The 72,089-nt window shown below is 34.0% G+C and overlaps 4 protein-coding genes across 7 annotated transcripts; 2 read left to right on the forward strand and 2 right to left on the reverse strand.

The window, feature by feature from the left end:
• The first annotated feature begins 13,950 nt into the window (after positions 1 to 13,950).
• Positions 13,951 to 29,086, forward strand: LOC141724937 (glutamine--tRNA ligase-like). 4 transcript variants are annotated; one of them, XR_012576943.1, is made up of 26 exons: positions 13,952 to 14,189; positions 14,577 to 14,710; positions 14,889 to 14,939; positions 15,022 to 15,093; positions 15,273 to 15,372; positions 15,714 to 15,809; positions 16,113 to 16,174; positions 16,259 to 16,357; positions 16,458 to 16,553; positions 16,938 to 17,090; positions 17,205 to 17,260; positions 18,068 to 18,158; positions 18,238 to 18,324; positions 18,655 to 18,852; positions 18,935 to 19,033; positions 19,302 to 19,433; positions 19,524 to 19,660; positions 19,743 to 19,842; positions 19,922 to 20,017; positions 20,228 to 20,328; positions 20,406 to 20,511; positions 21,263 to 21,352; positions 21,432 to 21,561; positions 21,981 to 22,120; positions 26,764 to 26,859; positions 29,068 to 29,086. XR_012576943.1 is itself a non-coding variant. In XM_074527260.1 (25 exons), the coding sequence occupies exons 2-24, from the start codon at positions 14,588 to 14,590 to the stop codon at positions 22,073 to 22,075; spliced, it is 2,370 nt and encodes a 789-aa protein (XP_074383361.1). In that variant the 5' UTR covers positions 13,951 to 14,189; positions 14,577 to 14,587; the 3' UTR covers positions 22,076 to 22,120; positions 26,769 to 27,114. The 4 variants fall into 4 exon arrangements, 3 of the variants coding, with proteins under 3 accessions (XP_074383361.1, XP_074383360.1, XP_074383359.1); XM_074527260.1 differs by lacking the exon at positions 29,068 to 29,086 and having other exon boundaries at positions 13,951 to 14,189; positions 26,769 to 27,114; XM_074527259.1 differs by lacking the exon at positions 29,068 to 29,086 and having other exon boundaries at positions 26,764 to 27,114.
• LOC141724938 (uncharacterized) lies at positions 25,129 to 26,577 on the reverse strand. The gene is made up of 3 exons (XM_074527261.1): positions 26,217 to 26,577; positions 26,013 to 26,142; positions 25,129 to 25,888 (listed from the first exon to the last, which is right to left on the reverse strand). Exons 1-3 carry the CDS (start codon positions 26,359 to 26,361, stop codon positions 25,297 to 25,299), a joined length of 867 nt encoding a protein of 288 aa, XP_074383362.1. The 5' UTR covers positions 26,362 to 26,577; the 3' UTR covers positions 25,129 to 25,296.
• Positions 29,087 to 35,208: 6,122 nt separating the features above from the next.
• LOC141724939 (acyl-acyl carrier protein thioesterase TE3, chloroplastic-like) lies at positions 35,209 to 42,637 on the forward strand. The gene is made up of 5 exons (XM_074527262.1): positions 35,209 to 35,478; positions 36,354 to 36,454; positions 41,587 to 41,696; positions 41,944 to 42,039; positions 42,171 to 42,637. Exons 1-5 carry the CDS (start codon positions 35,291 to 35,293, stop codon positions 42,288 to 42,290), a joined length of 615 nt encoding a protein of 204 aa, XP_074383363.1. The 5' UTR covers positions 35,209 to 35,290; the 3' UTR covers positions 42,291 to 42,637.
• A 528-nt stretch (positions 42,638 to 43,165) lies between these two features.
• Positions 43,166 to 45,272, reverse strand: LOC141661642 (endonuclease 2). The gene is made up of 9 exons (XM_074468651.1): positions 45,118 to 45,272; positions 44,666 to 44,840; positions 44,461 to 44,565; positions 44,244 to 44,299; positions 44,059 to 44,142; positions 43,872 to 43,964; positions 43,705 to 43,772; positions 43,522 to 43,595; positions 43,166 to 43,441 (listed from the first exon to the last, which is right to left on the reverse strand). Exons 1-9 carry the CDS (start codon positions 45,229 to 45,231, stop codon positions 43,347 to 43,349), a joined length of 864 nt encoding a protein of 287 aa, XP_074324752.1. The 5' UTR covers positions 45,232 to 45,272; the 3' UTR covers positions 43,166 to 43,346.
• Between the last annotated feature and the right edge of the window lie 26,817 nt (positions 45,273 to 72,089).

A 72,089-nucleotide genomic window follows, 5' to 3' on the forward strand; every position in this document is an offset into this window, starting at 1 on the left:
TATGAAGCTGAGGAGGTTAACCTAAAGTTCGTGCTAGCTCTTCCTGACCATCTTGAACAGAAAATATCATCCATAAAAGAAGGAATAGATCTAAGCAGAATGACTTTGGAAGTTCTATATGGAATCTTGAAAACTTATGAACTTGAGATGCTATAGAGAAAGTCATTGAAGGCACACCATGGACATGTGATTGATGGTTCCAGTGCTTTGATTGTACATGACATAGAAGAAAGTGAAGATGAGCAAGATAATCAAGTTCTAATTATTCAAGCTGTGGAACAAAAGAACAAAGGACCTCAGAAGCAAGTTGTGTTGGAGCTGGAGAAAGATGAATACTACACCTTAAATGAGCTAGATGAAATGGACCAATCCATGGCTTACCTGGCTAGGAAATTCTCCAACATAAGAGTCAAGAAGCCAAGGTTTTTCAAAGGTAAGGGACAATCTTCCAACAGAAACAATTGAAAACCAAAAGCTCAGTATAATTCAGCTAGCAAAGGTGGCTACAAAACAGGATCCGTGGATAGATCAAAGATAAGGTGCTTCAACTGTGATGAGTTGGGTCACTTTGCTACTGAATGCAGAAAGCCCAAAAAGGTGAAAAAAGGATAAAGCTTACTTGGAACTGGAAGCAAAGTATGAAGATTTCTTGAAGAAACAGTCTGAAAAAGACTATATTGCAGAAAGGAAGAGTTGGGATGACACTGATAATGATGATGAGGATGAAGTGTTGTAAACTATGCACTAATGACTTTTGCGAATGGAGAAGCATCCACTTCAAAATCAAAGGTACCAACTCTAACCATTATTGATTTAAATGCTAGTCAATATAAGGAGACTGTGGAAAAGATGAGTGTAGAGATGTTTCATATACACACTAGCATGGTAGCAGCTACTGAGGAGGTCAGTAGGCTAACAAAAGCTAATGAGAAGCTTGAGAGTGAGAAGCAAAGAATTGATCTGCTGCTTGTGGAGCTTGACACAGTCAAGCAAGAAAATGAATATTTGAAAAACAAGCTAAAGTGTGATAATGAAATCGAAGCTGTGTTGAGGAAAAAGTTGAAAAAGAATGAAGTGAAACTGAAATCTTACATGAATGCATCTGAGTTGTTTGGTTTGTATCATGAGAAGAACAAGCCATGTGCTAACATAGCTATTGGTCTTGATTATGATGCTTTGAACATCAACAAGAAAGTGGTAGGTGATAAAGGAAAAACAACTTAAAGTGAAGATATCCCAGCTATACTGAGAAAGGTTGGTTCACCTATGTTCAAAGCATGTGAAGTAAATTTCAGTGAAGAAGAGTTGATCATAAAACAATAAATTGTTGATGAAGATAATGAAAAGAAAAATGAAGAAACAACTCCAACTTCCAAAACTGAAATTGAAAATAAGCCCATGATCAACCAGGATTCCTTGACAGGTCTGTCAAGGAAGTTGAAACTGAAGATGCAAGAAAGAAGAAGAATAGAAATGGGAAGATTGGGATAAACAAAAGCAACAACTTTGCATTTGTTACAGATGCTCCAAGAAAACAATGTCAAAAATGTGGCTCTCTGAATCATTTAACTCACTTTTGTGAAAAGGTTGTTAGCAAGCCAGTGGAAGGAGCATGCAAGTACAAAGAAGCAAATGATCCCTACTCATTCTATGACAAGTTTGACTGCATCTCTTGCAACTTGAAAGTGATGAAGAGTTGTCATAAGCTGAGGGTAGACCTCAAAAAAGTGAACATTGGGTTTGCATCAAGAAAGGAGAATGCACAACAGTCCATGAATACTATTCTTTCTGAATCAACTCATTCTAATTATGCACATTCTATAAATAAGAAGAAAGTACCCAATACTGCTTGGGTTGCTAAACACACTTAATCCTCATTGTGTGTAGGGAAAAAAAAGTCATATGGATCATAGACAGTATGCTCAAGACATATGACAGGTGATATGGCCCTGCTATCAAAATTTGAGGAGAAGGCTGGCCCATTAGTGACTTTGGAGACAACAACAAAGGTTTCACAATGGGATATGGCAAATTGATTTCTGGAAATGTTATCATTGAAGATGTAGCACTGATAGATGGTTTTGAAGTGAATCTTCTTAGTGTCAGTCAATTTACAGACAAAGGATTCAAGATTTTATTTAATTAGAAGAATGCACTTTTATCAGCAAAAAGACTGGTGAAGTTGCTCTAAAAGGAGCAAGGAACGGAAGCTTATTTGTTGCAGTCTTGAACTCAGCAAATGAGGATGGAATCTGTTACTTTTACACTAAGGCCTCTATAGAGCAAAGCAAGCTATGGCATAAGAAACTGTCTCACTTGAATTTTAAAGCAATAAACACTCTAGTCAAGAAGGAGTTAGTGAGAGATATGCCAAACCTGGAGTTTTCTCAAAATGAAGTCTGTGATTCTTGTCAAAATGGAAAAATGAAAAGATCAAGTCACAAGAGTAAAACTGTGAATTCCATAAGTGCACCTTTGCAACTTATTCACATGGATTTATTTGGACCAGTTAATAACCTGTCAATTTCAAGAAAGAGATATGCACTTGTGATGGTGGATGACTACTCAAGATATACATGGGTAGAATTTATGCACTCTAAAGATGAAACTCCACACATCATAATTGAACACATCAAGAAGATTGAGAAGCAGGCTGAAGATCATGAATGTGTGAAAAGACTGAGGAGTGATAATGGCACAGAGTTCAGGAATGCAATCTTAAATGAATTCTATAAAGACAAGGTCATTGTTCAGGAGTTCTCAGCTACAAGAACACCTCGGTAAAATGGGGTTGTTGAGAGAAAGAACAGAACACTAGTAGAGGCTGCTAGAATAATGCTTCAAGATGCCAATTTGCCAACTAGTTTTTGGGAAGAAGCTGTCAACACTGCATGCTACACTCAAAACAGGTATCTCATCAACAAGAATCTTGGTAAATCACCCTACTCAATCTTATCAAGAAAGAAGCCTACTGTAAAATATTTTCATGTGTTTGGAAGCAAGTGATATGTTCCTAAGGACAACTCTGAATATGTGGGAAAATTTGACTCTAAATTTTTCGAGATAATTTTTCTTGGATATTCATTGGGAAGAACTGCATACAAAGTATATGAGAATGATCAAAAAAAAATTATGGAAAGCATAGATATTACTTTTGATGATGACAAATGTCCAGGCTTGGAATGCCTTAGTGAGAATGAAGCTGAGACCCTATAATTTGAAAATATCAACATTGATAATGACTCTGAGGATAAAGCTGAAGTCAACATAAATCACAGAATGGATGAAGAGTCAAATGAACAAGTGAATCATGAGAATGGAAGCTCATATGATATACCTGAATTTGATAGCAGAAACTCAGGGGGAGAAAGAGAAGAAGGTTCTGCAAGTCATGCCAATGGTGAAGAAAATGTATAAAACTCAAGTCAATAAACTCACACCATAAAGTGGGATAGAAGTCACACTAGAGAAGAAGTTATTGGTGATCCAACTGTTGGAGTGAGGACTAGAAGTGCAACTGCAAATGAATGTCTACATGCATGTTTTCTTTCACAAGTTGAGTCAAAGAAAACTGAATAAGCTCTACTTGATCCTGATTGGATATCTGCTATGCAAGATGAGCTAAATCAGTTTGAAAGGAACAAAGTTTAGGAATTGGTTCCTGCACCAAGAACAAAAGTGTAATTGGAACAAAGTTGGTGTACAGGAACAAGATGGATGAAAATGGAATTGTCACTAGAAACAAAGCAAGGTTGGTTGCAAAAGGCTACTCACAGGAGGAAGGAATTGACTATGATTTGCTCCAGTTGCAAGACTTGAAGTAATAAGGATCTTTCTTGCATTTGCTGCACACTCAAATTTTAAGGTCTATCAAATGGATGTCAAGAGTGCTTTCCTTAATGATGAGTTGGAAGAAGAAATTTATGTGTAACAGCCACCTGGCTTTGAAGATCCAGAATTTCCAAATTTTGTATACAAGTTGCTCAAGGCTCTCTATGGACTAAAATAAGCGCCTAGAGCCTAGTATGACACACTGTCAGAATTTCTACTAAAACATGGTTCACTAGAGGAACAATAGATAAGACACTCTTCTACAAGCTACATGGTGGTGATATGATCCTGTTCAGATTTATGCGAATAATATCATATTTGGATCTACTAATAAAAAGCTTTGTCAAAGATTCTCTATGCTTATGCAGAGTGAATATGAAATGAGTATGATGGGGGAATTGAGTTACTTTCTTGGACTTCAAGTCAGTCAAATAAGTGATGGAATCTTCATCAGCCAAACTAAGTATGTCAATAATTTATTGAAAAAGTTTGGTATGGTTGATTGTTCACCTGCATCTACACCTATGTATACAGCTACAAAGTTGGATGAAGATAAAAAGGGCAAAAGTGTAGATATTTCAAGCTATAGAGGAATGATTGGATCTTTGATGTACTTAACTACAAGTAGACCAGACATCATGTTTGCAACATGTCTATGTGAAATATTTCAAGCCAATCCAAAAGAATCACATTTGATGGTTGTGAAGAGAATTTTCAGATATCTAAAGGGGACTCCAAACTTGGGATTATGGTATCCTAAGGGAACAAGTTTTGAAGTTGTTGGATACACATATGCAGATTTTGCTGGATGCAGGGTTGACAGAAAGAGTACAAGTGGAAGCTATCAATTTCTAGGAAAAAAACTTGTCTCCCGGTATAGCAAGAAGCAACAATATGTGTCAACTTTTACAGCAAGGGCTGAATACATAACTGCAGGAAGTTGTTGTGCTCAAGTGCTTTGGATTAAAAATCAGCTATTGAATTATGGCCTAGTGTTGAACAAAATTCTTATCATGTGTGATAACACTAGTGCTAAATCTATTGTGGCTAATCCAGTTAATCACTCTAGAACAAAGCACATTGATGTAAGGTACCATTTTATTAGAGAACATGCTGCAAATGGTAGCATTGAGCTAATTTTTGTTCCAACAGAAAAACAGTTAGCTAACATTTTTACTAAACCTTTGGATGAAACAACTTTCACCAGGCTTGTTGCTGAAATTGGAATGTTAAATTCTTCATCCTAAAGGAAATAACTCGGCTAAATGTTTTGCAGCAGATTAATTTCTAGTGAATCAAAATTAATTTGATTTAATTGGAAATTAAGTGGAATATTAGTTATAAATATTTTAGAAATCTATGTATATTTATTTTTCAAAATTCAAAAATGTAGCTTGGAATTTTTTAATTCTAAGAAAACTGTCTAAATATTGATTTGCATTTTTAATATGTAAAATTAGCACAAGGCAGAATCAAAAAGAACAAAAGTATTTAGAGAACTGAGTTCTCGATTAGTCTAATTGACTTCTGGACAAGCCATTTTAAGACTTCTCGAATGAGTTCTCGGTAAGTAATTTTTCCAGAATTTTCGAAGAACTTCTCGACAGGTTTTATTATGACTTATCGACAAGTCATTGTAGAGTTCTCTATAAATGTTAACTCACAAAGTTCTCTATAAGTACAACTTTAGATTTATCAATAAACTCATAACTGAGATAATTTAATTTAATAAATTATTTTGGTAAAATACTTTTGAAAAAAATATTTTGATTTTATTTTGATTTATTCAAATAAAAATTGGAAACAATTTAGTCCATGTAGGACAATTTGGGTATTTATTTGACATCACGATATGTCATTTTCTAGTTCTCGACAAGAGTCAGGAAAATGACATATCGATATGTATCTATTTTCTCATTATGACTTCTCGATAAGCATATTCCAAACATTTATTTTGAGTTCTCGATAAGTCATTTGCCTTTTACTATAAATACCCAGACATCTCGACTTACACCTCTTTACGCCTACGAGAACTCTAAGTGACCTAATCTTTCAAATCCAAACCGAATTCTCTCTCGTTTCAAGCTCTTTCTCTCAAATTTTTCTTACCAATTCACTCTTACTCAACTACAATGGCAATAAACAACATTAGAACTGAAATCCCCAAGAATGGCACTAACTACCTTGCCTTCACAGATGCTAACCAAGCTCCTAATATTTTCAAGGGGTTTGTTAAGTTTTTATCTGAGTCTTATCTTGAAGGAGCTTTAACTGCTAACCCAATCCTTTACTTGGATGTTCTGCATGAGTTCTGGACTACAGCTGAGGTGAGGATAATTATTCATGAAAATTCTACATCTATAGTGGTGAACTGCTCTATTGGAGGCCAACAGATCGAGTTCAAAGAGTAAGACATGAATACAGCTTTGGGAATTCCAACTAAGAACATGGTGGAGGTTCCTACTCAACAGGAACTGTATGAGTTCATGGATTTTGTCAATTACTATGAGAAGATTAATCTAGCCAGTCTCAACAAGAAATATCTAGGGAGAGAGTGGTCTTTCTTATTTGACTCAATCATAAGGGCCTTCACCTGCAGAAAGACAGGCTATGACAACATATCAAGTGTTGTTCAGAAGCTGGTGTACTCCATAGCCTACAACAGATATCTGAATGTGGGCTTGCTGATTATTGAAGAACTGAGCACCAGGCTCACAATGCCACTAGCTGCAAGAGGTAAGGAAATATTCTTTCCTTGGTTTATAATGTCCACTTTAAATCATAAGGTTAAGGACATTCATTTACTTAATGGTATTAATAGTTCATTAATAGGCAATTCTAAGCAAGTGTCCGAAATTCTATTTGGATCACTTACTACAAAAAACACGGTACATGTAGGTCTTAGAATCACTCCTTTTATGTTGGAGAGATTCAAGACCTACCCTTATCCAATACCTGATATGAGGTCTCAAATTACAGCAACATCTAGTGCAGCAATGGTCCCTGAACCTGTGGAAGAACAAACACAGGAACACCAACAGGGACCTTCCAATGTTGAGACCCTTTCTTCTGTACCATTAGAAGCTAGGAAACCAACCACTTCATCCTCTCAAAAGGGTGGAGTGAGTAAAAAGAAGAGAAAGCAGGCAACCCTGTCAATTATTAATGAGAGTGGTGAGGAACAAACATAAACTGAGTCACCATTAGTTAAAAAGACAAAGAAGGCTAAACAAACTGAGCTGACCACTTAAACCATCTCTGCATCCTCTCAAAAGGGTGTAGTTGAAAAAGAGGGACAAAAACAGACTCTAGATGCATTCTCTCAACAGGGTGTCTCTATTAAAAAGAGCACTCTCCCTAGTGCATCCTGTACAGACACTTGAATAAATTCAAGTGTATGAAAGGAGAAATAAGGATGGCACACACAAGGAGAGCACATCTCTTGAAGCTCCCTCACTCATTCAGAGGGAGCTGCCAAAACTCAATCCTGATATTCAAAATCTTATTTCTAAAATTTCTTCTTCCTACAATGAAACTCTTGAATCTGGTTCTCAAGAGTTTCCAATATCAAGTGACATGGTTCAAGAAACTGTGTCCACCACCCATGAACCACATTTAGTTGGTGAGAGGCTACATGCTGGGGTAGACCTTGATGACACCAACACAAACACATGAGTTTTATCAGTTTTCACTAAAGATCTTTGTGATAGATACAAATGCACCTTATGTGCAAATCAACCTTCACAGGTTGCTAGGTTTGAGGGTAGTACTCCTGAGGGAGAGCTATTTAAATCCTCTCCTAATTCAATTGGAGTTCCTCTTGTGGGAATAACTCCCCTCACAACCCTAGTTGAGATTGCTCTCACAGTTGAAGCTGGGAGTTCAATTGCCAATGATCCTGTTATTGGGGAGGCAAGTACAACACTTTCAAGTGACAGTGTTTTGAAAGAAACACAAGGGTTTGAGGCTAGAGTACATGACAGTAACCTAGCTTACTGCCCTCCAATTCAAATGGAGGTTCCCACCACAAGTGTGAAACAACAAATTGTCATAACCACAGCTCAGCCTGTGAGTCAAACTGTGATATCTGTCACATGTGGTTATTCTGACACAATTCCATCAACTTTCACTTCTTCACAACAAACATCTCACTCTATCCTAGGGGTGAGCAAAAATGAATCAAAACTAAAAAACCGAACCGAACTGTATAATTTCGGTTCGGCTTGATTTGAGTTTTTTTCAAAAATTTCGGTTAATTCAATTTTTCGATTTTAACCGAAATAATATTAGTTCGGTTCAATTAATCTAAAAATTAATTCGGTTTAACCGAATAACCAAAATTTATATATATATTTTTTTGAATTATATTATATATATTATTATATAGTAAATATAAACAAAAAAAAGACTATATGCATCTTTAATTGGTTAGAATGTATGTATATTCATTTTTTTACATATATAATATAATATGTATTCTTTTAACAATTCGAATTATTTTTTGTTTCCATTTTAAATTATTTCAACAAAAATATCGGTTTTCAAAAACCAAACTGAGTTAACCGAAATAATTCGGTTCGATTTTTGGTTCAGTTTGTGCATAAGTTTGGTTTGGTTCGGTTAGAAAAAAATTATCACTGTATTGGGAGTAATGCAAAGGTCCTGACTCCACAAGAGGTCTATGATGCAGTCAATGAAGTTTACAAGGCTCAACTCAAAGGTTTTCACTTATTTGATAAAGCTCTAGAATTAATATTGACTGGTCATCAAGACAAGATCAGAAAGCTGGTGAGAATGAAGATGGATGAGATTATTCCTTATCAAGTTAAGATCACTTCAAAAATCCAACATTTTGCTGACCAAATGGCAAGATTTGATCTGACTACTGTAGAAAAAATTGTCAAAAATCTCAGACAATCTTTCATAGCTTTGCATGAGGTGGTTCAACAACATATTGTAAGTTCCAATGATACAAAACTCAAGTTGAATCAGCTCCACCAAAGTAGATATGAGCCTTTAACACTTCTCGTGGAATGAATTAAGGAGGTTGTGCAGGCTACTTTTGGCACCTCAGTCTCCTCAAGCTCTCAACCACAATCTGCAACTTCATCAAATCTTAAACTACAATCTCTCCAACAACAAGTTTCAGCTTTGCGGTCTTCCGATAATTCACTCACAGCTCAGATGCAAGCTCTCACCTTCAGATGCAGAACTCAGTTAATTTGGGAGCTATCATGGGTGCTCTGAATGTTCCTCTACCTGCACTTCCTGAGGCAGTGAGGCCAGAAATACCAACTACCCTACTGATGCCTGTCAACAAGACTAAGGGGGAGATAAAAGCTAGGATTCAACAATTCAAAGATGATGGTAAATCAAAGGAGCCTGGAAAATTGACATCAACTCACACTGGTCAAAGCTCTTCAAAAGCTCAATTATCTAAAGATGTTGGGAAAGACAGACTTCTAAAAGTTGCAGAAGGACCTTGGCAAGATGAAGAATTTAATGAACTTCTGTCAATCTTAAGAGTGTCTCTTCACAACAACTATGTAACCTATAAAAGAGCATTGGCCAACAACATCAACTTTATCAGAGTAGTGATTGTCAAAATTGATAATTTTCTGGAGAAAAGGATTGTTGCAAATGTGAATGACTGTGGCCTGGACAGATGTCTACATGTGTCTCTCTCCAATCTTCAGAAATTGAGAGCATCTGAGCTGGATGTAATGATTCATAAAGTACATACAGTAACTCCAGAGGACACCCAACTGCTAAAAAAACTAAAGAATGCTCAGATAGCTGCTTTTCCTTAAGCCTATCTTTTTCCAAACAAGGGGATTGATTGCCTACATCTGTTCACAATCCAGAAAATACAGATTCTTCACAGTTCCAAAGAATTGTGTAAGAAATAATGTGAGATTAATAATGACCATTGAATCTGATCTCAAGACCTAGATAAACAAGAAATCTGAAGATGAGGAAATGATCAGAATCTTGGGGAGATACCTTCAAAATGCAGAGACCATGTTGCCAACTTCACAATTCAACTTAAAGGATGACATGGATGATGATGAGTAGAAGCAAGATGATCAACCACCTTCTGGCTCAAATCCAAGTCAAACTTCTAGAGCAACTGGTAGCAAAGAGAAGAAAGAAGATGGGAAGAAGGGAGATGATAAGAAGAAGAGTGAAGAGAGAAAAGAAAAAGAAGAAGGAAGACAGTTCAGAACCACAAAAGAAAACCCTACAAATCCAAATTAATCAAGCTCAATCCTCTAAGACAAAAAACTCAAACACTATACCACCCCAAACCTCTAAGCCCAAATTTCTGTACAAACAAACTGCTAACACCTTACTGAAAATACCAATCACCTCAAGCCAAACCTCTCTTAAAAAAATCTCAAACCTACCTTCTTTTAAGCCACCAACCAAAACTCATTACAAATATGTTGGAAGAAAATCAAATAAACGCAGGTTACTGAGAGGGCCATCTGGAACTGCTTTAATCAAAAAGATTTTCTACCTCTGAACTGGTACATCACGGATTAAGCTTACTTTCAATAATTAGCTGAAGAAATGGTCAAAGTTTGGTTTGGATCTTTGAGAGAAGTAAGAATCTACTATTAAGATGGATCATACACCTTACTTGGCAGAAACTTAATGGATATATTTTCAACCACAGAGATAAAGAGGGTGATAAGCTTACTAAGGGATAAGGATACTGGTACCAAGAAAAGGAGGTCTGTATTGGATGTATGGTTGGTAGTAAGGGAATAAAGAAGAGCAAGAGAAAAGGTTGAAAGAGATGAGAGGAAAAGAAAGTATATTGAGGAGATAGAAATGTTTATACAAAGATCTGAAGAACTCAAGGCAAAGGGGATGAGCAAAATTACCAAGGATGGACAATTTCTAAACATCAAGGTTGTCAGATTCTCAAGATTTAGGGTTGGTTTATTGAATGGTTATCCATTAGATGATAAGCTCAAGCTTGTAGAAGCTCTAAGATGGACACCAATCATAGAGGAACTGGAAGTACTTGTAAAAATAAAGGACCTCAATAGAAAAGAAACAGGAGATGGAAAATTTGTCTGATGGATGTATCTTTCAAACTCAAGAATTCACTTCATGTATAAAAGTCGTATTTATGTCAATTCTTATGTAATATTCTATTATTCATTGTAACTTGGGGTTAGTCTTATTACCGGGAATGAATTTGTGATAAGCGATATTCTCACAAATTGGGGGAGATTGTTATGCAAGACATACTTGTACTATAAAAAGACTAAGTCAAATTTACAACCCTAAGAATTAGTTTTATGATAATCTTAATTTGTATTTTGTATAGTATTTCTTGAGTCTGTAAGAATGTCAAAGATTAGACTGGAGTATTTTTATGTAAACAGTCTCAAGCCTAAGAATAAACTCTAGAAGAAGATCAAGAAGATCATGCCTCAGAGAAATTGTGAAGAAACTTGGAGTTGAATAAATCTGTTTTGGGAAAAATATTCTAATTCAAGATATCTACAAGTCACAGATCAAGTCATATAGAGAAGTCATTCGAGAACTCCAGAATGACTTATCGAGAAGTCCAAAATAGTTTATAGAGAAGTCTAAGAGATATCGACAAGCCAAATGAAGACATGAACATTGGAGATATCGACAAGTCATTTCAGCATTAGAGAACTCAGAGATATCGACAAGCCAAATGAAGACATAAAAATTGAAGATATCGACAAGTCAAATTCTCATTAGAGATTTCAGAGATATCGACAAGTCAAAATGTTTATAGAGATCTCAGAGATATCGACAAGTCATTTTCACATGCAGAAATTTGGAGACCTCGACAAGCCAAGTCCACTTAAAGAGAACTCAGAGATCTTGACAAGTCAAAACACTTATAGAGAACTAAGAGAACTCTATAAGCCATTATACTTATCGAGATATCAGTTCTCTATAGTTCAAACTGAAGATCTCGATATAAACCTCAAGTACAGAATGCAGACTAGTTAAAGATCCAAGATTGTCAATCAACAAACAAATCAATCACTGATTTGAAAAGTCTACAAAAGTACCTTGAATAGTACAAGATCAAAGGCCAAGATTAACTGACAAAGGAAAGTCACAGACATGCACGATTTGCAAAGATACACTAAGCCAGAAATGGAAAGTTTTAGATAACTTAAAGTAGGGTTTAGTGCATGTTATTGTATGCTGTGTAAAACCTGTGTTTACTGATCTATAAAGTGAACACAGGTCCTTTGTTTTTAAAAGTAATAAACAGATCTAGAATTTCTTGTAACTCTCTCAAGAAAAAAGCTGAGTTCTTTATCAACAAAGAACCCAGAAATTTGTAGTAAGACATACTTGATTTTAATATAAAATTAAGTGAGTTTTAAAGATACTGGGTTTATGTGCATGTTTATTAATTTTGTTTAAACACTATATCTCTACAAGTAAAACTACTTTGTACATCATATCCAAAATAGTTTTAAAAAGCTTAAAAATATCTAAAACACATTCACCCCATGTGCTGTATTCATTACCTAACATATTCCATCATTAACAATTGTATTTGAAAAACATGTGAAACTATTCCATTAAATATATGACGATCATCCCATGAAAATGTTTTATAATATATTAGTTTGACGTAACAATATAATTATTTGTTGCAGCCAATTAGAGTTGGCAATTCGTTCATTTCGTGTACTTTTATGTCGTGTACTTTTGTATTTTGTGTCATTAATGTCTAATTCAAACCTGAACCGTTAAGGATTCGCTTCGTTTCGTATTCGTGTACCTTCATCTCGTCCACGTCTATGTTTCGTATCGTATTTCGTGTAATTTAAAATTAATAATAAAAATAAAGATAAATAAAATATATATTTAAATATTAAATTTTTACTAATCGATTGTTATGTCAATAAGTCATAAAGACTCAAGTGCAGTAAAGTTTTATATAATTTAAATTTGAATCTATTTTGTATATATTTTCTGTAAATATTATATGTAAAATATTTTTGTAATATATATATATATATATATTCATATAATTTTGATAATTTTTTATATATTTATTTATTTCGTATATTTTCGTTTCGTGTCGTGTACCAAGTGTAAAACCAAAACTGACACTATGTACATTCGTGTTCGTGTACCAAAAATTTCAAACCAAACCCGTTATTTTCGTCTCGTGTGTGAAATTGCCGGCTCTACGGTCAATATTAAACAAAATAAATTGAAATAATTAAATAGGACTCCAATATATAAAAATTATATAATATAAGGCATATAAGAATTAAAAAAACAGGAAAAATAATATATAAAAAATTATAAGTCATATAGAAATAAAACAAATAAAAATAATATGTTTAGATTTAGAACATGATTGATACAATTAAGATAGAATTCCAATCTATAAAAATATATAAATATTTGTTATAATAATATTACAACAAACTATCAAATATAAAAATAATATTGCCGCAACATCATAAATAACGATATATATTAAAAAAAAATAAAAATAAATTTTGAAAAATTTAAAAAATAAAAGGGTAAATTTTAAAAAATTGTGCATCGAGGGGTTGTAAGCTAATATTTTAAATTAAATGAAACTAATAATTATTTGAAACAATGCCCAAAATACATTATTTTTGGACTTCAACCTCCCAGAATACCAAAATGCGCGCGGACCGCCCAAAATACTCACGAAATACGCATTTTGGGACTGCGTATATAACCTTTCAAAATAAAAAATATGCATGTTATACATGCATATTCACTTTAGATTTTAAAAAGAATGCGCATGTTCAACAAAATGTGAATACTCATGTTCAATATGTATATCATTTGTTAATTTTTAAAAAAACTGAATACGCATCCCTCATATACGTGTTTTCTAGATATTTTAGGCGCACAAGTGGTATTTTGGACATTTTTCCAAATGGGTCTATTTTGGTTTTTTTCCTGAATATTTCAGCTGTAAAAGACAAAGTAAATAACATATTTAAATCGGAGATTGCGTGGACATCACATTAATACGTATTTTTTGTCTTCAAAAACATTATTAAAATTGTGCCACGTAATTAATAAAACTGATTCAACATAAAAGTCTTGCTATGCAAGGGAAGAAGAAAAAATTATAAACATGTTCAAATTCTTGACCCACTTTATTCAAATTCTTTATTACCACTGATCCTCCTCCTACGACTGATACTCTCTCTCTCTCTCTCTCTGCAGTTCCAACGTTCCTCCCACAATCTGTACATACATACGTACACACATAATAGAATTTACATATTTACACTTTATCAGAACACATTGAATCACGATTCGGTTCCAGCGATCCTCACGATTCGGTTCTCCTCTCTCTCTCTCTCTCCCTCATATTTGATGAATTGTATAATTTGTTTGATGCCTTTACTGTAGTGAATTAGTGACACTAAACTACTATTTGTCTGATTCAGTTACAGTTATCGAATAGTTTAGAATTTTGTATATGTAGCTTATGATTTGTATGTCGTCCTGCAAGTGAAACTTTATGTCGAATTATAATTATACAAATAGTTCTGCATGACACAGTGTCCAAGTAATTGACCTTGAAACCTTGAAAGCGCAGCTTAATAATTTTTGTAATGAATTGTAATAATTTACGAACCTTTTTTTTTTTGGTTATGCTACTGAATAATTCTGTCTTATGGAAAGCTTATTAGTTCAGATACTCTCTCTCTCTCTCTCTCTCTCAGGGTTTTGAAAGATGGTGTTAAAAGATGATAAAGCTGTAGAGTTGTTTATAAAAATTGGATTAGATGAACGTACAGCCGCCAACACTCTTGCTAATCGAAAGCTTACTTCTACTCTCATATCCCTTATTCACCAGGTACCTCTCTTTGTTTAGGTTCGTTAAGATACAAACTAATTTCTCCTACTTATTTGTATTAGCCAGACCGGTGATTTATACTATTTGGTACAGTTTGTAAATTACTCCGGTTTGTAGTTAAACATTATCATTTATGCGTGATGTTATATGAATTTGTTTGATTGTGATTTATTGTCAGGCTGGTGTAGCCAACGGATGTGAAAGAGGTGTCGGGAATCTTATTTACACAGTATGTTACAAGTGTATTTAACTGAAATTATTCGGACTGATTTTATAAGTTGTAGTTCTTGTAACTTATTTCCTGATTCCAGGTTGCTACCAAGTTCCCTGCCAATGCTCTTGTGCACAGAGTAACACTGCTAAGATATATCGTTACGTTGAAGGTTTGAATTTTTTTTCCAGATTTTGTTGCATGTTCGTGTGACATTGTTTTTAGTTTTCATAGCATTCTAGTCTTCTTTTGATTACTATGAGAACAAAATGTTGCCAAATCCTAGTTAGTAATTAGTTATGCAAAGGATGTGTTTGTCTTAGAATTCAATTTAAAATCAAATCCTTGCAGATTAAAACTCTAGCTCAGTTAGAAGCTGCTTTTGCATTCCTTACGGCTACTGCTTCGGAGGATCTGAATGTTATTAAATTCGAGGAAGCTTGTGGAATTGGTATGTCATTATATTAACATATTAATTTCATGTGATTGTGCAATTGGTTGGTTAATTACTGCCAAGCTTCTATAGTCTGTCTAATGTCATTGCTACGTATGATACCTCATTGGCCGTAAAAAATTCCTCAAACTCTAGCAATTAGGTCTCTTTTATCTAATGTTGTTACGCCATATGTTGCTAAAAAGGATCCACGCTTAATTGTTCAATGTTTAAAGAGTCCACTCTTACAAAAAATCAGGATTTAGCTTTCTCACTCTAATTCTATATTCTAATATCCTATTAATCCTTTCATGCTGCTGTTGTATAATTTGATATACAAAACCTTTGCCATGTGACAGGAGTCGAGGTAACTTTAGTAGATACAGAGGAGACTGTAGATGAAGTATTCGAAGACAACAAGAATTCTATAATAGAGAAACGATATCGAACAAGTGGTAGGCGATTCTTGTCTGTAATGTGATGAAATTAGTTTCTGATTTTTTTTGCTACATAATCGTCAGAAAAATAGTAGAACTGTCACATAACTGTACTTGCATTTCTTATCTTCGATGGGGAGATTTAAATTAGCACTACAGAATACATTCAATTGGATGACATTCATCTGCCATGCATTGTTAGAAGCCTGCTAGTTGCATTGACTATGTTGTTTTGCTTTACTCATGTATATATATGTTTAGTCTATTCCCTAAATGCTGAGATGTTTTACATTGAATCAATAATTTGCTCTATTTTTCTAGTTGGTGAACGTTTTGCTCATGTCCGGAGGAGGCAGCCATGGGCGGATCCAAAAACTGTTAAGGTTCTAATATTATTATTTATTTTTGCTGAACAAAGCAACACATAAAGCATGATACTCATCCAAACGCTTTGATGCTTCTTCCAGAAACTCATAGATGCAAAATTAAATGCACTACTTGGTGAAAGGACTGCTGCAGATTGTGAGACCTTTAAAAAGAAGAAAGAAAAGCCGTCGAAAGTGGAGGTGAACATAGTTGCATAATCACATCTATTATTTTTTTCATTTGAAGTGTTATAAAATATCTGCAAGTGTCTCTTACTTTCATTTTATTCATTTTATTCAGGAGAAAAATTATGTTGAGCCTGCTCCCCTGCCAAAACGAACGGAAGAAGAACTCAATCCATTCTTAATTTTTCCTTCGCCAGAAGAAAATTACAAGGTACTCAAATGCTTTATCACATCCTGAACTTCAGTTGGTCATATGCTCTATTGTTCTATTTAAATAATTTAAGCTTAAGATAATGAAAAGTAATATTTCACAAGACAATACTTTGACTAGTCGAGCTGCACTTGTGCAGTCTGCTGCAAATATATTAATCTAATATGGGCTGGTTATTTGTCTTTTGCATTTAAAATGTTGTGTTTAGAATTACTCTTTGCGAGATGTCATTCCATATAGTCTGATCTTACAAACAATATTTTTAGATTTGCAATCGTATATTTGGATATGTGAATATCTCTGTATTACAAAACAACTATATATATTGATCGACTACGTAGACTATGATGTTGGAAATGTTACTATTTCTCCTTTTATTGTTAGGTGCATACTGAAGTTTTTTTCAGTGATGAGACTGTGCTCAGAGCTTGTAATTCAAAGGAAGTACTCAATAAGCATTTAGAAGCAACGGAAAGAAAAGTCTTAACCCGCTTTCCACCCGAACCAAATGGTTATCTGCATATCGGTCATGCCAAGGCAAGCTTAACTTATAGCTGTTCTTCTTAACATCTGTTTTCTTCGGATATATAGCTACTTTGGCTATAGCCTGCAAGATGCATGATCATTAAAGTTTGATGAACTACTTTGCAGGCTTTGTTTATTGACTTTGGTTTGGCAAAAGAAAGAGAAGGGGGCTGCTACTTGAGGTGAAATTTATATTTATTGACCAAGTATATGATGCTTCTCTTAAATTTTATGTATCTGCTCTGGTTGTTTATTCAATGTTCTCCTATTAATCTACATTCTTTTAGTCTTGACAACAATAAAGTTTTTCCAGTTTATGTTATAATCTACATATATGTGACTCATACATGTTTTGTATGTGATTGTGAATATATTTGAAACTGTCGTGACTGTATTAAAAGAATCCGTTAAGAATAATGTTCCGGTAAAAGATGCGTAAAATGCATGATCAATTCCTCTTTTGTAATCTTAAAAAAGCTGTTGAAAATTTTAGGAGATATTTTATGTCCTTGGGTGAATGACACTGTGTCCAACTAGCCAAATTGATTAGAACAATTTATTGTTCGTGACTTTTGCACTAACAGAAACATCCACATCGGTCAGGTAGTAGGTCTGAATGCCTTAATGAGTCTAAGTTTAGAACTAATGTGTACCAAAGTAGTTAGCTCTTTTGACCTGTCTGTGTGGCTCTTTAACTAGTTTTGTATGCCTAGGCTTGTGGCTTTGGGCTTGGGGTATTTCAATTTATTTCTGTCAGACTTTGATCAGTAATGTTAAACTGGTACTGATTTGTGATTAGAAAGTGGTGACTGGTGAGCGCAAAGATATTGAAATTTTAAGATCTTAAGAGTCTCTATGTAAGAAAATGTTAAGGAAGAGTTGGGTTCCCAATATTGACTATTTAGAAGTTTGCGTATATGTGGAGTAAGGACTGATGTGAAGTAGTATATTGCTTCTAATGAACATAATTGTGAAAACGGTATTGGCAGGTACGATGATACTAATCCTGAAGCTGAAAGAAAGGAATATATCGATCATATTGAAGAAATAGTTAAATGGATGGGTTGGGAGCCATTTAAGGTACTAAACTTTTTTAGTAATAAAATTAAATATGTCATCTTATAGTTAGTAGCATCTAATAAATTTTTGCATTTTGCAGATCACATACACCAGTGATTACTTTCAGAAGCTATATGACTTAGCTGTAGAGCTTATACGAAAGGGTCATGCTTATGTTGATGAGCAGGTAGCTCTTTGTTGCCATATAGGTCCATTGACTGAAAATCTTATTCCAAAAATAAAACAAGCCATTTCATATACAGCATCTCTGATATTTTTTCTAGATGCTGTATTTTAAAAGTACAGATTCTAAAATTAATTTTGATTATATCAATCTTTCCTTCTCCAAGGATTCCCTTGCTTCATTTGATTGAACACTCAGTTGTTGAGGGGATGATTTTTTCATATAAATTGCATTTTGTTGTACGCCACTTAAAATGTTTTACAATATTAGGCTCTTTGTTTCAGTTCATTTAATATTGTTTGGTACTAACATTCAATTTCCCACTTGATTCAGAAACCTGAAGATATAAAAAAGTACAGGGAAAAAAAGTTGAACAGTCCCTTTAGAGATAGAGAAGTTGCCGAATCGTTGAAACTGTTTGATGAAATGAAACAAGGTCTGATTGCAGAAGGCAAAGCAACTCTAAGACTGAAACAGGACATGGAGTGTGACAACTTCAATATGCACGACCTTATTGCATATCGCATTAAGGCAAGTGGTGACCGGTTTCACATTTTATATTGTTGATAAATGAAGGATTTGCTCATGACTTACTGGTTCTTGTGTTATTCAGTTTACTCCTCATCCGCGCACAGGAGATAAGTGGTGTATCTACCCAACTTATGACTATGCTCACTGCATTGTTGATTCTCTCGAAAATATTACACATTCGGTATTTTTATGTTCTCTGGGTATCTGTTATCATATTCTGGCATCATTTTATGAATGAATTATTATGCTGCCTTTTGTTTTAAATATTTTATCTCATTTTCTGATTCATCTTTACGTTAATGAGATTGCTACTAGAAAGTTGAAACATAGATTAAGCCATTTCTCTCTTGATATATTTCTCTGAAGTAAGGGACTGATTTTATTTTTTGACTTGTAATTCTGCTTGTTTTGCTTGACAAGTGACACTTAAAGCTAGATGTTTAATGCAGCTCTGTTCACTTGAGTTTGAGACACGCCGTGCTTCTTATTATTGGTTGTTAGATGCTCTTGGCCTTTACCAGCCATTTGTATGGGAGTACTCTCGCTTAAATGTCACAAATACAGTAATGTCTAAGCGCAAGGTAAGCTTATATATGTTTAGTATTTACATAGTTGCTGTTATAAAAAATTTCTTCTCATGCATTAACTCAAGCATACCTCGTCTGTTGCAGTTAAAATGCCTTGTGACAGAAAATTGGGTTGATGGTTGGGATGATCCTCGTTTAATGACATTAGCTGGATTGCGTCGTCGAGGGGTCACCTCAACTTCAATCAATGCGTTTGTTCGAGGGACTGGAATTACTCGAAGGTTATGCACCTCACGTAATTATCCATACATAACAATTATGATCACTCTTGTTAACTATGGTTGTGCTCTCACCATGCTGCAGTGATTGTACTATGATTCGCTTGGAACGCCTTGAGTACCACATACGGGAAGAACTGAATAAAACATCCCCTCGTACAATGGTTGTGATTCATCCTCTCAAGGTCATAAGTTTGTCTGTATTCATTTTCCTTTTTTTTGTTCTGTAAGTGGAACAGTCCTTATTCTTTTTCTTTCATTCAGGTCGTTATTACCAACATGGAAGCAGGTTTAGTGATGAATCTTGATGCGAAGAAATGGCCTGATGCTCAAACAGATGATGCATCTTCCTTTTACAAGGTTAGCAATCCATATTTTGATTATATACTTTAATGCATAACAACGAGCAACATGAGCACAGGCATGAGTGAAAGTTTGTTCTCTTTTGAACACGTTAAATTTAGTGGATATCGTTATTCAAAAACATGAAACTGTCTGGTTGAATAATCCTATTGCAGTAAGCTGAAATGTTTGATTTTGTGTAGCTCACCTTTATAATGCTTATTCCAGGTTCCTTTTTCCAGTACTGTGTACATCGAGCATACTGATTTCCGAATTAAAGATTCCAAGGATTACTACGGTCTAGCTCCCGGAAAAACTGTCCTCCTCAGGTTCACTTGATATTTTTTGTATAGGCTATACTCTTCAAATATGAATTCAATATTATAATTTTTTTTCCTGCATCCAGGTATGCCTATCCTATAAAATGCACTGATGTAGTACTTGCTGATGATAAAGAGACTGTTCTTGAGATTCGTGCGGAGTACGATCCTTTGAAGATGACTAAGCCTAAGGTCACAATGCTTTACACAGAATATTTCCTTTTAATTAGTTTTGAGTTAATTGCAGTTTGCAACCCCTACCTTTCATTAAATAACAAAACTATATACTTACTTTCAAAAATACAGTTTGCAACCCCTAACTTTAGATATCAAATACAATATGCATCTCTTTAACCATTTTTTCAAAAATATTTATATTGTGAAGGGTAAAATTGAAATTCAGCAAAATATTTAAATAATAATTTTATTTTTTTTAAATTAAACTAAAATTTAGAATTTCAAATTATAAAAATAATATTAATGTCAATTATTTTATTACTCGGTATAATTTTTAAAATTTTAAAATATAGATATATTTATAAACTTTATGATTATACATATAAATATATATTTTGCTTAATAAATATATTTTATGTATTTAGCATTATGATTAATTTAGAGTATTACTAATAGAAATTAGCTATAAATTTTTTCATGTAAAAAGTGCATTAAAATAAATAATTTAATTAATTTGAAATTTTAGTTATTAATATTAACATCTTAATTTCAATTTTATAACCGCAAGGGATGCATGTTGTAGTTGATATTGAAAGTTAAGGGTTGCAAACTGTATTTTACGAAGTATATATACTGTTTTGATTTTAAATGAAAGGTGGGGGTTGCAAAGTGCAATTAACTCTATATTTACTGATTTGTTTCATTCATAGTGTAAAATCCATATTCCTTAAAATTGATTTTCTGAATTTTTTACCCAATTATGCAGGGGGTTATTCACTGGGTTGCAGAACCCGAACCTGGAGTTGATCCACTTAAGGTGGAAGTCAGATTGTTTGATAGGTTGTTTCACTCCGAGGTTGGTGATTTCTTTTCTAAAGGCGACAACGTTTGGATGCCAAAATTTTTCTAATGAACTTTATATGATTTGCCTCCAGAATCCTTCAGAACTTGATGACTGGCTTGGGGACTTGAACCCACTGTCCAAAGTAGTTATTCCTCGTGCATATGCTGCACCAACACTTCATACTGCTGAGGTTGGAGACAACTTTCAGTTTGAAAGGCTAGGTAAATTAAGAATGCTTAACTTGACATGTTTGAAGCCGAGACAAACTGTGATATGTGGATAAGATAAAAGCTAGATTAGCTTGATATATATACACCAAATTAATACAAATATTTAAACTTTTGGCTGACTCCAGTATTTTCTCAATATATTATTGCTGATATTAAACTTGGGTTGTATCAGTCATAACTGATACTTGAAATAACCAAAATTATTCAGGATCAGGGTAAGCAAAATAAGGTTTAGAATCTAATCAAAATCTCGATAAATTGATAACATAGTAGGGGTGTTGGATTTAAAATTTGGTAAATGCATGGTGTTATTACTCCATATTATAAATGTAGAACTCAATCTTGTGAAGTTTAATTAACAAGTAATTAAAGTCATTTGTTAATTTTCTGTGTGTGATATGTGATTGCAGGTTATTTTGTAGTTGATAAGGACTCAACGCCTGATAAGCTCGTCTTCAACCGAACTGTCACGTTGAGAGACAGTTATGGCAAGGGAGGGAAGTGACTGTCTTGCAGAGTAAAAGTGCGGGCATCAGCTGGTCCTTTTGAGGTCACTCTTCAGTTCTTGTACATAATACATGTTCACTAGTCAAATTTACCATTTTCTTTTGCGTTTTTTCTAGTCTTTATATAAAAAAAATAGTAGTCATTTGTGGAGCCTTAATAAGCCATTCTATGAAACTCGAATAGTTTTTCATTCATGACACTGATTTTTAGTCTCAGTGCTTTTTAATTATCACTAGTTTCAGAAATGTGCAAGACCTTTTCTGTAGGTGAAAGTTTTTCTTATATGAAATGTGTATATTGGCCACTGATACTTGCATAGATAAAATATTGAAAATAGTTGACAATAGAACTGTTATTACACTAACTTTGATTTAAGGAACATGCCAACTGTTTCGTAATTTAAACTAGTCATCTGTAGCCAGAGACTACCAGTCTACCGGTTACTTTGTATATTTGTCCACACAAACTTATCAAAATATTAACAAAAAATCCTACAAGTACGTCAGGAAGCATTATCAGTAGACTAGCAAGGAGGTTGGAGGTAGAGTGGCAGGCTATATGTATTTTAGGAAAGGCGGGTGTATAAAGTTTTTAACTTGAAATATGGAGATGTATTTGATGGCATGTTTAAAGCTTATATTGATTCCTGGAACTACTTAACTCTAAATATTATATATATGAAAAGCGGTTTAACTAGGCAACCGGAGTGTTACTTTCTGTAGCAATTCTTTGAAGGGTGATTAAGTGGACTTTTGAGGACTGATCATTATGAATAAATTAACAGTTTAATCGATTATTCTATTAAGAACCTGTTAATTTGTGGTTGAAAGGATCAATGATAATAAATGAGGGATAATAAGGAGCCTCATGTCAGGCACCTGTTTTATAGGAGTCCAGCTTCTGCGCGTTATTGGTGATAGATTATGAAAAGGATAGACAGTACAGAAATTAGGAAAGGGGAGAAGTATTTAACCTCTGTAATACTATATTCGTATAATAGTCTAATTTCACAAGTTTAAATTGGCTTGCTCAGATACTTTCCAGGCATAAACTTCCCAAGGTTGACTGATAAAAGGGATGGCTATACAGCATTCGTTAGTATCTGTTTTTATTTTGATAGGTAGAAGACCACAGTAGAACTTTTTTCCTTTACCTGTAAGTTCGTCGATAGCTACAACCTACAACACATAAATTTCTTCCAAGAGCTCAGTTCCAAACACTAGCAGCTTCTACGCGAAGAAAATATGATTATCGGTATGAAGTGCAATCATAAGATTGGATTGATGCATCAGTCACGGATACTATTACCCATTTCAATAGTGTGCCCAACAAAGTCTTTGCTGGCAAATTGGCAATTGAATAAGTCAAAAAACGTCCAACTTTGAATCATAAGAGCCTTCCATTTGGTCACTATCTCACCCATGTCTATCTTTCCGATTAGTGTGACTAGAAGGTTATGACTTTTTCTTCAATTCATGTACCAGTCTTTTACATTTCTTCAACCATGACCAAGTCTTGAGGTTTCTGTAAGTGTTACATTGATCAGCCTGAAATCTTAGATATACTTGTTATGAGTTTGTAGATTGACTTCAACAAGTCCAAGTAGTATACTTGAGAAATTGAGGGGTTTGGGTGGGGTTATGGAAATTCACACATGATCAGTCTTAAAAATTGAAGTGATGACACAGATGACATCCTTTACAAGCTACTAAAGAGGTCTTTTAGCCAATTAGCATTATTCCCGGTTTAATATTCCATAGACACATTATTAATGGCTTATTGTGCTAAGAGGTCTGTTCCAAGTATAATGTACAATAATATCTCCAACTCACTGCTTCCGAGCAGTGAAATCACTGTAGAACACTGATTAAACACTGCACTAATATTCATCAACTTCTCTTTGCAGACTACTCCTTGAAAAATGTCACCTAATTGTATAAAATTAACAGTACAATTTTTGACCCTAAGTTTAGACTGATTAGACAACATATTTTTAATTCCATCACCTCCACTTTTCAGTTCTTGAAGTGACCCTTTGATCATTTAGTTAGCACTGTATACATGTAGAGTAGGTCAATGAGCTTATCATTGCATTCTGTAGATAGTGCTCAGAAACAAAAGGTACTTGACAAAGTTACCTCCAATTTATCTCTAAAAAACTAAGTCCAGTTCTTCACCAATCAAAAACTTGTGCTACTGTTGATCCCTTTTCATTCAATCATACATGGGCTGAGTATTTTATTTTAGTGTCATGTCCGCAAAATAGGTTCACAATAAGAATTCAATGCTGCATTTGGTTTTAAAAACCTATATTTGATGGGATTGGAGTAGAAAACTGTGGGCAAAATCAAAGGTAGGAGAAAATGATGTGAGTTGGAAGAGCGAAAAGTTGGTGTGCAACTTTAGATGTTGAGACTTATGAATGACAAGAGTAGGAAGTAAGAATGAGAAATCGATATATTGGCTGATATGAGCTCTAATTAAGGCTTTATAAATTTAATGGAGAAATAAAGAAATTTGTGAATATTTATTTATTCATAAAATTGTACAAATTAATTCCATTCTCACCCAAATTCAGTAATTCTGACAAAACAGAGCACAAAAGAGGGGAAACTGAATGCAATATATATATTGCTGCGTTAGTTAATTTTTCATTTTCGTTTTAGGAGTGTATTAACCATGTAATCTGTGGATGATGCTTCTCTGTGTAATGTGTGAGTGCTGAAGGCTGTGGATGAAGGATGAGTGTCGGTGCAGAATATGATTATTGATGCAATGGACGGGGGATGAATGGTTAAACATAACTAAGTCAGTGAAGAATATGAGTATTGATGCAATGGACGAGGGGATGAATGGTAATCCAACTCAAATCATAATGGGGATGAATGGTAATCCAAATCACATCATAATCCGAATAATAAACGAGTATTACACTTCAATCTTAATTCAAATAACATCATATGTTATTTTTTTTCTTAAAAAATATGGCACAAGCACAACATTCTTATGCTTAAAAGAATAGAAGGTTAAATACAGAGAAAATCCACAATGTTGAGCCCAAAATCTTTGGTATTTAATCCCTTACAAACCTCTGTACAATCACTACATTGATGCTTCATTTCACTTTAGTCTAAACAGGCTAATCATAAAATAACTTTGCATTATATATCATAGTGCTTCTATTAGTAGCAGGGCCACTTTTCATTGATGTACATATATCTACTCCAGAAACTCCCATGATTCATCTATGTCCCAAAAAGCACCTGCAATGTCATTAGTCCAGTCAATATCCGCCATCTGGCAGTCGGAAATTGAGATTTCATCAGACCCCAAATCAGATATGTCTAGCTGTTTGAAACTCTGTTTAGCAAAGCCAGTACTATCCACATGGTAGCAGTTATTTACCAATTGATTTTCATAGACTGAACTTTTAGTCTGCTCCAATATTGTCATAGAGTTTGTTGAGCTAATGCTGTAACTTGACTTGTCACCGAGTTGATATAAACCTCCGACTTCTTTTATCGGGTCTGGAGAAGATATTTCTACCGGGATTGAATTAGTTATCTTATAAGGGCTTTCAGAGTTTTGAGTTTCTTTGGTTGAACCAGAAGATAATGATGATGGCTGTGATAAATTTTGCTCCATTTTCTCGAGCAAACGTGGCATCCAGTAATGCTGAAGCGCTTCAAGGAACTTCTTGCTATTGGAGTTGATCTTAAGTTGACGAGCCTGTTTTTGTACTCTTGTCCTCCAATAGTTCTTGATTTCATTATCTGTTCTACCTGGTAGATGTGCAGCTATTTTGGACCATCTGATATAACCATAATAAACATGTTCATGTCCAAATTCATTATTTAATGACACTGGAGGTTTTTTTTTTTTTTTTAAATATGAATGCCCAAATAAAGCTCTATAATGAATGATCAAATACATACCTATTGCCCCATTTAGAGTGTAATTCTAGGATTAAAAGTTGTTCTTGTAGGGTAAGATTTCCGCGCTTAATGTCTGGTTTCAAGTAGTTCAGCCATCTTAATCTACAACTTTTACCTGTTCTCCTTAATCCTGCCAAAATCAGAAATTTAGCCATGTATGAAATCGTCGATATTACAATATTAATAAACGGTCCATGAATTCACCTGAACAATTGGCTAGCAGATTCCATCGGCCTTCACCGTTGCAGGTGATGTAATGAATAAGCTTAGAGTCTTCTTCGAAAGTCCATGGCCCTCTTCTAAGCTCGGAACCTTCTTCACCGCAACTTGACAACTCATTAGTAGGCATAGCTTGAAGTTTATAGTGCAAGAAATACAGAGGAGTTCAAACTTTAAGGTAGATGATTTGCATGTCAGAGTTTAAAGCCAGGTATAGATTTATAGGACTATGAAAAGGCACTTTAATATATGTCATTCCAAGAAAATAAAAATAGTGGACCCCAGTAATAGTTTTTCAACATTATTTTAGCCTGATAGTTTAACAGAACTACTATTCTCTTCAGATGGGGCTAGTTACTTTCTGATGTGAAATAAACTGTTGAGTAGAGTGTTATTCTTCTTGTGTGACCATCTATCTATTCAAGCCTGCATATGCATAATTAATGGATTATATATAAAGTTCATAAAGTGATCATGATGGTGCTTAATTAATTTTATTTATTGTTGGTTATTTTTCTTTTCTTGCTGCTAGGATAGTGGAAGGAAAGAATCAACACACTTGCAAACAAATTGGAAGGAAAGAGAAGCAAGGAATTGAAAATGAAAGCACCTAGTTACTTCATGAAAAGTAAGTCTTTTCATGAACATGGGCTTGTAGATTCTCTCCTGTGAGATTTTCTCTTCTTCTCGGTACATGTATAGTTTGTATTGCTTGCTCCGTTAATACGGCGGCTAGCAAATCAACATTGTTAGTACTACTTGCTAGTTAGAATGTGGTTCAGACAAAAAGGTTGTCTCTTAACACAAACTTTTGTATTCATTAAATTGCTTCTTGTTTTCCATCTATTCTTTGAAACAAGAAGTGGATGAACACGTGTAACAACTCAATATGGTTCATGTCTCGGTAGAAACATGTGTGCGTTTATGAAATTACATCATTCCCGGAAAAGAAAAAACACTAAAATTGAAAAAATTGTTATGATTAAGGTCTAAGGATCCGTGTCTAACAAAATAATGAGAGGGCATGTACACTATATGAAGACGTGGGAATATGAGGGAAGTATGGTAGGGGTCCAAGATAGAGAAAGCTGAGGTAAAGGAAGATGAGAATAGTATCAATAATTGAAGGGAAAAAAGAATAGAAAATGGAGAAGTTTCTATTAAGAGTTAATATGTATTTGTAAAAGATGTTTTGTCCTCTTATCTATTCATAGAAATACTGAAATGTTTGAGATTGGTCCAGGGTGAGCTTGCTAGTTGAGTAGAGCTTGTAACAAGATTGGAGATAGTGATAACAATCAATCATTATGGGACAATGGGACTAAGATTATAAAATGACATGACTACATTCACATTACCAAATTATGAAGATATATATATATATATATATATATATATGTGTATGTATATTCATTGTGTTAACTATTCATTGCTTGAGGTGGGAGGTGGGGGGTGGGGGCTAAAATTGAGATCTTGCTGCTGGATATGGATTCAACTTGGCAAGTTTGCAGCTGGGAGATTAGATAGAGATAGTGTTAATAATTATAGGTGGAGAATGAACATGTTTAATTTTTTGCTGATGATAATTCATTGATTATTTGATGATTAGCCACTTGTACTGATTGTGATAACTTATTAAATTAGAATGACGAATCCAAATAATAAGATTGTTATCATGTCAAGTGTTTCGTATGTTAATTTGGACTTTGGACTCAAAGTTCCTTCTAAACTACTAGGGATTTGCAAAATTTTATTTTAGTACTCACGCCGAAATTATAGTGAAAGTTATCTTGGATTAAAATATCTTTGACCTACAACAAATAAATTGACCATTTTTATTTAGGGAATAAAATTTACAATGCAGTCGTTTCACGGCATATATTCATACTATGTATATTTGATTGAAAATGTAAGTATTTAGGAGAAGTATCTAAATACGTAATATATTTTGTTTTAGTTAAATATATGACTACATTTTATAAATAAAAAATGTCCGTTTTATATTTAAATTACTTTTTTTACCTAATTTAGGTTAGTACAAATTTAATAGCGATGAAATAATTCGAGTGCTTCCAAATCTATTCCGCTACTCATACTTCTTTTTAATGTCCGAAAAGTACTTCCAAAACTTGTTCAAATGTCTAATGGTATTTATCATCTATTTATAATATAAATCTTGTTGTCTTACACATTTACACCCCCTACCCAAAAATTTCCTATTTAATTACATAAAATGACATTGAACAATAGTTAGAAATTGACAAATAATTCACATGACGCTGGTTACTGACATGTTAACGTCATTCACGTCCTTTTATAAAATATCAAACATAACTTTACATGCAAATCTCCGATGTAAATTCAAAATTTGAAAACTTTCTATCATCTCTTTTCTTTTGTCCTCTTCTCTCTCAAATAAATTTAAATCTTTCTCTTTTTTTTCCTGAAATAATTCAAATCATTCTCTCTCTCAAATTATTTCATTTCTCATCTGAATTCCATCACCGCGTATACTTACAATTTTTTGTTTGTTTTGCAGATATATTTTGCTGCATATAATCCGAGCATGTTGTAAAGATTAGTACATATATTTATACATGTTTGTATGTATATATAGATTTTATACAAGATAATAGTGTTAATAGAATTTTCTAAGTGATTGAAATACTATTTCGAGATTTATTTTGAATTGTATTATCAACAATATAATTAATCAATATCAGTTTTAGTATGATTTTTAATTTTTTTTTCTTTAAATTAGCATTTGCTTCATGTTTTTGAATTTTAGTAGTTTATGTTTCGTATTTTACTTATTGACTAAATTTTCATTTTGCAGATATATTACATGGTATGGAATATAGATTGGAGTAAAACAAGGTATGCACACAAGAAATAATGCTTTTTCAAATCTGTATTTTTCACCATGGTTTGTGGTATGTAGTGTTCCAAGTGTTTGTTAAAATATATGTTAGAGTTATGAGAAACATGATTGAAGGAGTTAAGAATTTGAGAGTACAAAGCATTCTTTATATACAACAATTTAAGGCTTGGTGTCAAGAATATATTTTCGGGTTTGTTGCGATTTCGAATAAGATGTCTATAGTCTTATAATCTTCAAGTAAATGTTGGAAAACTTCAGTAATATTAAGGTATTGGTAACAATTTGAGGCGGTGTCTTGGTTAACCATTCTTAGATGTTTAAGTTTGTAGTACTGTTGTAGTGAATATATATTTGTACTTAATAGCAGATGTGATATTTTTATACATAAAATTGATGTCTTATATTTTGAAGCTTTATTTTCCTACTTACAAACATTTGTCATTTAAATTTAAATCAAGAATGTCATAATATTTTTGAATTTATTGTGGGCCTAAATATAAAGTATGACTTGGCTGCAAAGAATGGATTCAAGAATACAACCAAGGTTACAAAAAGAGAATCTTTATTGTTTGTTATTTTTTTGAATGATTGTACTTAGTTGAGCTTATAGATGCTGACAATTAGATGCGCTTTCTTGAGTGGATTAGTTCCGGCCTATCACAACTTAAATTATACTTCTACAATCTTGATAATTTATGAGTTAGTTCGCGACAATGAAGAAGCATATTCAAATTTAAATTTATTGAGAAGTATCTATAAGAGTTAATTCAGTATTTTTGTTTATACTGGGTAGTATAATAGACTTTTAGTTTCTAGAATTGAAATTGCACTTCACTAAATGTAAATGATAGTTTGATTTTTCTTCTCATATGATATTCACTCTGGTATCATTTGCGAGCATATATCATAAATATAATATAAAAAAGTAATTTTTTGGATTACATGTTGTCGATTTTATTCATAGTAATCTTATGGTTCATGTTTGTTTTCACTATTAGTGAGACTTGCTATATTTTTGATAAGATGGTGCCATATTGTTCAGCATGTTATGACTGATTCTTAATGTTAGGATAATTTCTTTTCACCATTATAGGTGCAAAAAAATGTGCAAAGAAAAGCTGGATATGAACCTGTCGGTGTTATAACAGGCTCACATACATGAGTGCTTTTGTTTAGTATATACACCTGCTGAAATTAATTCATCGGTGTTTGAAGCTATATATATTTGTAGCATATTGCTTTTTTACTTGACTGTTTTCTAGGTTTATTCTAAAACACAATACTTCATGTGCACAATTGTAATAAGGCTAAGAATCATTCTCCTGTATTCAGTTTGTGTGCCTGAGTATTATTTTGCTTTTATGTTTAATAAATAATATTGTCTACTCTTCTAAAAAAATTACAGTATCAACCTTGATGGGTGTTTTTAAGGATATTGTGTTTAACATTTCCTTCATGTTGTATATATCTCAATCTGACGTAGGTTATAACTTATATGTCATTCAGATTCTTATAATATCTTGACTCGCTCAGACAAATGGTGAACCTGCAGATCATATATTAAAATATATTAATATCTCAAAAGTTTCTGACAAAGAAAAATATCCGAAATGTAATTTTTTATTTATTTTACTTATTACTATTTTTTGAAAAATTAGGTATTAAGTGTCATATTAAGCATATATACTTAGTTTTATCACGATTAAGTTAGCAATTTAGAGTTATAAGTAATGGAAAAACATAAAAATATAAATGATAAAGCGATTTTTCATAACACTTTTTTGTCTCATTTATTTTGTTGGTGAAGACACCTCAAATGATACGATGTCTTTCATATTTTTATAAAGTCGATAAAATAGATTATTTTAATAATTCAATCAAATTTGGTTTTCAAATTTTACTATGAATAATCTTTTAACCAAATAAAAAATAAGAAGTTTGTATTTAAAAAAAATAAAGAATATAAATATAATCTTAATATATAAACGCCAAGCGAAGCGGGCAAAAAATTCTAGTATAATTGAACCCATGACCTACTTATACCAAGCATATGACATCAACCAGTTGAGCTACAAACTCTTTTGTTTATATTTTGATAACAATAACTATTGAGTTAAGACTGAATAATTAGCTGATTACAATATAATAATTTTATATTCATGTTTAACATCACGATTATAATAATTATTTTTTAATTGGTACATTAAATAAATTATTTTTTTTAAATTGATACATTAAATAAATAACTTATTGCTTTCGTGGGGAAACATTTAATTTAAAATTATTATTTTGCTCTCGTATTTAAGACTGGATAATTAGCTGATTACAATATAATAATTTTATATTCATGTGTAACATCAGGATTATAATTATTTTTTTAATTGGTACATTAAATAAATTATTATTTTTTAATTGATACATTAAATAAATAACTTCTTACTTTCGTGGGGAAACATTTAATTCAAAATTATTATTTTGCTCTCGTATTTGAATGAATATTAAAAAAAAATTGTTGGTGTGGAGAATTAAACCCATGGCACACTTATAACAAACATATGATTTCAACCAACTAAGCTATAGGCTCATTTGATTATATTTTGATAACATCAACTATTGAGTTCCATACTTCTTTCTTTATTTTGGGTGACTTAACCTATATAATTCAATATTTATACGGGATAAAATTATTCTAAGACTTGGTTAATTAGCCGATTACAATATAATAACTTAATACTCATGTGCAACAATGAGATTATAATTATTTTTTTAATTTATAAATCAAATAAATAATTTCTTGTTGATAATATATTATCATATTAACTTGTTGATAATATCTTATCGTATAATAATAATTTATTAATTATCAAGACTCCGGTAATTAACTCGTTTCGAGATACTAACTTTATACTCGTGTAACAACTAAGAGTATAATCAATCTGAGTCGAGTCGAAAACTGTTAGGCTCGAACTAGATTAAAATTGTTCGGGTTCAAGCTCGAACTCAAGTTCAACCGAACCTTAAATTTCAAACTCGAATCTCGGGTCATAAAAAGTTCGATAGACTCAAATTTTATAGGAGAAACAAATAATTCGAAATTACTATTTTGTGCCCGTACTTGAATAAATATGAAAAAATATTGTTGGCTTGTAGAATTGAACACGTGACACATATGTCCAAACATGTGCCTTCAATCAATTGAGGTAGAGGCTAATATTGATATAAAATTAAATTATTTTAAGACTTGCGTAATTAGCTCACTACAATATACTAACTTTATACTCATGTGCAACAACGGGATTATAATTTTTTTTATAAAAAAATTACAACCATTAAATAAATAACTTGTTGATATTATGTTATCATATTAACCTGTTGATAATGTATTACCATATAATAATAATTTATTAATTATCGAGACTTGTGTAATTAACTCACTTCAAAATACTAATTTTATAGTTGTGTACAACAAAGGCTATATAATCAAGCCGAGCCGAGTCAAAAACTTTCAGGCTCGAACTCGATTAAAAATATTTGGGTTCGAGTACGAGCTCGGTTTCAACCGAATCTTAAATCAAGCTTGAAACTCGAGTCGTAAATAGTCCGGTCGCCTCAAGTTCGGCTTGAAATCTTGAATCAATTTCACCAAATATTGACAAAAACTCGAAATATGATAGGTTATGCTCGAAATCACTTCTATTAAATATATAAAATATAAATGAAATATTAAATATTTACATACAAATATATTTATATTAAAAAAAAGTATCGGCTCGATAAGACTCGTGAGACTTATGAGTCGAATAATTTGAAGTTCGAGCTCGACCGTGTAAAATTTATTACTATTTGCCCCCATATTTTGATAAATATTATACATAAACATTATAATATTTTTGGTATCTCCAATTGAAAAAATCATTTAAACTTGATAGAAAACCATTATTTTCAATGGTAAGAGTGCATTCTAAATTTTATATTCGTGGCATAATATAAATTTAAGGATATTCGTTATTATATTAGTCTTTGTAACATGAATCACGCAATATTATATGAAATAATACAAATATCGTAAAAGTACATTAAAAAATAACAATATTTTTTATAAATAAAACTACCCGTGCAAAACACGGGTAATAACACTAGTTATTATTTTAAAGACTAATCCATGAGATTGAGGTTCATTAATCATGAACCAAATGACACTTAATTCACCTAGACTTTACTTACTATTCAGCCCACAGATGTGAACGATCATAAGTTGCTAATTTCACTTTATGAAAGGCCACAGGGCGCAACACTTCTAGCCTTTCAGTCCGTGTTTTCTGGAGTCCAAAAAAGATGATAAGGAACAGGTAGAAATTAGTGAAGTATTGTCAATTTTCTTTTCTTTTGCTAAATATTGTCAAATAATTTTTCACTCTGTAGGTAAGTACATCTATATTATCTATCTATCTATATTATATTATAATAGACGAAATATTAAAAATTTGGTAGTCGATCTGTCGGTATTTGCTGAAATTACTTAATTACCCTTAATTATTATAATTCTAATTATTGGGTCGATCAAATTTAATTCTAATTGATATTGAAGTCAACTTCATCTATTGATTTACCAATTTCATTTCTATTTTATAATGAACTCAATATCATTATAATATATATTAAATTCAACTTCTTCTACCAATTTATATTTTAATTCATATCGAGTTCTATATTATTTTACTTTGGGCCAAATTAAATTTAAGTAAACTAAATATAATTATTAAAATTTAGTTAATATATCATATGATTCGGGTTAAGATAAAATAACAATACTATCGATTCTCCTAAAAAAATTATACTAATGAACTTGGATAAACAAAATAATATATGTTATTTATCCAGTATAAAAAAATACATTATACAATTGATTCAAACTAACATAAAACTAAAATGAAAATACAATTCGACTAACAAAAATAAAATAATATATACTAATTATTCGGTCTAAAACATAATTATCTTATTGATCCAGACTTTAAAAAAATTAAAATTAAACTAAAAATAATTAGTTTGATTTGATCGGTGTATTGGGCATCGAGCTAAAATAAAATAATGTAAGATCTAAGATAAATCAAAATTTTTAGACTAAGTAAAATTCGTATCCTATTGATATGAACTAAAAAATCAAATTTTAATTAAAACATAAATATTTTTTCTAAAAAATACAAATAAAATTATCAATAAAACTATATTGTTCAATCAGTAATATTTTTTTTCAAATATTTTTTTATATAGTTATATTTAATCGATTAAGTAATCATCATGCTAAAATAATATTTTTTAAGATCCCAACAAAATGGAAACATTATATTTTTATTCTCGATAAAATAATAAATTCGTTATAATAATATTCCCCCTACCAATGCTATCACTTTTAATAAGTTTAGATGTTCTAAAAAGTTTTGAACATATACGTCTACTAATATAATTATCATGAAGTCATATCAATTAAAGTTGTAAATGAACAAAATTAAAAATTGAATTCATTTTTTAAAAAAAAATATATAATATTAAAAAAAATCTATGCGATCCGCATCGCACGCACGGGTTTTAAGTTAGTTTTATTAAAGTAACAACATTTAAAATAAATTAACAAAAGAACTATTGTCAAATAATTTTTCAATATATAATTTTTTCAACTTTCGATTCAACCCATGATTTTTTTTCAGAGTTTCTCGCACTAATGAGACGTTATTTGGAATAAATGAGCCTGATTTATAGACAGCTAATAATAATTTTCACATATATAATCTGATATATATATAATATTTAATTTATAAAAAGTTAAAATAAATACCAATTTTATTTAAATATTACAAATTATTAACAACACAATAATTATTTATAATTAAAATGAGTTAAGTACCAAATTGACTACTATGCATATAAATATATCATATTTACCGATTAGCACCGATAATTTAGCATGTCAATTTGTTTTTAATAAAAATATAAAAGTTCAACTTTGATTGACAATTTTTTTACAAATAATTAACAAAAATATAAAATTAGGTGCAAAAGTGAGTATGAAAAGTAGGTTGGGACGTAGAGTCGGAGGCCATTGAAATGTCCGCAACTCCCACATGACTTAAAAGCTGACACAAATTCACTTAACAGCTCCTCCTCCTCCTCCTCAAAAATGTTGAAAATCCCTTCTTCACGCCCCTCACTCTCGTTCTCACGCCCCACCACTTTTTCACCTGCCCTTTACCGCTATTTTCACCCCCACACTCTCTTCCGACTGCCACGTCTCAGCTCACTCCCTGCTCCGCTCAGAAACAACAACCACTGTGTTGTTGCATCCTTTCATCTCAAAGCTGCCAAAGGGTACCCTTTTATTTCCCCTCCTTTTACTTTTTATTTACACCTTCTTTCTTTTAAATAAATTTCACTGGTTTAATACAGAGGAAATTTAGCTACTTTCTTGGTACTATTAGATGCTTAGTTCTTCCCCATTTTCGAACACCCTTTGATTGAATTGTTCTATGTTTATGGTTATATTGTGTTTTATCTGCTACATTGATGTACATTGATAGAGAATTTCCAAGTTATCGTAGTTAAAGGCTTTTCGACAAACCTCAATCCTGTTTATTAACTAGTGTTGTAGCCTAGCCTCGTGGATATTGGATACCTCACTCCTCTCAGTAGAAGGAGGCGAAGGTTCCACCCTTCCTGTGTGGAAGCATTTGTGTGAAATGAGGTCTCAGGCAGTCATCGCCCCTGGACAAATTAAGCGTATATTTGATAAAATAAATGAACCTCCTGTTTAAGGCTGCATGTTATATAATCATGTGAGATTTTTGTATTTTGTTGTTCTCTTGGAAGAGTTTGATGAGTATAGTTAGGTAAGATTACAGCAAAGACAACATAGTGGGAACCAAATGAAACCTATAATCTTAAAACTATTAAAGGAGGTTGTTTGCTCCGAGGTTAGCCTATAGACTGTAGAATCATTTCTGTGCAAGTGGATTTAGTACCCTGTTTTTTTTTGTTTTTTGATAATGATATATAGGTTGATAGTTAGGACCATAAAGGTTAGAAGGGTAACCTGTTGAATGGGTTTTATTCTATGGATACACCCCGTGCTATGATGAGGCCAATCTGTAGTTTATTCCAGTCCTCCTTGAGTGTGTCACTCACAAACTTTATTTGGGTCTTTTCGGCCGTTTTATGAATTATTGCTGTTGTTTATACCTTGGCAGAATGGGCGGATTTCATGAGATTGAACTTAAGGTCCGTGATTATGAACTCGATCAATATGGAGTTGTCAACAATGCTGTTTATGCAAGCTATTGCCAACACGGTGAGACAATTTTGACCTCAGTGACTAGATTATGCAATTGATCAGGGTTGTCTTTTGTTCTGATTAAACATTTTCATCATTGAACAGTCAATTAGTAGCTACAACCGTGTCTTGTTTATGATATAAGTGATTCCATCCTTTATCTTCAGACATTTAACAGTTTAAATCCATAAAAGATGTTTCTGGGGAAAAACAATGGAAGACAAAAGAGAAGCATAGTTTTTAATTAGCCTCTCTTTTTTCAGCTAATTTTCTTGTGGGTTAGAATTGCATATGATTATTGAATGATGTCCATACCTAGACCGTAGTATACCTTGTCTTAAAACCGTGTCCGTGTACAAACTATCTTTAACCTGCTGTTAAGGTTTGAATTAATAAAAAAGAAAGCTCCTTTAGCATCTCTAAAGCAACTAGTTTGGAAGAATTACTAAAATATAGCTGTTGATTGCCCACAAAGTCACAAGAAAACTTCTTAATTTATTTTTAAGGGTAATTAATTAAATTTTATGCAGAATAATTTTTAATGTTTTTTTTAAAGATTAATCACAGTGTTGCTGTTGGAAAATGTGGGTATTGAGCCCCACATTGTCAAGTCATTTTGAGCCGTTCTTGAGTGGGTGACGCTTGGAGTATGTTCTCCTCCATGAGAGCTTTCCGAGGCACTTTGAAACACTCAAAATGGTTAAGGGATGAATGAGATACGATCATTCAAAGTTGGTCTCTTGAAGGTGGAAATGTAGATGTGAAAACTTGTATCCCACATTGAAATGGAAAAGGGGTTTCCATTTCTTTATATAGCACAACACTTTAGTAGTGTTTTAAAAGTGTTAGTAAGGTGTTGCTCCATCTCCTACGCGCGCGCAGGGGGCGCAAATTGTGGGATTTCGAGGGGTAATCCGAGGCTTGCGAAGCCTTCGGGCTTGCCCGCGACGTGCGGACACGAATGTAGCAGAAAATGGGCCTGTATAATCACATACTAGTTTTGCTAATTTTATTTCCACGGGGCTTGGGCTCAAATAATTATTCCAGTTTTGATACGGATAATTAATATAATTTGATTTGACGAAATAATAAATTTGATTCAATTACAGATTTGATTTATTAATCGACAATTAATTAACGCGTTTAATTAATTGTAAAGAGTAGCGCACAAGTCATCCAGGTCTATATATAATATCGTTATAGGGATTAGGAAAAATCATCTTACACACAGCTTCTCTAAACACAAACCCTATCCTTCTCTCTCTCGTCGGTGATAGTTTCTTGCTCTGTTCTAGCTCGCCGGAGGTGCTGTTTGTACAACGACACCGTCTTCTCGTTTTATCCTGGGAGGCTGTCGGCTCGCACATACGGTGATAGGCGAAATAGCTTTAAGGAGACAGTTCCTTTCAACTAGACTCGAGAACTCTCTCATATCCTTATCTCTTTCGTTTATTTTCTGTTTTTCACGGTTATACTCGCACACTGTTATTCGAACACACTGTTTCAATTGTATGTATTAAACGCAGATTGTATTCACAATCTTAAAGCTATTTTTTTATACATCTATGACTGATACATCTGTATCTGCTTGTTTTGTTGAGTAACAGATCGATGGAGAACCAAACTGTGATTAACGCTGCAAACGTGACGGCTGATCCCAACGCACAGATTGAACGATCTGGTGGGGTTCACTAGCAGGCGATTAACCCTAACGCACAGATCGTAGGATCTGATGGGGGTCAAACACCTGTTGGACACGTGCCTTCGGGACATGTGCCTGTGGGACACATTGTTATTGGACAGTTTAGTGTTCCTCTTGGACATATATCGGCAGGATTCACTCCTTCGATCATACCTGCGGTGCCTACTGGTGTGCATACACCTGTAGTACAGACGCACGTACCATCTGTTCCACCTGTGGTGCCTGCTGCACCTGTAATGCTAACTGTGCCTGCTGCACATGCTGAAAAACCTGATAAGTTCAACAGAACGAACTTCAACGGAACGAACTTCAAACGTTGGCAACAAAGGATGCACTTTTATCTAACCACGTTGCATATGGATCGCTTCCTTAAGGAAGAACCACCGTTGCTCACTGCTGAGAGTAACATGTAGACTGTGTATGCTGTTGATGCTTGGAAGCACTTCGACTACATCTATCGGAACTATGTGCTAAATTGTTTGACTGACTCGTATAACGTATACAGCGCGAAGCCAACAGCTAAGGTCTTATGGGAGTCACTTGACCATAAGTATGAAACCAAGGACGCTGGGGCAAAGAAGTGGATTGTTGGCCGCTTTCTTGATTATAAGATGGCAGACTCTAAGACTGTGGTCAGTCAGGTGCAGGAACTGCAGGTGGTCATTCATGACATTCATGCTGAGGGAATGGTCATAAGTGAGTCTTTCCAAGTCGCTGCTGTTATTGAAAAGCTTCCACCTGGATGGAAAGATTTCAAGAACTTCCTTAAGCACAAGCGAAATGAGATGTCTATGGAGGATCTTATTGTTAGACTTCGTATTGAAGAAGACAACAGAGGGTCCGAGAAGAAAGTTAATGTTGCCACTGAGAAGGCAAAACATGTGGAGCATGCTCAAAGCTCCAAGCCCAAGAAGACTAATTCTGGTAAAGGGGCAAAGCTGGCACCCAAGGGAGGGATTTCGAAGTCGAAATTTCAAGGGAAGTGCTACAATTGTGATAAAGTTAGTCATAGGTCTTCTGACTGCAAGAAGCCCAAGAAGCCCAACAAGAAGAAAGAAGCAAACATGGTAGAGAATATCATTAAGGAGATGGGTGATATAGACCTCTGTGCTACGGTCTCTGAAGTGAACCTGGTCGGTTCTAATCCACGTGAATGGTGGATTGATACTGGTGCTACTAGGCATGTTTGCTCAGACAAGGCGATTTTCTCTAGCCTCAAAGCTTCCGATGCTGGTGAGAAGCTTTATATGGGGAATTCAGCAACTTCTACTATTGAGGGTGAAGGCACGGTGATCCTGAAGATGACCTCTGGGAAGAATCTGACTTTGAAGAATGTACTTTATGTGCCTGATATTCGCAAGAACATTGTGTCTGGTTCTCTGTTGAATAAGCATGGCTTTCGCATTGTAATTGAGTCAGATAAAGTTATTTTGTCTAAGAGTGGTATGTTTGTAGGCAAGGGTTATTTAACTGATGGGCTTTTTAAGCTCAATGTAATGTCCGTTAAGGACGATAATGAAATGAAGAATTCTTCTGCTTACTTGCTTGAGTCTTCTAATTTATGTCATGCTAGATTAGGACATGTAAATTATGAAACTTTACGACGTTTAAGTGCAAAAGAATACATACCAAAACTTACTATTGATTCAAAACATAAGTGCGAGACTTGTGTTGAGGCAAAATTAACGAGATCATCATTTAAACGTGTGGAAAAGAACACCAAAGTGCTAGACCTAATACATAGCGACATATGTGATTTAAAATTCGCTCCAACAAGAGGAGGAAACAAGTATTTTATTACATTCATTGATGATTGTACAAGATACTGCTATATATATTTGTTGAAAAGCAAAGACGAAGCTATAGATAAATTTAAAATCTATAAAGAAGAAGTTGAGACACAACAAACTGAGAAAATCAAAACGATACGAAGTGATCGTGGAGGTGAATATGTTGAACCATTTGGGGAATTCTGTTCACAACATGGTATAATCCATGAAGTCACTGCACCATACTCCCCTCAGTCAAATGGTGTGGCTGAAAGGAAGAATTGCACTCTGAAAGAGATGATGAATGCGATGTTGTTAAGCTCTGGGCTTCCACATGTGGGGAGAAGCCATCTTAAGCGCAAATAATATTTTAAATATTACGATGCGCAAGAATAAGGATGTAAGTCCTTATGAAATGTGGAAGAAAAAGAAACCAAGTTACCAACACCTGAAAGTGTGGGGGTGCCGTACTGATCCCTACACCGAAGAAGGTGAAGATAGGTCCTAAGACTGTGGATTGTATCTTCATCGAATATCCTCCACACAGTACTGCATATCGGTTTCTTGTTCATGAATCCAAGATTCCTGATATTCAAAAGAATACCATTATGAAATCAAGGAATGCCTCATTCTTTGAGACGATGTTTCCCTGTAATCCAGGAAACCAACAACCTACGACGTCTAAACGATCTCATGAGTCTGTAGATGACGATAATGAGAGTGACGAAAGTGAAGACGAAAATGTGGGGTAGTGAGAAGGAGCAAAAGACAACGAACGGAGAAATCCTATGGGTCTGATTTTATGACCTATTTGCTCGAAGAAGGTGACCCAAAAACCTATAAGGAGGCGGTTACCTCACCTGATGGGCCTATGTGGAAAGAGGCCATCAAGAATGAAGTTGATTCAATTATGCAGGAAAAGGGGTTTCCATTGTTTTATATGGCACAACACTTTAGTAGTGTTTTAAAAGTGTTAGTAAGGTGTTGCTCCATCTCCTACGTGCGCGCGCAGGGGGTGCAAATTGTGGGATTTCGAGGGGTAATCCGAGGCTTGCGAAGCCTTCGGGTTTGCCCGCGCGTGCGACGTGCGGACACGAATGTAGCAGAAAATGGGCCCGTATAATCACAGACTAGTTTTGCTAATTTTATTTCCACTTGGCTTGGGCTCAAATAATTATTCCAGTTTTGATACGGATAATTAATATAATTTGATTTGACGAAATAATAAATTTGATTCAATTACGGATTTGATTTATTAATCGACAATTAATTAACGCGTTTAATTAATTGTAAAGAGTAGCGCACAAGTCATCCAGAGTCTATATATAATATCATTATAGGGATTAGGAAAAATCATCTTACACACGGCCGTCTCTAAACACAAACTAAGCTAATAAACATTCTTTTGTCGCCTATCATATAACAGTGAAATGGACAGAAAAATATGAAAGGTCTGGTTAAAAAATAAGTGGGTTGACTAAACTGTAAAAGACAGGTCTGCACTGAGAGTACATGATTTGTTTAGTCATGTTAATTAGGAATTAAACAATTAAGAATGCATGACATGTTTAGTCATGAAGTGATCGTAAAGAGTTTGTTGAAAATATATTTTTAAGAGAAAATCCTTTTCGCAAGTGCCGAATTTTCCTAAACTATATTCTGTTGATTAAATTGTGTAGGTCGGCATGAACTTTTGGAGAGTATTGGTGTTATTGCTGATGAAGTTGCTCGAAAGGGTGATGCTTTAGCTCTGTCTGAGCTCTCGCTCAAATTCCTTGCACCTTTGAGAGTAAGGATTTTCTCTGTTTCTTCTTTTTCTATTTTTAATTGGTGGTAAGCTTTGAAATTTCAAACTCTTGGAAACAGATACCAATATACTTAACCTGTAACTACCTGTGTTGACCACCACATGTACTTCCAGATTTATATGCGGCCATCACTTGGTATTAAGCATTACTTTAAATCCCTTTTCTGGAAACATGTATGCATGTTATGCTAAACTATGTATTTTTTCGTGTTATTTTCTCCGCAAATAGAGTGGAGATAGATTTGTTGTGAAGGTGAGGGTATCTGACTCTTCTGCTGCTCGACTGTACTTTGAACATTTTATCTTCAAGTTACCAGATCAAGAGGTTTGTTACTTCGTTTTCTGTTCTCTTCTTATGTGTAGACACAGATAAAGAATATATAAAGAATGTATTGTACATTGATGGATATGTACAAGGCCATATTTGATTAAAATTCTCTGTATATGTATGTCCAGCCAGTTCTGGAAGCGAGGGCTACAGCAGTTTGGCTTGACAAAAATTATCGACCCGTACGTATACCCCTGGAGGTTAAGTCGAAGATTGTCCAATTTATCCGTCACGAGGAGTCCAACTGATCATACATTTATACTTGATATCCAACAAACAAACTGTATCACCTTCCGTTAAACATGATGTAGCTTTTGTGTTTCTAAACCCATAAAAGGAACCCAAGAAGAATAGAGGAGAGCAATTTGTATCTCAAACTTACCATATAGTATGTGAGACAGGGATAAGTCTGAATACAGAGGTTATTACTTTCAATGAATTGAAGAGATAACTTTGATTATAATTGGTACAAGTATTACTTGTTAACAAGTGAATAATGTACCATGTCTTGGTTAATTACATAAGCAATCTACTGTGAAATACTTGTACATACGAATCATTTAAATATCTGTATATTGGCCATTTTTGTTTTTTTTATGTGGACTATTGTAGTTGATATTATGAGTTTAAGTTTTGGTTAATTTCATTTTTAAATTCGTCAGGAACTTTAAAGCTTCACAGTGAGCTAATCGTCGATTGACAATTGGTAAACGTGAAAGGAAGTTGTCTTCTGCACACAAAGTGTTGTTTTTATAAACTTCCGGGCCTCAAGTAGTAATTACATGGTAAATATTGGAAAATTTTTTACTCACCTTCTAGTACTGACACCTTTGTATGCCTCGCATGTCTGTAGCAAGTACAGAATGTTTAAATTCCTTCTGTCTTTCTATGTAAACACAATTGCCATCATAAAATTAATTATCATTTGTCCATCATGGATGTGTTACTGTTGATTGGTTTCGGTGGTATCCTACTCCATATATGTATTTTGGGTATTTTTGTTGATATTGTGGGTAAGTTTTTGTTAATTTTATTATTTAAATTCTTCAACAACTTCACTGCTCCACTATAAAGGCCTTGTGCCACAACCACCGTATCCTGATCGACTAAGAAACACTTAACAGATCATAAATTATGTCTGGACATTAATTACTGAGGCTCGAGTTTGATCAACCGAGAATGTTATATATATGTAGTTCACTACAGTACAGACATGAAAAGAAAAGCAGATGCCACCAAGGTTGAACTTAAGGTCCATCGACTGAATTCTTTTTTAGCTGCTGCAGTGACTAATAAATTGTATTCTATCCAAAGATTCTGTTTAGTGTGGCTGCTAGTCGAACTCCGCCTTGAGCTAATCGTCGATTGACAATTGGTAAACGTGAAAGGAAGTAGTCATCTGCATACAAAGTGTTGTTTTTATCAACTTCCGGATCTCAAGTAGTAATTACATGGTAAATATTGGAAAAATTTACTCACCTTCTAGTACTGAACCTTCACTCACACCTTTGTATGCCCAGTCACAAGCTGCTCTTATACCTTCAGTCGCATATCTGCAGCAAGTATAGGATGTTTAAATTCCTTCTGTTTTTCTATGTTAATACAATTGCCTAACCTTTTCAGTTGCATAACTGAAGCACACTAATATAACATCTAACTTACATGTCTGGGCAAGTTGGCTTATTACCGCCACAATTCTCCCATGTTGGGACTTGGTCTTTCCATTCACCCTGATAGGTATAAAATGAGGCGCGATATAATAAGAATAAAAGTGAAACAGCAAAATATTTGAATTAGTCTGCAGGAGGAAACACTGCAGTTAAGTATACCGTAATATTCTTCTGAATTGCATCAATTAAACCCTCTACAGCAGAATTGTAGAACCTTTCTTCTGCTGTTTCAATTATACTGTCATCCCAAACCTGCTTGTTTAAACCATCAAATGATTAGAAAAGGTGATACATTGGGCGTCAATACTCACCATAGACATTTCATTAGCCTTTTGAGGATTCTTACATGATGGAGCACCCCTTTTCTTGTATACCAGTGAACATCAATTGTGTTTCCTCCTCTGTCCGAAGTAAATCCTACATGAAGTGGCTGCACATACATGTATCATTGTGTTATGATAGTCTTGTAACGTGCTCGTCAGGATGCAAGTTTAAAACAAAGAAAACATACTATCAGATTAAATTGCATACCTGATGAATATCTCCAATAAAATGAGAGAGAAAGAGAAGAGCTTCCGTTAGATTGTCTGTTGGCAAGGGAAAGATTGTCGGTCATGTTTTAGGATTAAGCATTTGTAAATCCTATAGTTGGCTATGTACTAAAAGTAATTATATTGTTATTATTATAGACTAAATTGCACGACATGTAACAGTGTTTAGGGGAGGCTTTCTGATGGTACTTTCTTACATTGAGAAGCAGCAGCATTTCCATAAGTTAGTAGCTGACTGGTATAATTATTGATTGCCCCTGCTACACACCTTCCACTCACGCCATCTTCATCTTTGCAGTCCCCTGGAAAGTATTACCGAGATCACAAAGTTATGTACTTAAACTTTGTGAACAGAAATCGTAACTGCAGAAAAAGAAGGGAAGGAAAGATATTGTCCTTAACTGGTGTATTGATAAGAGCAGAGATTGTCAGGCGTGTCGATATAATGCAAAGCAGATGACCAGTGATACCGGAATTTCACGTGGTCTGCCCATGAACATTCACTACCCAGATCGTTCTCAGCAGAAACTGGCAGTAATTTTTTGACAGCAGCAGCTGCAGTTTCACTCAAACGTGCCTGTTTCAACCACAAAAACTCTCTACTTTAAAAACAGATAGTACCAAAAGCAAAACAATTCTTAAAAAAAAAACCAAAAAAAATAATCATGAATTCGCCTAGATAATAAAAATACCAGATTTATGTCCAAATGAAGATGAATTTAATTCTAAAGATGCAGATTTGGTGTAAAATAAAATACCAATGATTTGAATTGCGATATTTTGAATCATTTTATCCGAAAATAACTCTAACAGGACCAACAAACACCATATAGAAGTAGTATTAGAAATGTAACCTGAGCAATCCTGCAAACTGTAAGATGCCCATCAACTCCCCAGCCATGAATCACAGGGAGAAAAAACAAGAATGAGAAGAGAGCTAAAACAGAAGCACCTCTGCAAAAGCCCATGCTGTTAGTTTGTTTGTTGCACACATTTTTGACCTTGAGAGGTACTCTTAGTATATGTGTACACGGTCCAAAAAGTTAAAGACCCTTAATTGTGTCCATTATGCAAGATTCGTGTGAACATAAAAAGGAATCAATTATAATCTCTTAATTAAATGCGGGCTACTAACTGAAAATCTACATCTTTTATTCTCCCAACCAAAAATTGTTATTGCTATGATTTTGTTTTTATTATCTGTCGCTTTTAAATCTTAACATTAACTTGTATTTTCTTCTACACACTTAAATTTTTCTTAAAGATCAATCCTCTGGCCCTACTGGATTCAAATTCGTGCTACCCTGATATATCGGAATTATCCTTTCTTCTGCTAAATAATTCCCTGCTTTTTTATAACCAGAGTAGCGTTTCCTTTGACTTGCGTACAGGTTTCGGAAAAAAAATTGTAAGCAAGTTCGAAGCGCTGCGTGATTACAGGGGAGATTATTTGAAAACAATCTTGTATTAACTAATGCTGCAATTTGAATTCGTATTTAGTCTTAAATAAATTTATTTTCTATTCCTCCGTTCTTAAATAGTCCATTAGTCCTTTTAAAATTTTTTTATTTATGCGAACTTAGCAAAAAAAATTATTTACTCCTACTATGTTAAAATTTCAAATTTTAAATAAATAATTTTATTTATGTGATTAGTCCCGTATTTTAGTGATTTTAAACAATAAAAAGAATTTAAAAAAGAATTTTTAAATTAAATTAATTACTATTGTTTCTATTTAATTTTAAACAATAGAAATAATTTTAAGCAAATGTTAAAATTTCAAAATTTAAATTATAAAATGGAAATAATCAAAAGGTATCACGGGAATTCAGAGTTCAGAATATAGATAATTTTAAGTCTCAAGTGTCGGGAGCATGCCACCTTAATTACAATACAAATATAATTGAATAATGTCAAATTTAACACCCAAAATGAATATAAATATTGATTGTCTACAAAGCTGAAATCATTTCAAATTGTCAATTTAACGTGTTACATTATTTGATACCAAATTTTGATATCCAATTTGGTAGTCGTAACATTTTTCTTTATAATTTACAATTTAACAAGACAAGATTATTCAAGGATTAAAGGAGATACACAGAAAAACATACTTCAATTTATAAAATATAAAAGGAAATGAGTTAACTGTTACGACTAGCTAAAAATTTTAAAAGGACGCCTCGACCAAGAAATCCGAAACAAAGTATGTAATTCAAGACAAGCTCCCCAAGAACATATGCACCCATGAAAAAAAATTGTTTATTTATGGGCTCTTTCTTTTTTTTTTTGATAAATTAGCAGGTACCTCTTGTTTCTTAAGGAAATAATCTCCAAAATACATCAGTTTTGAACTTCAACCTCCCAAAATACCCATATGCGCGAGTACCGTGCAAAGTACCCACACAATACGCATTTAAGGAATACGTATTCAAGGTTCCTAAATTTAATTAAGAATATACATGTTGAACATGCGTATTCAATTTTGTTTTTAAGAAGAATGCGCCTGTTCAACATGCGTATTCACAAAAAAACAAAATGTGAATACGCATGTTCAACATGCGTATTCTTTATTAATTTTTGAAAATTCAAATACGCATCCTTCACATGCGTGTTCAGTCGGTAATTTGGGCGGAACATCCCACCAACTGGTATTTCGGGCTTTTCTCCCCAAATGATGGATATTTTGGTTTTCACCCTTTTTTAACTCCATCAATTACTCCTCCTCCCACAATTCATCGATTAGTCCATGGATTTTTCATTTCAATGAAGTTGCTCATGCCTATCAATCAATGGACCCCACAAAAAGTAACCACTTTTCTTTACTTTGTTCTTTATTTTGTATCATGAATAACAAGTATATTTTTTCTCCAACAACTATAATTTTTAGGTAATAACGGTAATATTTTTTGACTTATAAAAACCAACCCTCAATTTTCATTTGTAACACAAATTTTTTCATACTCATATTTGCTTTCATATTTTTCGTATTTTTTTATCATATATATTTCAAGAAATGTGTACTAATTGGCTTCCATCCGAAGAGCTACAATTATGTGTTTCTTGGACTCGACAATCTATTGATCCAATTACGGGTCGATACTCAAACAAAAATAATTTGTGGGGGAGAATTCATGAAGATTATGCCCGAAATTGGCGGGGCACTCCTGAAAATTCTCATGCCGAACTTCGTTCCAAAGCTGCTCTCGACTCACATTGGACACCACTGAAAATATCGCTAAAGAAATGATATTGTGTAAAGAATCAAGCTAAAATGCATAGTGCAAGCGGTACCAATTTGATTTAATACCAAATTCACATATTTACAACGTTATTCTATTTTTGTGTTTATATATATATTTATTTCACAATTCTATTAGAGTGGATGGGTTTATAGTTTTGATTTTGGGTCGGTAAGAGTTGCATGAATGAGTTGTGATTAGTGATTTCATTTGATTTTTGAAAGTGTCGTTTGGTAAAATATTGATATGTAATTTTTTAATGTTTTTAGTACTTTATGATCAGTTTGCTAATAATATTATATTGATTTTTTTATTTTTTTATTTCCCAATAATTTTAGTACGGATTGGGATGCCCTTCCTAATAATTTTGATTTTGAGTTTAGTACTCTACCTAAAAAGTAACAGACGTATATGAACTGATATTATACATCTGTTTACAATGTATATACATCTGTTCTGATCAGATATTTAAAATAATATGCGTCATTCCTATAACATACATATATAATTGAGACATTATACAACTCTTCCATATGCATCCAGCAAACTCAAACACATATGACACTTTTTGTACTTGTTATCATTATATTTTAATAATGCTATACAAAATTGACAAAATACTAATAATCAAATCTGAAACTAACGTTAGTGACTAAAAAAAATCTGAACCTAACATTAGTGAGTAAAACAAAAAAAATTATAGTTGAGTGGTAAGTTTCTAATACACAATAAGTTGGGTGACGAAAAAATTCATTTTTTCTTAAATTAATATGCATAATTTGTAAAAAAAAATAGTTAAATCAAGCTCAAGAATTATATTTCAAGGACATGAATAAGACATTCTACAAATGGGAATGTTATGAAGCAGTTTCAACACATCCTCAATTTGTAAACGTTCCCACCACGTCTCCGCCGTTTCAACGAAATTTTCCAACACAAATGGAATCACCAGTTAATTTGAATAGTGATGATTTTCTTGATGAAGAAGGTTTCACGACTCCAGAGTCTAATCGAAAAACAGAAGGTCCTTCTAGTCCAATTAGACCCATGGGCGTGAAGGCATCAAAGCAAGCCAAAAAAAGGAAAATAAGGTATGACAAAAAAGATGAGATGTCTATAACTATTTTCAATAATATGCAATATAACCAAAAACAGCTTTTGGAGGCCAACATCAAAAGAGACGAGGAAACCCTTCAAATGTCGAGGGAACAAGTGAATGAGACTACCGGTGATGGTGCTTACATTCCTCGCTTTGATGATGATTATTATTATTAGATTTAGTTATGTTTATTGTTTTTTCATTCAACTATGTACTTTGTTTTTTCATCCTACTATGTAATATTTTTTTTAATTTAATTATGTTCAATGCTTTTAAATTCAATAAAAAAATTATGAGATTATTTATGAACAATTTTTCTATCTACAAATTTAGATCAAGATACGTGTCATTACGTGATTCAATGAAAATTTTATCAAAAATTTAAATTTATCCATAACCTTATCAAAAATCTAAAATTATATAGCAATCTATTATTGAATATTATTTCTGGGACCATTAAATAATGGAGATGAATTTAAATTTATGATGTAAAATGTAATTTTTTACTTGATGAATAATAACCGATGAATTGATGGAATTTTATGGGTGCATAAAAATCAACAAAAATAGTTGATTTATCGTGAATAGCAATCAACTCCATCAATTCAATCCATGAATTGATGAATCATTGGACTTTGTGGGTGTATATGCTCTAACACCATCGACTATGCTGGCCTAAAAGACATTCAACTAAAATACTTGATCTAAATAATTCATCAAATCAGGCTTTCACAAGCTACTGCAAACTCCTGTAAAATTTGTGTTCAACATCATAAAACCTGTACAAACATCAAATATTAGTTAATTTATAATTGTAATTTAAGATTAAACGCTGAGTGAAACACCCAGCTGAATCAGAAACCAGCTCACCAAGTGTCATTTATCACATACATCTTATTGGCATCAATCACATATTTTCCATATTGGAAATTATAATATAACAATTACAAATATAAATTTTCCTTATTGGCATAAAACACATATTTACATGCCTCGGTAAGAGGAGTTTGTTGAGGTATGATTCAAAATTATATTGCACGATATAGTTATGGCATTAGTTAATTAGAACATACAGACATACACAATTAAAATACACTATCTGATGACATTAGTTAATATAAGAAAAGGTAACATGGTGGATACTTAAACCACGTCACAAGTGATATTTCCACAATTTCAGTATATAAATATATTACAGATCTCTTAGAATTAAGAAGCATGGAACCACCAAGTATGAAGCGATTCCTATAACTAGTAACGCTCTGTAAAATAACTGACTATGATTCTCTCAAATATTGTTCCACTAATAATAAAACACAACCTCCTGATGCCAGACACCAATGAAACTATTAGGTCACACACACACTGTAGAGGGGGTGAATACAGTGTATAGTACACTCAAATCGAACTTTAAGATCTTAAGTAACAGAATACAAACTTTATTGAAAAAATAAACTCTGTTACAGTATGGAACTGTTACCTCTCAGTGATGAATAAATATCACGAGAGCTGCTAGGGTTATATAGAATAATAACTTCGATAATAATAACACTTATAGTGTAAACCCTATGCCTGTGTTTATATACTACACAGTTACAAGATAATCACTAATTGATATGGAATATAATTCTGCTTCCTAAAATATATCAATCAGATATCTTTTCTTCCAAGTATTCCATTCTTCACGAAATTCCTTCTTCATGCATATCTCTTCTTATGTTTATCTCGATCTTCTTTCCTTTAATCAGCTACTGTCCTTATCTGATTGTCCTTCAGCACTTAAGTTCTGATATCTATCTTCTGATGATTATCTCCTGAAAAAATAAATACTGATATCCTTAAGTCCTGACTTCCAGTATAAGTACTGATCAACAGTTAAGTACTGATTTATCCTGTTCACGTAAGATCTGAAAGCTAAACATAAAACATATTAGCCATGACATTATCAAATATATCTAACAATCTCCCCCAACTTGTAAATTAACAAAATATACAAGTTTAACAGATATTTGATGATGTCAAAAACATTAAGTACAAATGCATGAGAAATAGACTAGATAACTACAACTTACATTCCTTAAAGTTTTTACCAATTTTAACTTCAATCTGTATAAATATCATAATTTAAGCAGTTGTAGATCTTCGACTTGGCTTCTTCATTTTCTGATCTCTCTGATGTCAGGAGTTGTTCTGAGATAGTTCTTCAACAAACATTTCTCAGCATATCTTAGTTCATCAATCATTCTCCTTTTAACACCTTTAAGCTCTGCAGTATCTTCACCAGTTTGAAAGATTGCAGCTCTGAGATCATTAATCTTTGCATTTCTTAACTCCTGATCTAGTCTTATGACATGAGCTTTGTCAGATTCAATATTGAATTCAAGTCCCTTAATACCAAGATACGTTCTGATCTGTGCAGTATTAGGCTTCATATCAACAATATCACCATTATGATCTCTGTACTTTGGAACATATATGCTGTCAGACTTAACAAAATAAAGCCTTTTCTGTCTCTGAATCTGTTCTTTTAAGTAGTTTGCAGCAGTCTCTGTTATTCTGTCATCCACTTGAAGTAAGAAAAGTACATGCTTCAATTCTTCAAAATACTTCAAAGGAATGGCATTTTGTCTTATATGATAAACCCTACCATCTGTCATGAAATACAACATGATGTATTCTTTCAAGTAGGTATAGTAAACCATCTGTACAGATTCCAGTTGATTCAATCTCTCAGGAGTTGCTCCAATACCTGGTTCACTCAAGGAAGTTGGATCATTGGTAGTGTTGTGTACTCTTCTTTCATCAGCACTTCCCAATCCAGTTTTATCTCTAGCTTCATTTCCAGTAACTACTCTTGCTTCAAAACCACTTGCAGTAGTCTTCAAAGATTGAGTCTGTTTTGCCTTAGTGAATTCTGGTAGGAGTGTTTTAGATCTATTTTCTGATATCAAGTTAACTTGAGCACTGTCAGAGGTTACTTTCTTCTTCTGAATATCAGAACTTACAATTTCTTGACTCTGAACAACTTGAGCCATGTCAGAGGTTGTTTTAAGAACTTTTCTTGTAGTCAGAGCAAGATCATCTTTTCCATCAGTAATTTCTTCTTCCACAGGAGGTACATAAGGCTTGATAGGTTCACCAACCTTTTCTTTACCCTTGGATCTTGGATTTATCTGTGGTTGTGATCTAGCCAAAGTTGCTTCAGTATGTATCCTTTCTTTGATCACAATGCCTTTAGGTTTTGGAAGTAACTTTTTACCAGAAGCTTCAGATTTAGATGTGACTTTCTCTGATTTAAGTCTGGCTTCTTCTTCCTTTAAACTTTCCAAGTCCATCCCTGGATTTTCTTGAAGAAATAACTGTCTTGACATTTCCTCATCAAGATCTAGAAGTTCATCAGAACTTATCCTTTTACCAGCAGCAGAACTTATTCTTTTCCCAGTATCAGAACTTGTTCTGTGACTAGCTTGTCTTGATGTAAACCTTCTACCTTGACTATGACCACTACCCATTCCAGAGGTTCCTTGGTCATCTTTTCCATCATCCTTTCCTTGCAGTGTCTTGTTGGTTTTGCATTTGGACTTAATTACCTTCTCCCCCTTTTTGGCATCAGCAGGTAATAAAAGAGAGATAAGTAGTTCCACTGAGGTCTGGATTTCAGTAAGTTGCGATTGATGAGAAGCTTGACTTGTCAGAATTTGATCAATCTGAGCTTGTTGTTTCTCTTGAGTTTTCTCAATATAAGCAACCCTGTCAATGGTAGGTTGGAAGAACTTTTTCTTATCAATTTTCCAAACTTGTTCCTGTTTGATAAAGTTCTCCTGAATCTTGTGTAGCTCTGCATGAGTATTGGAATGAAGACCTTGTAGATGTTTAGTACTCAATGCAGTGACTCTAAGCTAGGTTTTAAAATCATCAGAATTTAACATTTCATCAGCTTTAGTCAAGTGCTCAGCAAGATGTAAAGCATTTGGAACACATGAAACTGAGTTCCATTCCTTAGTCCACTCCTGACCTGCAGGAGTTTCACTCCAAGGTACTGGTGCATCCCTGATAACAAACTCCTTTCCCAGTTCAGACTTAGGAAGAGTCGGTGGAGGAGTATGTCCTGAAGGACCTGCTTCATCAGCATCTACAGTTGTAGCAGCTTCACCAGTATCTCCAACATTTGTAGCATCAGAACTTAAAGAATCAGTATCGTCTGATAAGACAACAGTGTGAGTAGCAATGGAAGCTTCAACATCCTCTAATTGCTGATCTGATACTAAGTTCTGATCAACAGCCATATCCTGATGCTCACCTAAAATCTGATCATCAGCATCTTGATGCAGAGAAGGTGTTGTTGATAACTCTGGAGTTTGAACAGCATCAATAACAGGTGTTGTAGAAGTATTATTTGCTGTTGGAGCTTCTAAGAAAAGTATTTCAGGCACAACCAGGTTCTGAATATCAATTTCAGCACTTGTGCCTGGATCAACAAGAGACACAGATGGTGAGTTAGCCTTGTCAGATACAGCTTCCTGAGATGGAGTTGATGGAGAAGAAGTGACTGGAGCAAATTTCTTGTCTTGTGAGAACAGAGATTCCTGATCCCCTTCCTTAGCTGCTTCCTCTTCATCATCTAAAACTGGCCTTTGTGCCCTCTGTTTCTTGTACTTCCTTGTTGATTTGGATTCCTTGGGAGTTTCAGAAACTATCATGCGTCTAAGCCTCTTGAGAAGCCTAGAACCCCCAATTGCAGAATCCTTCTGAGAAGTTGCTTTCTCAGCTTCAATCACCACAGGTTCTGAAGAAGGAATCTGTTCCTCAGAATCTGATTTATCTCTCAAAGTAAATCTCCTCCTCTTTTGAGGTGTTTGAGAAACAGTCTTTGTTCTCTTTGGCTTAGAGGATGTAGGCTTCACAGTAGGTGCTGAAGAAGAAGGTTGAGCAGTCTGTGAAGTGGAGAGATAGGATTTGAGATAAGTTCTGAGGGTAGGTTGAGTAGAATGAGAGGTAGGTACTGAGGTTGATGGATTTTGGTTATGGTGAGTTGGTTGAACATTTGAGTAAACAGATTTGTAAGTAGCAGGATCAACATTTACCAGAATCTGTTTCACAGACTGAGGAATCTGTAATTGTGTCACCATTGATTTCTTTGTGTCAGCATTTATCAGGTCGTTAAAGTACCTTTTTGCAACCTTAAAAGGTGGGGTTTGAGTGCTGACTAACTGGGGTTCAGCAGTACAATACGTATAAATAAGTTGACAGAATCGAGCAAAATAAACAACATCTCAATCCTCTGTCATCCTATCCCCAATAAAACTAATTATTCCAGTTGCAAAGTCAAAATGAGTTTGATGGATAATAGCATACCCTATGTGCTGACTCAAAATTGGGATAACATCAAAATTTGAACATTTGTTCCCAAAAGCTTTGGTGATGCAATCAAAGAAGAAACTCCATTCTCTTCTGATATTAGCCCGTTTCAACTGTCCAAGTTTCGTCAGACTCTTTTCATATCCCAATTCAGCCATTAACTCCCGAAGGGCTGAGTCCTCTGGAACTGAGAAAGTACAATCCTCGGGAAGATGTAAAGCCCTGCGTACTGTACCAGGAGTGACTACAAAAGATGAATCACCCACTTGGAAGATAATACTGGGAGTTCCACGGTTACCACCATCATCAAAAATGCCAGTCCTCCAGAACCTCAGAACTTGTTGACTTGAAAATAATTCAGGCTGAGTTAAGGCGTACCCAACCTCACTATGTGCAAGAAGATCTTGCACAAAGTGCAATTCAGATGGAGCTTCAGCATGATCAAGAATTGCAGCATAGTTGTTTGGAACAAACTTTGCTCCATCAATGATTAAATCCTTTGGTGCCATGTGAAAAAAATTGAGAATTAAGTAGGCCTGATAGGTGTTTGATATAATATCTGTATGAAAACAACGGAAATAGTAAAGTGAAGGAGAGTAAAAGTAAGAAGAGAGATAAAAGATGAAGAAATTAAAAAGATTAAAGAAATCTTCTCTCTGCTGTACTTATACAAAAAATATTACCGTTGGACACCTGTCAGACATGCAGTAATAACGGATAGTTACTGGGCTCGAGAAAACAGTAATCATTACTTACCCATTTGCCGAGTTTCTACCTCGTCTCCCTAGACTTTGAAAAAGAATAACAGTCATTGGAAAGAGGAAGCATGGTCTAGACCGCACAAAACACAAGAAACAGTGGTCTGTTCAAGTACAAATACCATTAATCCTAATCACAGTGACTATTAATCTTCCACTTCAACATATTCGAGTACAAACTGAGACTGTTATCAAATTTTATTCAAAGATAAGCCAAGTAAAGGATTAGACTGAGAAATCAGAACTTAGACCTATACCAGAACTTAACAGTCATCTGAACATAATTTCTTAACTCGAAAAAGGAATGCCTATCTTAGTAAATACTCATACAAATTCTGAGTTATGGACGTCAGTACTTAATCATCAGAACGTGTAACTTAGAACTTGTCCTCAGAATTTGTGCAATAATGACACATTGACTGTTTTATCTAAAATAACATAGACCACCACAGAAATTTTCATCATTCAGATGGAGTGATTAGTGTGTGCATTAAGCTAAAAATAGACAAAGAGTAAAGTCTGATTCACTGCAGTACATCTTAGAAATAAGGCATAACTAAAATTTTGCTAAAGATCTGTCATTGTCCTGAAACCGACTGAAGAATGAGTTTATGCTTGAGTCCACCTCAACTGTTTTGTGCTAATTTTATGCATCTTTTGAAATTCTATTTTACGGTGGCTTCTCAGTGTAAGTGAGTCACGACTGTTTATCAGAATTTATGCTATTTTCAGAGTATTTCTCCAGTAATCATAGAGTGTGAAAAGTCACCAAGAAAATATTTTGCTTTTCTGATGCATATTTACTTAATACCAGCAATGCACTTGGGTCATCCCTTCCACATTTTTACTCTAGATCTCAAAGGAGTACCTGATTTTAATCTTTGATCTTTTTGCTTTTGCTTTTGATAAGAGAGGTCTATCAGCACTTAGTACATTCAGCAGTTTTACTAGTATCAGAACTTAACAGATGAGTAGCATTATTCTAATTTGTGACTTAGTAATAAGATATACAAAGTGAACTTAACTAAGCTCAGTTATCAGAATTTGCTAGTGTCATAAGATTTCCACTGAAATAATTACTTCTTCCATGGAATCATTTGTTTATTGAAGACTACTAGGTCAGTATCTAGCACAGTTATCCTCATAGGATTGAATAGGTACTAGAACAGACATATCACTTATCAGAGTTTAGAAATATATATCAGACAACAGTCAGTACTTAAAGACATTTATCAATTAAGCACATAATACACAATGAGATGAATTCTGTAAATACTGAGCATAAAGTCTGATAATACAGAACAAGTCTAAGCAGATTTAGAGAAGGAACCTAAAACCATTCCAAGTTCATTTACCAATCTTGTAAAAGTAGCTTCACATAATGGTTTTGTGAAGATATCTGCCAACTGTTGATTTGTGGGAACAAAATGCAATTCCACTATACCTTCATCCACATATTCCCTGATGAAGTGGTACCTGATGCTGATGTGCTTTGTCATTGAGTGTTGAACTGGATTACCTGTCATAGCAATAGCACTTTGATTATCACAGTAAATAGGGATTTTGAAATATGTTAACCCATAATCCAGTAACTGATTCTTCATCCAAAGAATCTGTGCACAACAGCTTCCTGCAGCAATATACTCTGCTTCTGCAGTTGATGTGGAAATTGACTTTTGTTTCTTGCTGTACCAAGAAACCAATCTGCCTCCAAGAAATTGGCAGCTTCCACTTGTGCTTTTCCTGTCAATTTTGCAACCTGCAAAATCTGCATCTGAGTAACCTATTAGTTTAAAATCTGATTCTCTAGGATATCATAATCCCAGAGCAGCTGTTCCTTTAAGATACTTAAAGATTCTTTTTACAGCTGTTAAGTGAGGTTCTCTTGGATCTGCTTGAAATCTTGCACAAAAACAGGTAGCATACATGATATCAGGTCTACTAGCAGTTAGATAGAGTAGAGAGCCAATCATACCCCTGTAGTCAGTAATATCTACTGATTTACCGGTATCCTTATCCAGTTTTGTTGCAGTGGCCATTGGAGTGGATGCACTTGAACAATCTTGCATTCCAAATTTCTTTAGCAAGTTTCTGGTGTACTTGGTTTGACAAATAAAAGTGCCTTCCTCATTCTGCTTGACTTGAAGGCCCAGAAAATAGCTAAGTTCCCCCATCATACTCATCTGATATCTTGACTGCATAAGTTTGGCAAACTTCTTGCAAAGTTTATCATTTGTAGATCCAAAAATGATATCATCAACATAAATCTGGACTAGAAGTAAGTCCTTTCCATGGTTGAGATAGAACAGTGTTTTGTCTATTATCCCTCTGTTGAATCCACATTCCAGAAGAAACTGAGCTAAAGTCTCATACCATGCTCTAGGAGCTTGCTTAAGTCCATAAAGTGCTTTGTCAAGTCTGTAGACATAATCTGGATGTTTGGTATCTACAAAACCTGGAGGTTGTTCAACATATACCTCTTCCTCCAATTCTCCATTAAGAAAAGCACTTTTCACATCCATTTGAAAGACAATAAACTTTTTGTGAGCAGCATAAGCCAAAAATATCCTTATGGCTTCTAACCTAACAACTGGTGCAAATGTTTCATCATAATCAATTCCCTCATGTTGAGAATATCCTTTTGCAACCAGCCTTGCCTTATTCCTTGTAATTATGCCATCACTGTCAGTTTTGTTTCTGAATACCCACTTTGTACCAACAACAGATCTATTCTTTGGTCTTGGTACTAGGGTCCAGACTTTGTTTCTTTCAAATTCATTCAACTCTTCCTGCATTGCTTGCACCCAATCAGCATCTTGAAGAGCTTCTTCCACTTTCTTTGGCTCAGTCTGAGAGAGAAAATAATTGTAAAGACACTCATTTGAAGTACCTGTTCTAGTTTTGACACCTGCATAAGGATTTCCAATTATCAAATCAGGTGTATGTGATTTTGTCCACTTCCTTGCAGATGGAAGGTTTTCTCTAGAACTGGATGCTCCCCCATGATCCATGCTATCTCCATTTTCTGATGCTCCCCCTGAAACTATGCTTTCTGAGTAGGATTCTTCAGTATTTAGATTTTCAGTACTATCAGAACTTGGCTTATCAGAACTTGACGAATCAGAACTTGAAGAGCCAAATGCATGTTCGAATGTTTCTTGAGATGTGGTAGGATTTTGAGTATGCTCCCCCTGCATAGGAGCATCTTCATTTAACGTAGTCACCACAGTTTCAATAACATCAGAGTTTAATCCATCAGAGTTTGCAATATCAGGACTTAGACTGTCAGGATTTTCAGTATCAGAATATGAGTCTTCATTTTCAAATCTCAGCTGATCATGGTCAACAAAATCTTTAAGACCAGTGATCTTCTTGTCATCAAAAGAGACATTGATAGATTCCATGACCACTTTTGTTCTCAAATTATAGACTCTGAAGGCTTTTGTGGAAAGTGGATATCCAACAAAGATTCCTTCATCAGCTTTTAGATCAAACTTTGATAGCTGTTCATGATGAGTCTTGAGAACAAAACACTTGCATCCAAATACATGAAAATATTTCAGATTTGGCTTCTTTTTCTTCACCATCTCATATGGTGTTTTTCCATGCTTGTTAATGAGTGTTGCATTTTGAGTAAAACAAGCAGTCTGCACAACTTCAGCCCAGAAATAGGTTGGAAGCTTTGCTTCTTCAAGCATTGTACGTGCAGCTTCAACGAGAGTTCTATTCTTCCTTTCAACAACTCCATTTTGCTGTGGAGTTCCAGGAGCAGAAAATTCCTGCTTTATTCCATGGCTTTTGTAGAACTCTTTCATTATCAAATTCTTGAATTCAGTGCCATTATCACTTCTTAAAATTTTCACAGAATCTGTGACCATTTTATCCAGCTGTTTGACATGATCAATCAAGATAGATGCAGTTTCACTTTTTGTGTGCAAGAAATACACCCATGTGTATCTGGTGAACTCATCCACTATGACCAACGCATACTTCTTCTTTGCAATAGACATGACATTTACTGGACCAAATAGATCAACATGTATAAGATGATAAGGCTCAATAATTGATGATTCAGTCTTGCTCTTGAATGAAGATTTTCTTTGTTTGGCTTTCTGACATGAATCACAAAGACCATCAGGAGCAAATACTGTGTTTGGCAATCCTCTCACAAGATCTTTCTTGACCAGTTCATTTATATTGTTGAAATTTAAATGAGAGAGTTTCTTATGCCAATTCCAGCTTTCTTCAATTGATGCTCTACTTAACAGACAGATTGCAGAGCCATCAGTACTTGTTGAAAGCTTAGCTTCATAAATGTTACCACGTCTGTATCCTTTCAGAACAACTTCACAGTGTTCTTCAAAGAAATCAACATGATAACCTCTGTCACAGATTTGACTTATACTCAGTAGGTTGTGTTTAAGTCCTGAGACCAGAGCTACTTCTTTAATGATGACATTCCCAAGATTGATATTGCCATATCCCAATGTTTTTCCAATGTTGCCATCTCCATAAGAAACACTTGGGCCAGCTTTCTCCACAAAGTCTGATAGCAGGGCCTTATTTCCAGTCATATGACCTGAACATCCACTGTCCAGAACTAGAATATTTTTCCTGTTGCCCTGCAATCACAAAGACCACTAATTATTAGTTTTAAGGACCCAGACTTGCTTGGATCCTTTGGCCTTATTAAGTTTGTTAACATTTGCAGCGGATTTAGCATCAGAGTTTATGTTAACATTTTTCTTATCAGAATTTACATTATCAGACTTTGAATCAGAATTTACACTAGAAGGAACAATGGAAACTTTCTTCAAAGAAGGTTTTATTTGATAATAATCATAGTACAAACTATGATATTCCTTACAAGTATAAATGGAATGCCATAAACTACCACAATGAAAACAAGGATTTTATGGTTTGTATCTAACTGACTGACTCTTAACTCCTGATTTTGAAGGTAAGGAGTTAATATTCTTATTTTTCCTGCAAAAAGAAGCCAGATGGTTAGAACTTCCACAGTTATGACATGTTTTCCTAGGAGCATCAGGAACAGGTTTATAATCATTGCTTTTATTCACACCTTCCTTTCCATTCCTATTTTTCCTAGGTGATTTTACCTTGTTTGCATTCTTGACATCTTTCAGCTTATGCTTAAGCTGCTTCTTTGTCATTAAGCCTATGTTTACTTCAGCTGTCTTTTCCTGTTTTAGTTTGTCAGAAGTTAATTCCTCTTTAACTTCTGATTTCTCATTATCAGACTTTACAGTTACAAACTTAACAGGTTTTAACTTTGGCTTTTGCTTAACAACAGGCTTAATTTCTTCAGTTCCTTTGTCATTCTTATTCTCTCCATAACCTAAGCCCTCTTTCCAATTTTCACTACTTAGCAAATTTTGAGTTGTTCTGCCAGAGTTAGTCTAAGTCCTGATTATCTCTCTTTCCTTTTCTAACTCAGTTTTTAGAGATTCATTCATTTTTAGCACTTCATCCCTAACATAAAAAGCATCATCTCTATCCTTCTGAGTTTGATGGAATATAACTAACTCTTTTTCTAAGAAATCATTTCTTTTCTTAAAAGCAAGATTTTCAGAAGTTAATCTTTCACATGTTAAGGTTTGATCTCTATAACTAACAAACATGGTTTTAAGATATCTTCTCAACTCATTAATATCATCAGTATGAAAAGCATAAGTAGTCTGAGGTACCTTTGTTTCAGCAGCTTCAGAACTGCTCTCAGCACTTTCTTTATCAGCATTTGCCATCAATGCATAGTTCTCCTCACTTTCAGAGTCTGAAGTGTCTGTCCAACTTTTCTGCTTTATGACAAGAGCCTTGCCTCTGTCACCCTTTACCTTCTTGCAGTCAGGAGATATGTGGCCTTTCTCACCACAGTTATAGCATTTAACATTGGTGTAATCTCCTCTGTCAGACTTTCCTCCTCTGCCTTCAGATCTTCTGAAATTCTTCTTATCAGAACTTATGCTTTTTCTGGAAAACTTCTTTCCCTTCCTGAACTTCCTGTATGCAATCTTAGTGATTCCTTTCACCATAAGAGCACACAGCTTCATCATCTCCTCATCAGCATCGGTCTCAGGCAAGCTTTCAGAATCTGAGTCATCATCACTCTCAGAACTTGATGACTCAGTATCAGACTTTATGAAAAGAGCTTTACCCTTGTCTTTCTTTGAGGAAGCTGCCTTGGGGAATTCTTCTTCAGCCTTAAGAGCGACTGTCCTTGACTTTCCTCCTTTCCTCTTGCTTCTTTGTTCCATCTCCAGCTCATGAGTCTTGAGCATTCCATAGATTTCGTCAAGAGTTGTTTCATCAAGATTGTAGTTGTCTCTTATTATCGTTGCCTTCAAATCCCAGCATTCAGGAAGAGCTAACAGGAACTTAAGGTTTGAATCTTCAAGATCATACTCTTTATCAACCAATGACAAATCATTCAAAAGTTTGACAAATCTATCATATAAATCATTCAATGACTCATTAGTCTTTGAGTCAAAGTGTTCATACTCTTGAGTGAGTATTGTCTTCCTGTTCTTCTTAATTATGTCAGTTCCCTGACACCTTGTTTCCAGAGCATCCCATATCTCCTTAGCAGTCTTGCAGTTGATTACCCTGTTTGACATTACATTATCAATGGCACTATGCAGTAAGTGTCGTACCTTAGCATCCTTAGCAATTGATGCTATGTCTTCAGCAGTATAATCACTCTTCTCCTTTGGTACGGTCATTGCTGCTTCACCTGCAACTGCAACAGCGAGTTTGGTTGGTTTGTGAGGACCTTCCTTGATTCTATCCAGGTATTCTGGATCTGTTGCTTCCAGGAACATGGTCATCCTTACCTTCCATATGGGATATTCAGATGGTCTCAGTATGGGGACTCTGATGGTCTCATACCGACTCTGAATTAGTGTCTTTGGTGGTTCCTCAGTTGTGGTAGGCTTAGTTGGAGTTTCTGTGTCCGACATGATTGTGTTTGGATCTTTAACTGTATGTGAGTTAATAGATAGGCTCTGATACCAATTGTTAGGTCACACACACACTGTAGAGGGGGTGAATACAGTGTATAGTACACTCAAATCGAACTTTAAGATCTTAAGTAACAGAAAACAAACTTTATTAAAACAATAAACTCTGTTACAGTATGGAACTGTTACCTCTCAGTGATGAACAAATATCACAAGAGCTGCTAGGGTTATATAGAATAATAACTTCGATAATAATAACACTTATAGTGTAAACCCTATGCCTGTGTTTATATACTACACAGTTACAAGATAATCACTAATTGATATGGAATATAATTCTGCTTCCTAAAATATATCAATCAGATATCTTTTCTTCCAAGTATTCCATTCTTCACGGAATTCCTTCTTCATGCATATCTCTTCTTATGTTCATCTCGATCTTCTTTCCTTTAATCAGCTACTGTCCTTATCTAATTGTCCTTCAGCACTTAAGTTCTGATATCTATCTTCTGATGATTATCTCCTGATAATATAAGTACTGATATCCTTAAGTCCTGACTTCCAGTATAAGTACTGATCAACATTTAAGTACTGATTTATCCTGTTCACGTAAGATCTGAAAGCTAAACATAAAATATATTAGCCATGACATTATCAAATATATCTAACAGAAACCATTTGGAAATAACAATACAATTATGTACCATTTCATGGGTATCGTACTAATAAGTAATAATAGAGTATACAATGTCTAGAAACTACTGCATATAGCAGAAAAAGTTTGCCTGGAAGAAGAGTAATCAAAGAACACAAACCAAAAGATATAATTTGTGGGTCAAACAAAGATAAACAAGACTGTAGGCTTTTGGTGCTTCCCACATAGATTTGGGACACACTAAAAAGAGAGTGACAAGATAAACTGGTAAACTAAATCCTAACAATTGATATTTAGCAACATTTATCAAAAATTTAACTTCAGACATACCAAAAGAAAAGAATTCCTAGATATTAAAGGGAGTTCTGGTATCATGACTGTACCAAAACTCTCACTTCGACATACAATTTTATGTCAAATAAAATGAGAGACTAATGTTTGAAAGCATTTTGGGTGGACAACTAGATAATATCATAAACAACAATGCAAGGACTTGCTATACAAAACATACATTTATCCACTCTCTTAAAACTGTTTAACAATCATGGTAGACTTAAGTTGTCCCTACCTTTTAATAATGCTTTATGTTCTACCAACTGAAATTATGAACTATGACTATAATTGCTGGCATTTTCCTCTTCTTAAGTTGCATAACATTTAAACTTCTACCACTCTCTTTACCTGAACACGTGCCCTTATTTAAAAGGATTGTTAAATCACTTCTAACAGAATCGTACAAAATATAACACTAGCATAAATGATATTGAGCAATTATTAGTACTGTACTGGAAAACTCTGGGTGAGATTACAATAATGTGAGCTCAATCAAAAATTCAACAGAGAAACATGGAAAAGGCTCCATTGCATTTTTGGGTGATTTGAACGCATTATTTGCAAAACTAGCCCACCTGGACTGAAAGGTTGAAAAATGGTCCACTATGCCACTTAATGTAACGTTGAGGGTGATGTTGCGCCACTTCAAGTGGCGTAGTTCATTTTTTATTTTTCGCTTCCCTGTTGCCCAACTCAACCAATCCTCAAACATAAACTTAAAATTCATGTTCAAAAAGGGTTTTGAGAGGATTAGAAAGTATAATATATCCTTATAATATAATTTTTTTTCCTAATATTGCAGTAAAAGTACAATACTTTTGGTTGACGGAAAAAATTTGGGAAACAAATATTAATGAAGATATATTTGTTGACACCCGAAAATGGTTTATTAGAAGGAAATTTGAACAAGTATAACGAAGAGTGAACTTTCGGGTTGTACATAAAAATTGAAAAATAATTTTTTTGCATTATTTTTTTTATATTTCACAAGTGTTGAAAATTTATTTGAAGTGGGTAATTTTTACTTTAATTGAAAAATTATATATATGAGATATTCCTACCTCCAAAGAAGGTACCGTGGTAGTCGAGAAAATATTGTGTTCCCAAAAGCCATTTTCATGGATGTATGAAGAAAATACTTTTTTCAATCAATAACGGAGATAGTGTTTCGACCCCCGAATAGGGTAGCTTAATAACAGTATTGTCATGAACTTTGGGAATATTATCATAATTAGTACAAAAGTTTCTGTAATATTGTAGATAAATAAATGTAATGACGAGTGCATTTTTATTTGAAACAGGGAACAAACTACATTGCAAGTGAACATCGAATAAGTAAACATAAAATGAGAAACATACATTACAACGAAATAGGGGATAATGAAAGAAGCAGGAAATATTTTAGTCATCCGCAAGATTAACTACATACTAATCAAACTATGGATCCGCAATCTCGTTAGCAATCTCATCATCTACATCCTCATCCTCTTGTATCTGAAGGGATGTATGCATATGACTTCCCTCCCCATATCCGTGGGTCGAGGTGTACGTACTCGACCGATTATCACGCGATGGCCACGGGTCGGGGCCCTGAGTGCCATGACATATGGTGGTAGCCATACCAGCATCATCGCGGCCTTGAGAGAAATTCCCAAGTTTGACAATATATTTCGCATATTTTTGATCCCACTGCTGGTCCTCTACACGTATCTTTTTATCCCTACACCTTGCGACTATATCCTCGTACTCCCTTTTCTTCATCTCAAACTCGTCCTACATGAAGTGATAGTGTCGACACATTTGATTTAACTCATAGTCATGTTCCTCCTTTGAAATATGACCATCTTTTAAACTCTTATTAATGTTTTCTTCATACTCGATTGTTGATTTCATAAACTTCAAGTGCATTTCCCCATAGCCAACAAACTGTTCATTGTCACGGACGGCATACCCTTGTGCGGCCCTTATACCTCGCATTCTTCTAACAAATTGCTTGACGAGACATATTTATGCTCATCAATCTTCAGTAGGTGCCTGAGATTCGGTCCATTTATACCAATTAACTTCCTTGTTATTACCAATATCAAAACTCGTGTGTCCCTCGCCCTTGTCCATTACCTGAGTGTAGCACTCTCAAAATTTGGAAAATGTAATACTACAAAGAGGGAAATTTAGTTGATGACTTATAGTTTTGCAGATATTTATAGCAAAATTTTATATTGTTAAAAATGTTAAATTAAATTATGCAGTTAAGTAGTGAAAATATTTGATGTTATTGGGGCAATAAATTTGAAGATGAAAGTATTAATTTATGTCGTTAATTTTAGAACAAAAGTTGAGTTGTCAAATCATTTAAAAAATTTGCATGTGACTACTCTTGTAAATTTATGGCATGTGCAGTTCCTTTAAGTACACACAATACTTGTTTTAACTTTTCATATTTGTGAGAAGATTCGCACATGGCATGCTTAATGCATTCAGGACCATAACTAGATATTGTTGTAAATAACATGAGTGGGAATGACGGAAAAAGTGATTATGAACTTATGTAGGACAATGTGAAGCATATAGTGTAAGAATACCAAAACAATAGGCTATAGTCATGCAACGTGACAATCCTCGACAACGTACTATGAACTTTGTGAATTCATTTTACAGGTCGACTTTACTTTGTAAAAGTTATCAAGTCGAGTTTATTTTGTTACCTTTTGTGAAAGTTGAGAACATTGTATTCCCTTCAATAATGAATTCATTTAATTTCTTGTTGATTTAAATTATCATTAATGTGAATCTAGAATATCAGTTTAAAACTAAGGGCTAACGAGATCATGTGAAATATGATAAGTCCAGGATTCATGGCGGGTACTCAATTATGGTAGTTTTTTTTATACAAGATGTGTTGTTTAGTGCAATTTTTAAATATGTTGGAAGGGGTGTTAGTATGTTGTTTTGATGTTATGTTATTGTAAGGGTTTTTTAAAATTGAATTTGTATTAATTTAAGACTTTGTAATGTACGTTTGTGTACATCCACCCTATGAATTGACGTGAAAATTAAATTAAAATGATAGTGAAAATTATAAGATCAGATTTGTGTAGCGGGGTGCGATGGACATTTCTTACTCCGTTTTGTGTGACCTTCTTGATGGAAGGCGCTGCATTTGTTGGCCGAATGTGAAGCATACATATCCATTGTTATTCTCACGGATTGCCCCTTTTTACCACGTTTCTTCTTCTTCCTCTTTAGGGACTCATCGGCCACCAACTTACCATGTATTTTCCATTTTTGACTTGCACGCTATTTCTTCTGCATATTTTTTTTACATGTAAACATTATCTCATCTATAACATTTCACATGCTTCTCAATAATGACATTTATGTTAAACATGACACAAATATGACTTGTCCAATCATACAGTAATGTAGGTCATTTATTGCATAACTTTATTTCATGTCAACTGCAATTTCCACCGTATTTTTGTAGGTTATCCACTTTATCTTATCAATATTTTCACATGCTTCTCAATAATGTTACTTTTACAATTATTCATCCAACAAAGTTTCCTATATAAAATATTAAGCCATATGCAAAACGGCTCATAACATTACTAAAATGTCATATAACATAAATCACAACTGCTTGTTCATAGAAAGAGATGATTATTATCGTAGTCATAGGTTTAGTGATGCAAAAGAGTACTTTACCGGTGTACGTCACGAATGGGCTTATCGAAGCAAAGAATCCGACCGGCTGAGAGATGACCTAATTGCTATGGGTGTAAGGGTTCCGGTTCGTCAATCCCTTACAATGTATTCTGAAGCCGGGGAAAGTACTACTTGGTCACAGTTTAGGAGACAAGTGATTAACGCTGTGGCACATATTAGGAAGGAAAATAATCGAATGTTGTTGCGTAGGAGTCATCACTATATGTTTCAACTGGTGCAAGATTCACTCTGCGCTATTGGGATAGAGCTTACAGAAGCGGAGCAACACAACCTATTATAAAATTAGGACTACCTTTCCGACGATTATATGTCTGATGATTCCCTCTGAATTATGTGTTCTCCTATTTCGTCCCTTACTTTATTTCTGTATTTATTTATTTATTAATGCAAACTTAACTGCAAACACAAATGCCATCACAGAATATCAGATCAACTTACAAATATTACTTCCAATATATTGTACTTCAAATGTTGTTAAAGTAGTTCACGAATTCTTGTTCAGGAGCCTATTAAACACGTTTTCTTCTGTAATTAAATTTAAAATAATTGACCCATATTAAAATAGTTATATCCTACTTCGATACAAGCCAAAAAATGAATTTTGATATTAATTGGAATTAAAAAAACACAGTTACATAATAATATGAAATAAAACACGTTACATTGTCCATAGACAATGACAACATGATACATAAATAGAAACTAGTACTATGCAACAATACAAATATTTCTTAACCAACAATATATCAAGCAGGTCATTCATCTGTATCATCAGAGTCATCATCATCTTCATTGTTGTTCCAAGTGTGGGAGTCGATGAACACCTTCATTTTCTGCAATTCTCTCATTGCCTCCACATTTTTGCGCTGCAACTCACGAATTTTTGCACGGTGGGCTACATTATCTATGTTAATTTATTTCCTAAGAATTTCAATAAGAACTGCTGCACGGGGTTCAAACGGCTCCTCGATCCAACGTTCGTAAATACAAACACCGTCGGGATATTTGATAAAATGCCTGCCTGCATCAATACCCTTCCAGTAATGTGCTACAACATATATTTTCCCATAAAAAAATTATCCAAATTTGGGAGTGAAGACATAATTACTTTTGAAGAGTGTGACTTGATGAGGTTGTACCTTTCTATTTATAAGTGATTTGGTAAAGAATAAAGCAATTTAAAATGTTATCACAGGTGTGAAGCAAGTTTGAATGACCGTTCACGTACTGAACAGACTATACAATTACAATTCTGTTAAATATAATTGATGATATCAAGATATAAACTATCAGGACTTAATATCAGGACTTAATATCAGTACTTACTGAAGGTGACGTCATCAATACTTCTCTATAAGTACTTGATGATCAGCAGTTGATGTCATCAGGACTTAATCACTTCAGTAGATATTTGAGAAGGAAAAGGATTGCAGAATTCAAGGTGGTGAAGAACTTTATTCAGAAGCAATCATACATGGACATGTATTAGGTTTCCTTATTATAATAAAATAGAATTTCTTATTGATTGTGTAACTGTGCACTATATAAGCACAAATTAGGTTTACTCTTTGTGAGTTGCGTTAACGAATTATAATATCTTTCTGATAACCTAGCAACTCTCAAGGATAATTGTTCATCCTTTGAGAGAGTACTTGTGTAACAGTTTTTATCAGATTAATAAAAAAACTGTTATTTCTGTTAAACTTTATCGAATTGTTTGCATAAACTGTATTCACCCCCCTCTATAGTTGATTACGAACCTAACAACTGGTATCAGAGCTTGCTGTTGACATATAAATAGTTTAAGATCTAGAAATCAATTTTAATGGCAGACAAAGAAGCACCACAAAATCCACCACCACCACCCCCAGCAACATCACAGATTAACAATAACATGAGTAGGTATGAAGCTACCAAGGTTCCAATACTAAAGATAGATGAATATCCAATCTGGAAAGTTAGGATGGCCAAGTGCTTGGAAGCTACAAATCCTGAATATCTAAACAGGATTTATGATGGTCCTCATAGACCAGTGAAGGTAGTTGTTGCTGTTGCAGGAGAAGAAGAAAAGATGGTTAATAAGGACAAGAAGGACTATACTCCTGAAGATCTTTCATCTATTATGAAAGATGCAAAATTAAGACATATCTTGCATAACAGTCTTGATAGTATTATGTCCAATAGGGTTATTGGATGTAAAACAACAAAGGAAATTTGGGGTGCTTTATAAGTAAAGTGTCAAGGTACCACTGCTATCAAGAAGAACAGGAGCACGGTACTTACTCAAGAATATGAGCATTTTGACTCAAGAGATAATGGGTCCTTAACTGAGATCTATGATAGATTTCAAAAGCTGTTGAATGACTTATCTCTTGTCAACAAGGAATATGATTTAGAGGACTCAAACTTGAAGTTTCTACTTGCACTCCCCGAAAAGTGGGACTTTAAGGTCACATTAATAAGGGATAATTATGAACTTGATGAAACACCTCTAGATGAGATCTATGGCATATTGAAAACTCATGAACTAGAGATGGAGCAAAGAAGCAAGAAAAAAGGATCCAAGACTAGACCAATTGCACTTAGAGTTGAAGAGAAGCCAAATGAGAAAGCTATGAGAAAAGGTTACTCCAAAGGAAAAGCTATAATTACAAAGTCTGATACTATGTCATCAAACTCTGATGATGATTCAAATACTGATAGTCAATCAGATACTGATAGTGATCATGACAACAATGAAGACATGGAACAAATGGCTGCTCTATTAGTCAAAAGCTTCAAGAAGATGGTCTACAAGAAATTCAAGAAAGGGAAAAGGTTTTCCAGAAAGGGTTTCAATTTCTCAAACTCTGATAAGAGGATTAACAGAAGAAATACTGAATGAAAGGAATCAAAGTCTGGAAAATTTGACAAGTCAAATGGAAGGTGTTATAACTGTGATGGAATTGGACATTTTGCAGCTGACTACAGAAAACCAAAAGCTGAGAAGAAACAAGCCTTGATCACAAAGAAGAAAAACTGGGATGATTCATCAGATTCAGATGATGGTGTTAACTATGCTCTCATGGAAAATGTTGATACTGAGGCTGACAATATTGAATCAAAGGTACCTCAAACCACACTTGCTTTTGATACTGATGATATTCATGAATTAATATTGTTTCTTAAATCTCTGCATGTTAGTTCTAGGGATCAAACTTTATAAAATAATAGAATCAAGAGTGAAAACTCCGAGTTAAAGAAAATGAATGATCACCTAGAAATTGAGTTGCTTTCCATGATAGAAATTCAATAGGAAAGAGATAATGCTGTTTATGTTAAAGAAAAATTGTTTGAGACACATGCTTATCTAGAAAAAGAGTTAGCTAAAGAAAGAGAGGTTATTAAGCTTTGGACTAACTCAGGAAAAATAACTCTGGAAATTTTAGAGAATGGCGGTTGGGGATCATGATTAGGATATGCAAATATCTAATTATGATAAGAAATTGGAAAAGAAACTGAGAAAACTAAACCGGTAAATACTGATACTAAGGTTAAATTGAACAAGGTTCAGTTGAAGCCCATTAAGTTTAATTCAAGTGCTGATGCTGTTAAGTCAATTTATGAGGTAGGTTCAACCTCAACACCTAAATCAAACTTAAATACTGATAAGAGTGAACAAGTTCAAACAAGGTCAGTAAATATTGGTTTAATGACTCAGAAACAGCTTAAGCAAAAGCTGAAGGAATTACGCATGAAAGACAAGGAGAAAAAGCCTAGGAAAAACAGGAATGGCAAAGAAGGTGTTAATAAAAATGGTAACTATGTAAATGCTCCTAATGCACCTAAAAAGACATGCTTGAACTGTGGTAGTACTAATCATCTTGCTAATTCTTGCAGGAAGAATAAAGAGATAAATACTATTCCTCCCAAATCAGAGTTCATGAATAGAACAGTTAGATATAAACACAACATCCTTATTTTCATTGTGGTAGTGTGTGGCACTCAATTTATACATATAAAGAGTATCACAGTTTATATTATGATTATTATGAACCGAAACCCTCTTTAAATAAAGAAAAATCTATCTTTGCATGTGTAAATACTGATAGTAAGAATGTTAACATAAACTCTGATATGAAATCTTCTACTGCATATGTTAACAAACTTAAAAAGGCCAAATGATCCAAGCAAGTCTGGGTCCTTAAAAACACTAACTGATTTAAATACTAATTGCAGGGTAACATGAGAAATTCTCTAGTCTTGGACAGTGGATGCTCAGGACACATGACTAGTTATAAATCCATGCTTTCAGAGTTTAAGGAGAAGGCTGGCCCAAGCGTTTCCTATGAAGATGGCAACTTAGGAAAAATATTGGGATATGACAAAATTAAAATTGGGAATGTCAACAATGAAAATGTAGCTCTGGTTGTAGGACTAAAACATAATTTGATCAGTGTGAGTCAGATCTGTGACAGAGGTTACCATGTGAGTTTTTATGAAGAACATTTTGAAATTGTAAGTAAGTCTGATGGCAAGATTGCAATGACTGTTGTAAGATATGGTAATTTATATGAAGCCAGGGTCTCCACAAATACTGATGAATCAGAAGTTTGTCTGCTTAGTAGAGCATCTGTGGAAGAAAGCTGGAACTGGCATAAAAGACTTTCTCATCTCAATTTCAATAACATCAGTAAACTTGTGAGGAAAGATCTTGTGAGAGGATTGCCCAATACAGTATTTACTCTTGATGGCTTATGCAAAAACCCAAATTTTTGACATCGATAAAAGACCTTTATGAATAGTAACCTTGAGGTTTAATTAAAACTTTTACGACCACACCATTTACGAGTTTTTAATTTAAGATTCCGAGTTGATATTGTGATTATACGTACTAAATGAGTGTATGTAAAAGCCATTCATTTTCGGAAAAAATGAACTTTGGAAAACCGACCGTATCTACGAACTATTGAGGAATACGAGAATCAAAATATAATTAAGAATCTAAAATCCTACAAATTCAAACCCAAGTACAAGGTTTTAAAGCATAAAGGACGTATACGAAAGGAATTACCCCGCGAATTGCTTACGAAGGTTTATTACGAAAACGAATAAGCGACCGAGCGAACACGTAAGCGAATAAATAAAACTTATCAAGCCATGATAACCATGAAAACTAACTAAGGTAATAAAGTAACCATGGTTAACAACCAAATAGTAGCCTACCTAGAAGACACGATGACCTAGCTAGTAAATAGTGCCATGAATAGTAAAACAAGTACCTTGGCTAGGTTTTAGGCTTTGAAAATAGCCAAGCTAACAAGATATGATGAGATTTACATATATAAAGATTATATACATAAATATATATCACTTCTACAAGAAGCAACTAGCAAGCAAAGCAAAAACTCTCTCTCTCCCCCATTTCATTTTTCAACTCGGCCAAACTGGGAATAGCAACTTAGAAAGGCCGTATCTACTTCATTTATCACTAACATGATGCAATATAGAGCTCTTTAGAAAGGTCTTGAGATGATCTACACTTCTTATCTCACACGACTGTTCCATTTAAGCAGTGTAAGGCCCTCATGTTTTCAGATCTTTGCAGAGAGGTATGGAAACTGCCCAGCAGAAACCACCAAGAAAGAAAAATCCATATCTCGAGTTATAGGCATTCAAAAATCACCACATTTTAACAA

Source organism: Apium graveolens, chromosome 5 (assembly GCF_009905375.1).
Source record: "Apium graveolens cultivar Ventura chromosome 5, ASM990537v1, whole genome shotgun sequence".
NCBI lineage: Eukaryota > Viridiplantae > Streptophyta > Magnoliopsida > Apiales > Apiaceae > Apium > Apium graveolens.

Coding starts and splice junctions, on each gene's coding strand:
- LOC141724937 (XM_074527260.1), top strand. CDS start 14,588: ATGGTGTTAAAAGATGATAAAGCTGTAGAGTTGTTTATAAAAATTGGA. Junction 15,094..15,272: donor GATATATCGTTACGTTGAAG/GTTTGAATTTTT, acceptor AAATCCTTGCAG/ATTAAAACTCTAGCTCAGTT. Junction 17,091..17,204: donor TGCATATCGGTCATGCCAAG/GCAAGCTTAACT, acceptor ACTACTTTGCAG/GCTTTGTTTATTGACTTTGG.
- LOC141724938 (XM_074527261.1), bottom strand. CDS start 26,361: ATGCCTACTAATGAGTTGTCAAGTTGCGGTGAAGAAGGTTCCGAGCTT. Junction 26,143..26,216: donor TCTGCTAGCCAATTGTTCAG/GTGAATTCATGG, acceptor TGATTTTGGCAG/GATTAAGGAGAACAGGTAAA. Junction 25,889..26,012: donor CACTCTAAATGGGGCAATAG/GTATGTATTTGA, acceptor TGGTTATATCAG/ATGGTCCAAAATAGCTGCAC.
- LOC141724939 (XM_074527262.1), top strand. CDS start 35,291: ATGTTGAAAATCCCTTCTTCACGCCCCTCACTCTCGTTCTCACGCCCC. Junction 35,479..36,353: donor CATCTCAAAGCTGCCAAAGG/GTACCCTTTTAT, acceptor ATACCTTGGCAG/AATGGGCGGATTTCATGAGA. Junction 42,040..42,170: donor TCAAGTTACCAGATCAAGAG/GTTTGTTACTTC, acceptor ATGTATGTCCAG/CCAGTTCTGGAAGCGAGGGC.
- LOC141661642 (XM_074468651.1), bottom strand. CDS start 45,231: ATGGGCTTTTGCAGAGGTGCTTCTGTTTTAGCTCTCTTCTCATTCTTG. Junction 43,596..43,704: donor AAGCCAACTTGCCCAGACAT/GTAAGTTAGATG, acceptor TACTTGCTGCAG/ATATGCGACTGAAGGTATAA. Junction 43,442..43,521: donor TGAAGGTTCAGTACTAGAAG/GTGAGTAAATTT, acceptor CTTTGTATGCAG/ATGACTACTTCCTTTCACGT.